Source organism: Cannabis sativa, chromosome X (genome assembly GCF_029168945.1).
Source record: "Cannabis sativa cultivar Pink pepper isolate KNU-18-1 chromosome X, ASM2916894v1, whole genome shotgun sequence".
NCBI classification, from domain to species: domain Eukaryota; kingdom Viridiplantae; phylum Streptophyta; class Magnoliopsida; order Rosales; family Cannabaceae; genus Cannabis; species Cannabis sativa.
The window spans coordinates 3,219,209-3,291,297 of record NC_083610.1 but is presented as its reverse complement, the minus strand read 5'-3'; the positions used below and the strand labels follow the sequence as shown (position 1 = coordinate 3,291,297).

Sequence of the window (72,089 nt, the reverse complement as noted above, 5' to 3'; positions counted from 1 at the left end):
AATTTGTTAATGTTAAATCTGTGTCTCAAATAATATATATAGAATAATATTATGGTAGATACACTTATTTTAGGGGAATTACTCTATATATTATTTTTTATTTTTTAAAATTTACGATTTGAGTTGCTTTGGTAGTTTCTATGTCGTTTGATGTGTAGATTTTGGTTGTAATTTAGGTTGCTCCGTTAATTGTTATATGTGTTTCTATGTGAATTTTCGTAAAAATGCTAAGAAAAATTATTTTGAAGTGTAAAAATGAAAAAATCTCCCTATTTTATCCTTACAGTATAGAAACATTTTCTTAGCTGTTGATATTTATGACTTTTGAGTGTATACATTCAGGGCCGGCCCTGAGGGTAGGCGAGCCAGGCGTGTGCCACGGCCCCAAAATTGTAAAAAAAAATATTAATATATAGATATAAAATATTAAATAAGAAGAAAGTATAACAAATATTGTTTGGTGTAGTGGTAAAGGGTCAAGAAATCAATCCCTATTCTACTTTTCTATTTCTTTTAAAAAATATTTAATGTGTAGATATGAAAGATTGAGCCTTTGAGCTCTTAAAGAGTTTTTAAAATTTTTACCATTACACAAAAGCATTAAAAATATTATTTTAATAATAATTAAACTATATATAAGAGCCCCAAAATTTAATTTTATCTTAAGCCCCATATATCTTAGGACCAGCCCGTACACATTATCTAATGTATACTTGCATGTACCTAACTAATTTTTTAAACTGAAACCATTAAAAAAAAATACACATTAAACAATTCTTAGTGCAGGTAGATTTTTTTAGTTTAACTATTGAAGCCTTTAATATTATATTGTATTGTATTATTTTTCTATTTAAATTAAATAAGTTAAAGAGTTTTTTTGCGAGGAGAGGGGAGAATAATTAGAGTTTGAAGAGGCTTGAATTGTAAATTTCATCATAGATCTGTTTATTGCTCAAACTAAGACCAATATACATCTTTTACTTACTAAAATAACTAAATTATAGGTTGTTCTTTAATTGAAGCAACCGAAAATTATCAATGACTAAGAGCTTGTTTGGTTGTGTTTTTAGTTTTCAGTTTTTAAAATTGTGTTTTTAAAAGTGAGAGTAGAAAACAGTTTTTATCATTTTAAAAATTGAATGGTGTTTGGCACAAGTTTTTTTAAAACTATTTTTAATTTTTTCTTACTAAAAAAATCAATATTTCAACAGCATACCATAATATGAACCCATTCGGGTCCGGATCTAAGATCCGAGTATGTGAGCAAAAATATAAAATATAATATGTTAGACAATAAAAATAGCTTTTGAAAATTGAAAACAACATTTTGATGTTTTTTGTCTTTTAGTTTTTTAAAACTCAGTTTTTAAAAAACTGTTTTTAAAAATTTTTGCCAAAGAACTCCTATTAATTTTTAAAAACTGTTTTCTATTTTTAAAAACTTTTCAGTTTTTAAATTTTGAAGCCAAACAGCCCCTAAGCCATTGAACAAATGGATTTTCAATGAAGAGGCGAGCTAAACAAAAATGTGTAATAAAGAAAAAAACTTCATTCTTATGCCTCTTCTTCTTTTCTTCTAAGGGTTCACGAGAACTCCAGTAGCGATGAAATCATAACTTTCTTTAAGTTGTTTTTTATATTGTGGTGTTTTAGAGTAGGTTCGATATTGTTTTTAATTTTCAATCTAAAAATACAAACAAACTAATTATAAAATAATAGATTATATTATGGTATATATTAGAGTTTTTTTCATAAATGTACAATAAAAATAACATAATTACAAAAAATGTGCAAAAAAATTATTTTTGTTATAAAATAATATAAAATAATATAAAGTAGATGAGAAGAAAGAAGAAGAAGATGAAGAGAGAAAGAGAAAGTGAATGAGAATTTCTGAGTTGTTTATTCCAATGGGGTGAACCCCTATTTATACAAATACAAGAGTGAGATATTAAGAAACTAAGAAAAAGGGAAACTAAGAAAAGAAGAATGTTAATTACAATTAATGGTAATAAATAAAAGATTTGGACATCCACATAATTATTAATATTTATAACACTCCCCCTTGGATGTCCATAATAACTGTCTTATTAAAAATCTTGCTGAAAACTTGATCAAAAGAAAAAGAGTATAGTGTAAACTAACTCCCCCTCATTTGGGCATTTGTGGAGATCTTCTAATCGACAAATTTCGATCTTGTTTGCCGTCTTCTCAAATGTTGATGTTGGTAATAACTTTGTGAATAAGTTTGTAAGATTGACACTTGATTGAATATGTTGAACACCAATATGCATTTTCTTGAAGCGTATAAAGAAGAATTTGGTGAAATGTGTTCTAACTCTATCTCCTTCAATGTACCATCCTTTTAGTTGAACGATGCAAGCAGTATTATCCATACAGAATTGCTTGGGTTGATACTTCTTTATTGAGTGCAATCCATATGTTTCCCAAATATGCTATGTCAATGATCTCACTCACACACATTCTCTACTTGCTTCATAAAATGCAAGTATGTTAACATAATTTATAATTGCCTCGTTAAAAATCTTGCCAGAAAAACCCAGTGGGACAAAATCTGAGCTAGGGAAAAGAGTACAATATATATTTCATATTCATAATTATTTGCAAGTTGCCTCGTTAAAAACCTTGCCAGGAAAACCCATTGGGACAAAACCTGAACTAAGGGAAAAAGAGTGCAACATGAATATGTCTCCCACTCATGCACATATGATCCATAATTCTTTTGGTGATAATATATCTCATAAGATTATTTTTATCACTTTTAAAATATCACCATATATAATCTTTGATCATATATTTTCTATAACTCTTCCAGAGTATGTATGGACTTCTAAATTATAGATAAGGGGTTCGTGGAACATTAGTCTTTATCCAACTAATTGTATCATTCATGTGTGTACACAATTTTGTTCATACGAAAATTTAAAATTTCAAGTAGATATGAACATAACACATTAATGGTACTATAAATTTTCATTTGTGACAATGATGGTACTCCAAGACCATATATTTATACCATATTGTTTTATGATCTTAATTTCCATATCAAATGATCATATATCTATAATTCTTAATACATATGAAGTACTTCAGGACTTCAATACTAATGAACAAACTTTATACATTTAATATTTCTCGATATACAAAAGAAATAAAAGTTCGTTTTGCAATTAATCAAAAACTCTTCAAGAGTCTATCACAACGTATAATTTACGTATCTATACTGCATAGACAACCATACGTATTTTTCAAACAATAATTTACTTACATGTCTTTATTTCATACAAAGATCTTTGTCATATAGTGCGCGCGACTTAGAATTTATATCACTTAAGACATGTATTAAATTCTTCTAGAATTTTTAGATAAGGCTTATTTCAAATTCTCACTATATTAGGAGCTCCAAATAAATAATCTTTTGTTGCAACATTTATGTGACGCTTATAAATTCTCATAAAATATATTCCAGGCTATAATCAAATCATGATTATATTTTCTCAATATTTAAGCCTTACTTCAATCAATCTCATGTCTATGCAAACTTTGTACAACAATTCATTATGTACAAATACATATATGCAAATTTCTCATTAGAAATATTTATTTGCACACCCTACAGGTCTTACTTCACTTTATGTGAGTAAATTTGCCTGGATTGCGTCATAATATTTTGGCCAAAAATCAAAATATATGTCGATGATTCTCGACAAATCTAATACCATGATCCTTGCTATCTCATGTTAGTTTATTGCATATGCAAACATTCAATATTTATTGTCGACAAAAATTTCAATAAATGATAATTTCCTCCCATATTGACATAACTTATAGAGATCTCTTTAAATTAAATATTTTTCAAATATGTTTATCATTTATAGGTACCTATAACGAATCACTTCAGGGATTCAATTATGATGAAATGTGTTATGTCTAACTTCTCTTGGGAGTCTTTTCGAGTACCGTTTTCATCACGGTTATCATTTAATACTTTATAACATTAAGGTATCTCCATGAGTACCTCTAGATTTAACAACTTCAGGGTAAATCAAATGAACATTTATTAATAATTTCTACATTGTTCATTTACGCTTCAGGCGTTTTCAACTCATTCTATCTCAACTTTGAATAATATTGATTTGCAGTTGGTATATATCATTTTGAACTATATTGTTCTTATATACTTTGTGCAAGGATCATTTTTTAAAAATTATCATCGATCCCAACTGCTTCTCTCCCCCTGATCGAGAGATTTTTTAAAAATTGTGATATCTAATAATATTAATACACCTGTAGGGATTTCAATATATCACAATGAATCAATATTTGTTTAAACTCATATATACTATATGACATTGAACTTTAGGTTCAATAAACTTTAGTTTCAAGTTCAATCCTTATGAACTTAATTCATTTCTAAGAATGAGTCATACGTGTATAATTAGAAATACATAAATTTACACATTTTGTAAATGCATGATTATATAATCTTATCACATCGATAAGAAACTATGCAATAAAAATCTAACAATAGCTCAAGATTGTTAAGGAAATATAATTTAAATATTTTCTATGTGCAAATATATGCACATTCTTCTTTTGAGCCTTATAAATTAACAATGAGAAGAATCTTCTGGTTCTTCAACAAAATTTAGTCAAATTCTTTGACAATTTATTGCATATGATTGATCATGTCAAAATAATTCAATTTATGAACTTCAGGTTCACTATAATTTGTATTTCAATGAAACTTTCACAAGGTAATGTAAAATCACTACAACATATAAGTAATCATAAAAAGTTTCATTTTTATATACACGAATAATATAATTATATTATTCTCCAAAACATATACACTCTTCAGGAGTCACTATTATGTTTATCAAACTTTATATTTCTTCAGGAATCACTATCATCAATTCAATGATGTGTATAATTTAAAAGATACATGACAATTTCATCATGTTATTGTAATGGTCAAATAGATATAACCATAATATATCATTCATTTTTCCTGGTATCTTTTTAACAAGTCGTCTAATTTATTAATAGACTATTCATCAGTCTAATTATCATGACTTGATATATTATATATTTAAATGTACAACCAGTACATATAATAAGTTATTTCTTATCACTTTTATAACTAGATAAAAGTTATACATCTAGGTACATACAAATATATTTTACTACTCCAAGTAGCAATTGTATGTAAGACTTTTTCAGGAAGCTTTTCAAATAATCATTTTGTGATTCTTTATCACTTTGATTATATTGGATCACTAACAAATGTTAGTAAGTTATATATTCACTTCTGGGAATATGCAAACTGAATTATATAGTAACTATATATATATACATATCCTGTACTAACAATAGTTTGAAACTATTGATTTCAAGAAATAATAAAATATGTATATATTAATTTGCTTTTGGCATTGCCAATATATGTGAAATCTATATTCTTTGAAATAGAATTTCATGTCTATTCATTCTCTTTAGGGAATGATATTTAAATATTCTAAATGTACAATAAATTTGTACAATTCACACTTATTCAATAATCAAATATACTTTTATCTTGATTATAAGTGTGTCCGTACTACAGGTACGCGACTACTATTATTCAATCCCACACGATATATAGATTTCATGCACTTTGATTGTGTGTGGTATTTCATCTTTTGGTTGTTTCCAATTTCTTCTGGAAATATTTGAGTAGCAAACAATGCCATTGATTATTTAAAATCATTACATTCACTTCGAGGAATGACGTTGAACAAGTAGAACATTATTATAAATTTCTTAAAAATTTATTACTTGTTCATATATAAAAAGAAATTACTCAACAATTTCTTTAACAATATTTCAAAGAATATATGAATACAATTTTTGCATAATCTCCAAGATGTATGCAAAATTTGATCTTTAATATATGTCACGTGCAATAATTTCCAACATTGCAAGTAATAACAATGTATAGTAACATGACTAATACAAACAATCTTTGAAAGTAGTTGAATTCAATTCGTATCATTCTCTGCAGGGAATGATGAACAATAAATACATGTCTCATGTATTTAAATAACATTAGTCATGCTCATTGTTATTCTTATACTTTGATGTTTCAATGCAATTTTCTTAATATTCTTTTTGGATATTCAAAACCCACTATAAAATTGCATCAATAATAATCATTTTTAATGATTCTTTAGTTGTATTCACATAAATACAATCATTTTTTTTTGACAAATATAAAACATTTACTTCAGGAAATGTTTGACAAAATCTATATCGATATTAAATTACTTTTCATTGTCCTCAAAGAATACAAGAACATATATATAAATATGTATTCATCTCTTTCATTATATATCCATCAACTATATAATGAATATTACGTTTGCATAATCTTCAGGATATATGCAAGATTTTATTGAGGACGCATAATCATCAGGATATATGCAATATTTTATCGAGGATGCATAATCTTCAGGATATATACAATTTTTTTTATCGATGATGCATAATCTTCAGGATATATGCAATATTTTATCGATGATGCATAATCTTTAGGATATATGCAATATTTTTATCGATAATACATAATCTTTTGGATATATGTATAATTTATATAGATTTTCTCTATCATATCATAGGCACACATATATTGTAAATATTATGAATGATAAGAACATAATATATATATGAAATTAATAATAAATATATAAAAACATATACATACATATATAATATATAGATATATAGATAAAAAGAAAAAAGAAACCAAATGATTCTTGAAATTGTTTCAGTCAGATGAGTATATATATAAATATATATTTAGTGTATCGTGACTTTGAAACAATTCAAGAACTTTAACAAAATACTTACATTGGGTCTTAGGCAGAGACTCATGCTTGAAGCTTGGGCAGAGACTCGTGCTGATAACGTGTTATAAAATAATATAAAATAATATAAAGTAGATGAGAAGAAAGAAGAAGAAGATGAAGAGAGAAAGAGAAAGTGAATGAGAATTTCTGAGTTGTTTATTCCAATGGGGTGAACCCCTATTTATACAAATACAAGAGTGAGATATTAAGAAACTAAGAAAAAGGGAAACTAAGAAAAGAAGAATGTTAATTACAATTAATGGTAATAAATAAAAGATTTGGACATCCACATAATTATTAATATTTATAACAATTTTAAAAATTTATACATTTTGAAAACTTATTACATGAAATCATACATTTTAATCATTAAATAAAAAAAAAAATATATGTTTATTAAAACTCAAAATAAACAATTTCGTAAAATTAATTAAACAGTTTTATAAAAATAAACAAATTAAATATTTTTTTTATTAAAAAATAAATGTTTATTATCTATTTTAGTATGAATTATTATAATTTAATAATTTTTTTTAATAAAATACAATATCAAAATTATAAACATTAATGTATATAAATATAAATCAATGCTTAAAATTACTAAAAATAAACATGACACATAGAGTGATATAATAAACATATATGAATATTATTATTTTGTTTATTAAATTAGTATGTTTAATAAATAGAAAACAAAAAACATATACATATAAAGTATTTTATATTATTAGTATGTTTATTATAATTGTAAACATAAAAATAGACGTAGCCAATTTATACTATACTAAAATAAGTATATTTTGTTTCTATTGTTTTTGTACATTGATTATTTTCTAATGAGTTAGTGAACGAATTTTCTATTGAAGTATAATTTTTACATCAAAAAATAAATAAGCGAACATAACTTTATAAACTCCAAAAATTATTTAATTAGAAAAAATAAACATGACACAATAAATAAATAAAGAGATAAAGATAAATAATTTTTTTATATATATTATTTATTTTCTAAAAAATTACTAAAAAATAAACATAACACACCTAGAGTGATATAATAAACTTACGTGAATATTATTATTTTGTTTATTAAATTAGTATGTTTAATTAATAGAAAATAAAATAAACACATATATAAAATGTTTTATATTATTGGTATATTTATTATAATTGTAAACATAAAAATAAACATAGCCAATATTACCAAATATGTATATAATAATCAATAATTATTACTATATATATTATAAAAAAAATAAAAAAAAAAGTTTTTAATTATATATATAAAAATGTATGAGAAAATAGTAATAAGTTTTTTGTTCATATATTTTGTAATTAATTAAAATAATGTATACAAAATTATAAAATGCCCTATATATTACCTGTCGATGTCGAGATCATAAATTTGATTGATGCCATTTATACATATTGTGATACAAAGAATAACCAATACAAAAGAGGGTATCTTCAAAATCAAACTCCAACTACATAGATTCAGGTTCCCCACCAACTCTTTTGCAAACAAAGCACTACATATATACATACAAACAATTAATATATATATATATATATATATACTAACAAATACGTACGTGCGAGACACGTATACTAAATTTTATGCTAGGTTTTCTAATATTATTTCAAAGTGATACGATTAAAAATTAAAGAAAAAATATTATTAGTTATTAGGTGAGATTATTATTATGTGTATCTAAATATTATAGTTTATAATGTTGTCAATTAAAAGTGAATACCGAATGCAATATATTAGTGTTTAAGAAAGCTTGATGATTTAAATATGTTCTTAAGTTAATCCAAAAATAAACTAAAAATTAGTGTTTCAATACTTAAAGAAACATTACTTAAATGGGTGTAAGATAAAAAGAAAATTAATAATCAATCTCTAAATTGTTGATAATTGAAGATAACATTAGTCTAAAAATTGTAGATAAGAAAACTAATGATAGTCATTAGTGGATTTCAATCTTCATTTGCTTCGATAGAGACAATAGTGTAATTTTTGTATTTTGCACTTTTCATTCTAGCCGGGTCCGCATATATCTGGATTGTCCATTTTTTCTTTGATAAATTGAATATGGTAGTATCGACAAAGCGGCGGTGTTCCTGCAAACAGTGATGTATTTTCATTTAAGATGATTAGACATGGTGTGCATAATTTATTTAATTAAAAAATCAACTTATGAAAGGCATGTAAAACTATTTTATTTTTAAAAAACTACAGCTGTATATTTCATTAGTTTGACAGCAGTACATGAAAATATTTTTTCCACAATATCTGTGAACATGACAGCAGATAGGCTCTTTGTATTGTCATCAAGTTCAACATATGCTATAGCACTGTAAAATGCATAATAAGATTGTTAGTATTATTTTTTAATTTTAACTTAATATCAATAACATCATAAGTTTTTTGTAATATACTGTGGTGTAGGAAATCCTTCTTGGCCGCATGTTGGCTTGTCACATATGATTTTTTCATCGCGATTGTATAAATCTATTTTCTTATGACATGCGTCACATGACATGTAATAAAAATTCTGGAGAGTATCAGTTATTTTTATTGCCGCCTCAATCCAAAAATATTTTTTCTACATCCAAATCAAATGATGTTAATAACAGTAAGATATTGAAACAAAAGTTTTATAAAGTAAATATTGTAGTAGTTTTTACCTCATTCAGTTACAGATTTTTCGTCAACTCTTAAATTTGAATGTTAGTCACTATTTCGTGTAATCCAACAAAAGATTTTGGAGAAGATTCATATGTCAAGCAGATTTTTACCTCATTCAGTTGCAGATTTTTCGTCAACTCTGAAATTTGAATGTTAGTCACTATTTCGTGTAATCCAACAAAAGATTTTGGAGAAGATTCATATGTCAAGCAGTTTGCTATTGCGTTTTTAATTTCTGTTTCGTTACTCTCCGCCCTTAAAATAAAGTAAGTATGATAATTATTATAAATATAGTCTACAAAAATTTAATTTTTTTGTAAAATGTGTAGCTATAATAGTATGTGTATTTAATTTTATGAGTATTTAATTTTATGAGTATTTAATTTTTTTTGTAAAATGTGTAGCTACAATATTCTTCTTAAAATCACACAAAATAAAACAATCACATCCCACATCCAAAATCACACAAAATAGAAAAAAAAAAAAATCTGGAATTTCATTCTGAATAACATAACAATTGAACCTAAAACCTAAAATTAAATTTAAAATCTTACCTAGCATTTGATGCCATTGGATATTGGATTGTAGGGTCTTCGGCCAATCATCCTTTTCATCTCTGGTTTCACACTCTCAAATAAAATGAAAAATCCTCCTTTTTTATCTCTGGTTTCACACTCTCAAATAAAGATTTTTTTTTCTTCAAACTTTAAAGAATTAGCCTCATCACAAATAATAACAATAATAATAATAATAAATAAATAAATAAAAAAGGAAAAGTCCCCGAGTGCTTGGATTTTCTCACTTCAGTCTTCTCCTCTCGCTTGAAATTGAAATCCCTGAACGCCCAGACGTGCGGATCCAAAGCTTTCAATTCCATTCTTAAGTGGGTTTATCTTATTCTTTTTTTTTATTATTATTATTTATTTTTTTAAAAGATGAAATTTTGTTATATATATTTTCCAAGGTTGCAGTTTCATATGAGTTTGAATTGATTTCGTTTTGGGTTACTGTCGTGACATTTGCAAGGATTTATTCTTTCTATAAATACTTATCAGTTTCTCTAATTTAATACACATGTTTGATGAATTGGCTCACAAAGAGATATGTTTAACAAAATGATTCAAAGAATAAAATAAATTGAAGATATATAATTGTTAACCCATTCTTTTTAATCTTTTTTGGTATATATATTTTATAAATCGTCATGTAAACAATAATTCAAAAATGCCTGAAGCTTGAGAATTAATCGACCAAGTGCCACTCATAGTGCCTAAATAAATTTAAAACCTTGAATTGGCCGAAGACCCTACAATCCAATATCCATTGCCTAATTATTTGGTACAATCATTTAGAGTTCATCGTAATGATGTCAACGGCCACAGATCGAATTGCCAGCTCTGTCTTTGCTGTCCCATTCTTGCATATTTTTAATGGAGAAAAATGACATCAAATTTAAAATGCAAAATATTATCTTTACTAAAAACTTAATCCAGATTTGTTTCAATATATATCAGTTCGAATCTATCACGACTGCGTTTCGTATTAATGGGATTTATTTTATTTTTATTTTTTTACTTTATTATATATAAATAATACTTTTTTATTTTATTATATATATATATATAAAATGCCACCCATAAATTTCTCATAAACTAAAAATTCAATTATATAGGCACACTTTATATAGAATAGATATATATATATATAAAAGAGATATTAATTAATAATTAAACCAATTTATAGTTATTAATTAATAACAGCCAAGTTTAATATATATAAATATAAATATATATATATGAGAAATGTTAAAGGGTACATGTGGTGCTAGCATCACTAAGTATCGAGTCTCATATAATTTAATATATTAACTTATAGGGCATATCGCTAGCCAACCGCAACGCAACATATCGAGAATGGCTAAACGCCTAATAACAATCCTCAAATGTATCTATCTATATGTATATACAAGATTAATAAAGAAGAGTTCTTACGCAGAGTTAAACAATACTCCTTTGGCTGTATATGGCCTTACAAATCTCCAAATTGTCCTTCCACTTTTCATCAGATTAAATTCAACACTGCCATCAGACCCCATCAGCTTCAATTTCACCATTTGCCTATTATTAATTAATTAATAAATATATTTATATAGTAGGACAAAATAAGTATGATATTAATTAAGAAGAAGAAGAAAAAATGTGTACCCTTATGGAGGTTTTTCTTTGGAGAAATGATTTTGTGAAATTGTTTTCTGTGTATACAAGAGTACGTTTGGCAGAGCAATCTTGTGTTGAACAAAAATATGAGAATTTAATTGGTTTATTATTTATTTTGTAATAATGAGATGATGATGCCTTAAAATAATTACTACGAGGAACTAATTTTAAATTAGTTCCAAGGGGAAAAAGAGTACTTTATCAATATAGCTCTATTAGGTCGCCCATGAGTTCTTTACTTTCGATTATGATAGGTACATCTCGCATTTTTCTTGTTGATAGCACAGTTTCTCCCGAAGGTAATTCCGTCACAATACCACATCTAAGTAGGTCACATGACTTATCTATACTATCAATTATCCTAGTAGCTATATAAGAATGAATAGCTCCAGAATCAAAGAGAACATTACAAGGCAATCCGTAAATAGAAACCTGACCTGAGACAACAGTGTTGCTTGTGGCCGCTTCTCCTCTGGTGAGAGCAAACACTCGAGCAGGAGCGGCTTGGTTCTCCTTCTTTTGTCCCTTTGGGCAATTTTTCTTCAAATGGCTTGGCTGCATGCAATTGTAGCACACCCCTGACTTCATCTTACACTCCCCAAGATGTTTCCTACTGCATGTGGGGCAAATTGGAAATTCTACATAGGACCTTTTTACCCTATTGTTGTTATTTTGAACCACTGTTTTCCCCTTTTTATCACGATCATTACTGTGATTTCCCTCGTGTTTTCTCTTATTCTCTTGATTTCCTCCATTGTTTCTTAGGGCTTCCCACTTAGCAGCATTCTCCTTCTTTATATCATTTTCGAGCAACTCAGCTTCAAGAGCTTTTTCTAACACCTCAGCATAAACTGTGTTGGTCCCCACCTTGATTTTCACATCTTTTTTAATCATGGGGTTCATCCCCTTCAAGAACCTTTTGACCCGAAGGGCCTCGGTTGGTACGATCTCTTGTGCAAACTTTGCCAGACGGTCAAATTTTTAGCATACTCCGTGACAGTGAGATTGTTCTGCCTCAGATTCATAAACTCATCTTCTTTTGCAGCCAGTATGGCAGCACTGTAGTACTTCCTGTTGAACACATCAACAAAGTCCAACCAGGTCATAGTTGTTATGTTGCGACTCTGTCTTACTACTTCCCACCAGATCCGTGGATCCTTTTTAAGTAGGGTGGCAGCACAGGATACTCTTTCCCTATCATTGAGGTCCATATATTCCAATATGGACTCCACTGAGCGTAACCATTCCTCAACTTCAAGTGAGTCCGAGCTCCCATTGAATATTGGTGGTTGTTGTTTCCTGAATCGCTCGTACACAGGTTCAAAACGTTGTATTGGTTCTGGATTCAATGCAGCTGGTTGAAGAGCTAGGTTTCTAACAGGTGGATTTTGATTCCGGCGTAACTCCTCATTTTGAGATCGTAGCCTTGCAATTTCTTGAGTTAGCTCCTCACGTATACGAGCGTTTTCTCGGAGTATCTCAGCTTGAGCATTGGGAGGTGCTTGTTGTTGTTCGAGTGCTACTTCATCTACCGGTGCTACCGATGCTCCTTGTCTACCTCCCCTACCGCTTTGGCCTCCACGTCGGCCTCCGCGTCTACCATCACCTCGGCCTCCTCCCCTTCCGGGTGCTGGAGCTGCATCCACATGGATTTATCTATTGCCGTTGATTCGAACTGGTCTTCTTGGAGACATTATTTCCTAATGTTCCTTGTTTGTTTCTAAGAATCTCTAAAAGAAGATAAACTTATATAAGATATCACTATTTTAAAAAAAAATGCCCATACTTACATAACTAATTCACAAATAATTTCTATTTATTCAAAGATAAAATAAATAATCACATAAAATAATAAAACACACATTTTTTTTATATTGTTACTTAAAGAATTTTTTTTTTCCAAGAGTCATATGGTGCTATCTAACATCAAGTTCTAAAATTTCACCCAAAATTTTTATTTTAAACTTGAAATATATTTATATGTATTAAAAAAAATTATTTCATAAGGGTAGTACCTAAACTTGGATATAGGTACTAAGGTTTTGTTTGTTTGTTTGTTTGTTTTTTGTTTTTTATTTTTTAAGTAAAATGCAAATTTAGAAATTACAAAAAAAAAAAAATACACATAAAATGCAAGCATATATAATGGACTTACTTGGTGGCAAGCGGGAACTTTTTGGCTGATGTGTGTAACTCGTGAGAACGTTCTGGATCGATATAACTGTGGCTCTGATACCAAACTGTAACGCCCGTACTTTTATAAAAATAATAATTTTGTTTACAAGCGTTAAACGCGGAAAAATCATAATGTCGCATTTTTATTTAATACTTGAAAATGTTCACAACTGGCCAGTTTTTGTACAAAAGACATAATAAATAATAACTAAAATAATTGCGACATAAACTTAATAGCGTAAATAAATAAACAGAGCGCCCTAGATCGCCCGCAGTTATATGGCCCTCAGCGAGTTCACACACACAAGCGTCTAAAGTTCCACTCGCCACCGGCATTCTAGACCTTCAGTTACCTTGGTCTGCACATGGTAATTTGATAAGGGTGAGCTACTAAACTCAGTAAGGAAATGTGTGTCAGGTAGTCACATAAATAAAAGTAAATCCTAACTAAAATGCACATGCACATATTTAGACAGATAGCAAAACATAAACTTAATTATATCACTAGTCACTAATAACTAGGTTCTAAGATTACGCCCTAGTCTGACTTTGGCAAATAAACTCGAGCTATTGGACTAAATGGCGGAGGGCTGGGTTCAGTAAAATCGTACCCACTACTAAATGGCCCCCTATCTACCATATAGACTCAACAATCAAGTATTTAACCATTATCTTCTCGGTCAAACCATGTCACATAAACTATAATCTATCTAATTTAAATAATGTCAAACTACTATGCATTATTTAAATAACATAACAATCATAACTAAATAATGTGAATCTTATAAACACACTATTTACATACAATCTTAAATAACATGAATCTTATAAACACATTATTTAAATATATACCTTTAGTAATGGCCATGCTCTAATACTGTAAACATACATAAATAACATGAATCTTATAAATATATTATTTAAATATATATTATACAGTACATTAAATAACAGACAATAAAGAGTCAGGCAGAAGACCTTAGTTAACTTCTCTTTTACTATTCCCACTCTTTCTATGAATGTTATTACATACAGAAAACTTATGTTTTTCTACTTAATTTTCTTACCTCGATTGTGGAGTCATAGCCTTGATTGCAATAAGAGTGATCCTTGAGAAACAATAATTTTCTTATGAAACCTAAATTTCATATTTATTAATATTAGAACATATCACAATGGTATAAATATATATATATTTATATATATATATAAATATATATATATATATACACGAAACCTTAACATTGAATCTACAAACTTAAAATTATAGAATGATACCTTAGATTCAAAAGGAAACCTGGCAGAGAAATAATGGTGGTGATGATATTGATATATTTAAGTAAATAATGGTGGTGTATATAAATACGTAAGAGGTTGGTGATAGTGATATGTGAGTATGACAAGAATGATGGAGATAAAATAATTGGTTGGGATTAGTGTTGAGATGGTGGTGAAATGATAGAAAAAGAAATTGTAAAAAGGATGATAGAGAAAATGATGAAGGATGATGGTATTGATGGTGGCGTGAGGTAATAAGCAATGAATATTATGGCATAAAAGACAAAATAGGGAGTAGTAGCAAGAGATAAGAAAGAGAGATTAATCTTTGATATTTGTGATAGCTTAAGGGATGAGTGAAGAATGAATACCTAAAGCTCTATATATAGGCTTAGAAAGTAACCACCTAAAGCTATCCTCCACCATCATACTCCTTTATAACCGTATATTCTATACTATTTCAAATTTTAAATTATATTTGTTAACTAATATTTAATGGATAGATCATAAGGTGACACATAATTATTGATACTCGTTCTTGATGCTATTTCAGTTGAGACTTAGTCAAATTAGAAGAGATTAACTCAAAATGTTGAGAAAAAGGTGCTATGCATGTGCTACTCATTGGCTTGGTCCTTGAACTACATTCTTATACGCTAAATGTGCTCCACAAGATACTACAGTTTGTTATTTAAATTCCAAGCTTAAAAGGAATAATTGATCTATTGTATTTATTAAAGCCCACTAATTAATGTAACCATAAGATTCTATCATACTATACATAATTCATGCACACGTCCCCAACTTCCATAATCCCCTAACTAAGTTTATACCTTAATACTATTTTCATACATGAAACAACATTATTCTTAAATTACTTACTGTACGTCATAACTTCATAATGGTATGTATATCACTTATTTAACAATTAACTAAATAATCATAATATAATACTAATGATAATCACTTCTTAATTCTATAAGTCCTAAACACATAATGGACTAAATCTTTAAGCCCATAATCAATTAGCTAAGTCTAAATTAAAAAAATGATATAATTATTCTTATAACTTTAAAGAATACTATTTTTTTTTAATGAGTTAATAACATATTTTATGCAATCACTATTTTCCACATCGAGTCATCTAGACTAACGTAATAGAAAATAATAACTAAATATTTTGGTTATTACAGATTACTCCACCACATATATGTAATTGAACTCTTAGTAATTATAGAATTATATTTATTGAGTTTTACTACAGTGTCCATTAATATAATCAATTTCAGTGATTAGCCCTCCCTGTATTGGTTCGTAATTAGTTTTGGTCAAATTATCCTTTTACCCTTCTAATTATTTCTTTATCCTTCAGTACTATTAATTAACTATTTAAAGTATAATTTAGATCTCATCTAAATTTGTGCACAACATTCTAGTTATAGAATTAACACTTAAAGAAAATTAGCATTCGATCCGTTAGAAAAGTCAGGATTCTATAATTGTAAATCATGTTCTCAGCCATCTACATTATTAGATTCCCAAAACAGAAATTGTAAGAATCATCTTCTCTGAGAAACTTTTACGAGTGAATCAAAGAAACTAATAACATGAACATGAGTTCATGATTAATCAGAATTTAGGTCGATCTACTATTAAACATCGTTATGATATGAATTAGGTCTTTATAGTAAACGATATGTTAGATAAAGATAGCTTCATTCATATCGGTCCTTGTTATATATAATCTTTATTATATACAACACATTCACTTTGATATCATACTACATCTGTAATCTGAACTGAGATTACTTTCACTGAAGAACGAGCATCAATGGACCGTACTAGCAACCACTGATTAAAGATTCTCAAACTTTAATATGTTGATGACTGTTTTATTCATGGCTAAGTGATCTTAGTTTTTTGTACAGCTACAAGTCACATCCTCATATATGAATAAAGAATTTTCTAATATTTATATATAAATTATTCAATAATAAATATTAATAATTTAACATTCATGCATATACTAAATTGTTCAACTCTTTATTGATAATCAGAAATATTTTTATAGACTTTTCGAGGCATAAATCCTGACAAATAACAGAAGATCTAAGATAACTTAAGGTGTACAAGTTAAAAAAAATGACAAATCTTTTATTCCCTGCAAATGTATTGTAAATTGATTTAAAAGAAACTGAGGGGTATAGACTACATGAACAAATAGAGGATATGTTCCACAGAATAGATTGTCCACAAGTACATATAGTATTTTTGGCACGCCTCCTGCATTGTGTAACCAAATTTAACCAATTATATAACATTGTTTTCAAATGTTTAACAAAAATATATATCATAATTATTATGAAGATTTAAGATAATTTAAGGTGTACAAGTTAAAAAATTTGAGCTCAAATGCACAAGTTAAGATAATTTATTATCATATTGTGGGTTATTTTTTGTTTTATAGCTCAATTATAAATATATATATATATATATACATATATATTATAGTTATAACAAATATCTATTACTTCAATTTGAGTGTTAGCCATCGATCATGAGAGATGGGTTTTTGCTTAAATCAATCCACAACATGTTAGTAAGTTGTAAGTGTTAGACTTTTTATTTAGACTTACATTAAAGTTTATTGGTTTTATTAAAATTTATATTGATTGGATAGTTCTTTGCTGTGTTAACTCATATTGTTGGTGATCACTTGTTAATGGGTTTAGCATCTGTGTGTAAAGTCTATGTGAATCAGAAGTGTATACTTTTCTAGTTGACTGAAGTCTTTGATGAGTAGGCCCAGTCCAACTAGGGTTATGTAGCTAAGTCTCCTCCCTAACTCTATAAATACATATTGTCTCATCACAATTGTATACTTTTGGTAATCAGATAAATAAATTGCTTCTGATTTAGAGATCTAGGGAAGAAGACTTAGTTGATGGATCAATCAGGTACGCATACCGAATTATTATATATTATTATTGTGTTCTATGTTATATACAAATTGATCTCGGATTTACTATTATTTTTTCTAACAGTAAGGATATTTGTGGTGCAGGTTGTAATTTTTTTTTAAACCAAACTGCATATGTAGTTTTGTAATTTCTCAAACCACAACCGCACTACGAGATCTTAAAACTGCAAAAACTACATCGCGAAAATACAATATGGTACGATACAGTTTGAGCGATTTACACTATCATCATTATCAAATATTATAATAAAAATTTAAATCAATCTATAAAGTTTTAACAGTACTAAAAATAAAATTTTATTCAAGTTTTAACATCATAACATATATACGAATCATTAAGTCATTATATTGAATTGTCTCTAAAAAAATAATGTATAACATATATTTGTTCTTATATGAAAAAAAATAAAAATCGTATTGTAAAAATTGGTAACTTTGTAATATAGTGTGGTGCGGTTTAAACTACTTAAAATCGCAAACCGTACCGCATTGTGCAGTTTGAAAAAAATACAAACTACAATCGCACCACAAAAGATTTCAAACTGTAATTTTTATACAATGTGGTATTGTGTGAACAGTTTACACAATATAGACGGTTTGATGAACACCCCTAGAAGATAGTTTATACAAAACTCTAGATCATTTCTCTCACAATTGACTTGCCATGTTATAATATTAAGTATACTGTTTCTATTAATTTTTATGAAATTCTAAAAAACTTACAGTGCTTAAAATAAATTTTAAGCAATTAGTTTAACATATTATTTCTTAAATACTTGTGACACTTATTATTCTATTTTTGACATTTGTAAATGAATATTTGATGTCTCTTCTAACTACAATATACAATATTATACAATAGAAATTGCATTTTAATTTCCTTCAAGTGCTAAAAAAAATTGTCCAACTATAGGGGCAACCATAATGCATTCACCTAAAATATTCCATATATACCCATAAATATTTCCTTTGTAATAATAAAAATAGAAAAATTTGTGGTATAACTATTTATTTTGTTGTTAATTAAACCAAAATTTTGAAAATAGCAACAAACTACTTAAATGACCAATTTTTTATTATTTCCCTTATACCTATTTTAACAGCTTCATTATTGCTCTAAAAATGTTTGGTCTAATAATTCAAAATAAATAAAATATTTTACCCTAATTTCAGAAAAAAGTTTAATGACTCAATGAAAGATATTCAAGTATAGAAGTTGTGAGGCACACTCTCAACAAGTACCCATCAAAAATACTATTAATTAATTATTTGATTAAGCTTAGCTAAATTAAGAGTGAATTAATTTAGTTAAGTGATTATTAATTTAATTGTTGAATATAATTTATCAAATTATTTAACATTGATTAAATGGAGTGCCATTATCCAAGGAAAACTCCACTTATGCACCTAGGAGTTCTATGCTACATCCAACTTCTTCAAGTATATGTATATATTGCTGCATATATTAGTTATAAAAAAAAGTAGATATTAATATTAATTTTTAACTTTTGAACTTTCACATGTACCAAATTATATCTATTGAATTTTTTTGGCCGTTAAAAATTCTTCCTGAACTATTAAGATTATTGAATTTAATGACTTTTGTCCAATTTCATTCAATTTTACTAATTCAGTAATTGTCCATGTACTAATCATGATCCTCAGACTTTGATATCTACCAAATTATACCTATCGAACATTAGCATGTACTAAATCATGTTCCTTGAACTCTTATCCATGTTAGTATTTCCTTACTAAAATTGAATAAAAGTACTTAAATTCAACAATCTCAATAGTTCAGAGGGGATTTTCACCTTAAAAGTTCAGTTGACATGATTTGTTACATGTCAAAGTTTGGAAGAAAAAAAATCATAAATATTATGTATGGTAGGGATATGCGAAGAAATTTCAAGCGCATGATACAAATGTCCCACTACTAGTCTACTATAGGCCAAAAACTTCCTTTTTATAAGTTGTTATATGCAGATGTCCTTGACATGATTGGGAGCCGATTTTAGGAGCCGAAATGGAATGTTGTTTGGAGAGAAATTCAAGCACATGAGTGAACCAAGGGGCTCGGGTATAGGAGCCACAAAAAGATAAAGTGAATTCCTCAAAATGGTATAGGTGGCTCAGATTTAGAGCCTTGAGCCACCAAGACTCAATGAAAATTTAAGCCCTAAAGAATGGGTGTAGTCTCAATGAAAATTTAAGCCCTAAAGAACGGGTGTAGTGCTTGGATTTTGGAGACCTGATCAAAATAATTTCAAGCCCTAAAAGAGGCTGAAATTTGAGGGCAAAATGTAAAAATTAATTTGGAGCCCCATAATTAGGAGGAAGGGCTCCAACTTAGACATAGAATTCCCTGCACCCTGCACCCTGGAGCCCTAGAGTGATGTGCAATGTTCGGCTACAAGATGGATGAAGCTTTTAGAAGATTCTATATGTTTGCGTAAAAGACGGATAATTTAACTATCTCTTTTATTTTAGAGATATTTAAATTTTACTTTCAATCTTTATTTTATTTTATGAATATTATATAAATATATTGTAACTGATATCAAAATAGTTAGATTTATAAATTTAAGTGTTTGTTTTATTTGTAAATATCTTCAAGTTTAAATGAAGATATTAGAGACACTATACCTATAAGTAGTTATTTATTTGTAAATGCTGAACTTCGAAAACTCTAAGAATCCTTGCAAACTAAAAAACTCACTTGAGAAGAGAATTTTTGGAGAATATAACTTTGAAGAACTATTTTGGAGCATTGAGATCAATAAAAATACTAAGTGGCCAGCCTATTACCGTCAAATGAGGCGAACCACTATAAATCCAGTGTTCATCATTTTCTCTCATTATTTTTTTATGTATGGTTACTTGAAATCTATTATTTTTGTTTTCAATCGCCTTATTATGATCTTCTTAGATCTGTTGACCAATGACCTCATCAACTATAAAAATTAAAAATATATAGTTTTTTCTTATGTTCCCCCGATTTACTTCTCTCTCCCTCTTGCTACCTTTGCACCTCTAGTTCTTAGCCTACCAACGCCATGTCCAGTCTTTGAACCTCTAAGAACCTAGGCTTGACCAACCTCATGCTCAACCTCCTCACCTCCCAACTCCCAAGTAATGATATTGTTGACTCAGAAAATCGCTAACCTAGTGTCGTTTGATAAGTGGAAGCCACACATAGAGAGCAGAAAATTAAACGATTAACACCACGATTTTATAGTATTTTGCCCCAATTCATTGGTAATGGGGCCATGTCTCCTTGAAATTTTATTAATTTGATCAACACTTAAAGCATTCAGTCTAAGTCGTGATAGAAAAAATGCTTGCAGAAGCCTGGCTTAGAGCGTTTGGCCTTAATTCAGGAAAAAACATGCACTTAGTTTATCAGATCTCTATTGTAATGTCCCCACTTTAAGCCTCAATTGGGTGTCCTTCCACGAAATTATGGCTCTAATACACAGGTAAGTCATTTTGGCTGCTTCTTGGAGTGACGACTGAACTTTCAAACCAACATGAGTATTTCTAACATGCTTTGTCCTCACTCGCACGCTTCTTAGGAAAACTTTCCAGGAGGTCACCCATCCCAAAAATACTCCAAGTCAAGTACACTTAACTATCTAGGTAGTACCAATTAATCTACTTAAGCCTTCTTCAACTATCTAGTCACATGCCTACATAGTCTAAGAATCATCACACGTGACCCTCCCCAAGCAATGTGAGATTGCACAGCCTCCTCAGTCTTTCGCATTACAAATTACGCGCCTACTTATGTTACATCTATAGTTCTCTAGAGATTACAAAATATGAATAATGAATTGAGTGAGCCTAGTTTTGGAATACGAAGTTGTATATTTACATATAAATTAATAATAAAATATTCAAATAAATATTTTATTTGTCTTCAAATTGATCTGAATCATGAGGGCACACCATCCAAATATTGACCATAGATCTTTTAAGTTTGTGTTGGATTTTATGCCCTAAATAAAACTCCATTTCAATGTAATCTTTATCCTTTAAATATCAATAAAGAAACAGAAGTATTTTCATCACTTATTTGTGTGTCATTTGGTTCATGTTATCATTTACTTGTTTATTTTATTTATAAATTCATCCAAACCCATATCACATTTATATTCTTATTTATTGTGTCGTCAGCACAGTGGAAAGTAATCAAGATTATGTGATTAAATATATATTCCTAGATTTATCAGTACACATGGTTTAACTGACATGTGAATCTACAACATAGTTTACTTGCACCTTGCTTAAGTGCTATGTTCTTTCCAGGGCATTGGTTAAAGTAAAGCTTGGGTTAAATGCATGGAGTATGCATCAGAAGAGACCGATATTGAACTTTGAATCAGACATATTAAACTTACCGTAATATCTATTCAATACAATATCACCTAGTTGATCCTAGATCAAATTGATCTTAATCCTGATATGATTAAGTTCAATCTCAGGAACATTACACATGCTCTTTGATTTATTAGTTAAGCCTACTTTAGGTCAGGGTGATACATACATTTTGGGAACATGGTTGTACAATTGAGTGGGAGCGCTAAACATAGATATAGAATCTATAACTTCTATCTAGCAAATAGAAGTGAAATGATGATTTCCTTCGAGCTTGGCTAAACAGAGATAAATGGTTGAGTACTCATTTCAGTTCGCTGAAATATCATTTATACGGGACTAAGTGTTTTAAGGATAAAATACATTGAAGGGTATAACGGTAATTTAATCCCTACACAATGTAAATCATCTATAGAGGATCATTGATTATCGGGATTATAACAATGGATAATTGATAGCGTATCGATATGGTGGAACATATAGAGCGTTCTATATAGCTGAGAGTGCAATTCCAAGTTCTATGCGTGGATGCAACAGGAATTAATAAGTCAGTAAATTTACCTGGTAAGTTCTTGGTCTGCTTATTGGAAGCTCGGATATATAGGCCCATGGTCCCCATACTAGTTGAGACAATACTACTTGTAAGACTCAGTTAATTGATTTTGATTAATCAATTATAATTCTAAAATTAGACTATGTCTAGTTTATGAATTTTCACTAAGCAAGGGCTAAACAGTGAAGAAAGAGTTTCTAGGGTACATTTGTTAATTAAGAGATTTTGGTTAGTCTAATTAATAAATATATTAAATGACAATATTATTTAATAATTAATTTTTAGTTATTAAATAATTGGAGTTGGCATTTAAATAGTTAAATTGGAAAATTAGCGTTTTTGAGAAAATGAGATGTAGAAATGATAAAACAGCCAAATTGTAAAAGTGGGGCCCATTATCCTATACCTTAGCCGGCCACTTATGTAGGTATTTATCATTTATTTTTTCATTATTTTAATGCCAAATAAATCTAACCTAACCCTAGGTGGTTGACTATAAATAGGTAGTGATGGCTTCAGGAAAAAGATGATGCATCTTATTCCTTTAGAGAAAAACTGAGTGCCTTCTTCCTAAGCCTAGCCGCCACTCTCTCTTCCTTTTCTTCACTTCTGAAAGCCAAAGCCCATAGTGAGTGAGTGAGTGCCCACACACATCAAGTGGTACCTCAATCATAGTGTGGAAGCTTGTGAAGAATCCAGATTAAAGAGAAGGACATTCGGGCTCAGATCTTGGTGATACTCTGCGACAGAAAGAATACAAGGGCTAGAGATCTGAGTAGAAGGAGACATTATATTTCGCTGCAACCACTGTAAGGTTTCTCATACTTTACATGTGTTTATTTAATATCGTTTTAGAAGTTCATATTTAGGATGTTAAACAACATACTTGTTAGTAAATCTAAGATCTTGGTAAAATATTTCCAACAGTTTGATCTAGTACTTTAATATGGTTTCTTGATGAATATTTGAGATTTACCCATCTTGAATTGAATGATGACTGATGATCTTTGATTAATTGAGGTCCATTGATCAAAATTGTGGCACTGATACCTAAATCCATACTTCCCTTTGAGACTCAATTTTTCATGATAAGGAGTTCGAATTTGGCTTTCCTTGTGAAACATCAAAGGAATGAACATTCTAATGCACTTAAAAATACATCAATACGAGTTGTATTGAGCAGGATATGCCCAAAACACTTTGTGGTGTGTAACTATCTCTTAGACCAACAACCATGTGAGCACTTTTGTTCCAACTGGTCATAAATCACTGTGAAACATCTATTCTTGAAATATTTGGATGAAAAATTTGATATTGAGGCACCACTAAATCAAATTCTTGAGTTTTGCATCATATTTCGACTAAAAACACGCATGATCACCTACGTGGTGCAACACCACCTAGGTGCATGAGGAGGCACTATAAGGTTATTTGGATGCCAAACTTCCAAATTAGTGTATTGACCAGTATGTTGATGATTCAAAGGATTAAGTGAAGACGTTCATACTTGGTGGAGAAACATTTTTGGGTTCACTAGGTAATGCACGGGGATCACCTGAGGATATGGGTGTCAGTCGGGTGCATGGTGCCTAGGGCTATGACGGTTCACTTGCCACAAGTCATCTTAGTTCTCCTTAATGCTAATGAAGCATTTTGGCCTTCTTCAATGAAATAATTAATGGACAGAACCACACGCTTCAAGTGAATGCTCACTTGGGCGCATGGTCCACGTGGGCGTCCAATACTTGGACACCAGGTGGGTCTGACAACTTCAGGTGATAATATAAGTTGCCACAACCCCTATCTTGAATCAAAACTTAATTTTACCATCATCTTGCTCTTAAGTGTCCGTAAAAAGGATGTCCAAGCCTAGGTGTGCTCTAAGTGGGGTTGTACATCGGTAGGTTTGGTCAGGTTATAACATACTTGTACCAATTCAATATAAATATCATATTGTAAATATTTAATTGTAACTCTCCCGATTGAAAACTTAGAAAAAGTTTAACCTGTCTAATGATTTCATCAGCTTGGTTGGGTTAACCTATCCAAATCGATTTTTACTTTTTTTTTTATAATTATTATTTTTAGTTTTCAGTATTATCAATAATTAGATTTTAAATAAAATAAAAGTAGATTATTTATATTTCAAGTTTAAAACTATTATATTCTAAATTAAACATAATAAAAAATATTAATTGCATAAATATTAAATTATTAAACAACATTCATCCAAAAATAGGAAAAAAAATTAATAATATGGTATAAATTTTAAATTTCAACTTCAATATTCAAATACAATAAAAATTATTAACTATAAAATCTAAATTTCAAGTTAAATAGTATACAGTTCAAACTTTAAAAATAATTTAGCTAATAAAATTTATGTAATATAGTATGTACACTTTTTTTTATATAAAAAATTAGTTTAATCAGTTTATTCGAGTTAATTGATAGTTTGGAATAATTTTAATCAACCCAATATATTTATTTGGTGATTTATTGTTTATCAGTTTATTCGGTTTGATTTGGATGATTTAATTAGGTCGGGTAGTTTGTAAATTTTTTTTGAACACCCCTAGCACTAGGTGTTCACCTGGGCGTTAGTAAAAGGATTGGAGCCACATGGTGCCCCTTGGTGCACAATGACTTCTTGACTTTGTTTGATGCTCGAACACTCGTATTTAGGGGTGTTCATCTGATCCGATCCGTACTATTTTTCTTATAGTGCATCCGATCTGCACTAAGTGCAAATTTTATATTTTAGATCAAATTCAATCTACATAATAACTTAAATCCAATCCAATCAAATTTGTACTTTTATGGATCGGATCGGTTGTTGTGACAGTCAGTAGTCCCGTGATCCGTAAGGGAAAATACCGGGTAAGCTGTGCAATCCCACATCGCCTAGGGAAGGTCAAGTGGGATGATTCTGGAACTGTGTAGGTATGAGACTACACAGTTGAAGAGAGCTCAAATGGATTGATTGGTACTAGCTATATCAACAAGGTGCATCTTGTTTTTTGGTAGCCCATCACGAAATAACTCCACAGTTAAGCGTGCTTGACCTGGAGCAATTTTTGGATGGGTGACCTCCTGGGAAGTTTTCCCAGGAAGCGTGTGAGTGAGGACAAAGCATGCTGAAAACATTTGTGTTGGTCTGTAGGGTCAGTCATCAGTCCATGAAGCAGCCAGAGTGACGTACTCGTGTATAAAAGCCATTAGTCCGTGGGTGTAAGGGCCCAATGGAAGCTTGAAGTGGGGACGTTACAAATGGTATCAGAGCCTTGACCCAGCCGAAAGTGTGGTCGACGAGGACGTCGGACCCCGTAAAGGGGGGTGATTGTGACAATCAGTAGTCCCGTGATCCATAAGGGAAAATACCGAGTAAGATGTGCAATCCCACATCGCTTGGGGAAAGTCAAGTGGGATGATTTTGGAACTGTGTAGGTATGAGACTACACAGTTGAAGAGAGCTTAAATAGATTGATTGGTACTACCTATATCAACAAGGTGCATCTTGTTTTTCGGTAGCCCATCACGAAAGAACTCCACAGTTAAGCGTGCTTGAACTGCAGCAATTTTAGGATGGGTGACCTCTTGGGAAGTTTTTCCAGGAAGCGTGTGAGTGAGGACAAAACATGCTGAAAACACTTGTGTTGGTCTGTAGGGTCAGTCATCAGTCCATGAAGCAGCCAGAGTGACGTACTCGTGTATAAGAGCCATTAGTCCGTGGGTGTAAGGGCCCAATGGAGGCTTGAAACGGGGACGTTACAGCTGTATTGGTTACTTTTTTTAATATTTAATTACTTAATATTTATCAAAAATAATTCACATAACTAACAATGAAATAAAATAAATTATTGTCGTTTTATGTCTCCAACAATAAATTAAATAAAAAATAACAATTTAAAACAAGAAGAAAAATAAATTGTATGTATAAAAAAATGTTTAATTTTGTTTTAGATTATATTTTCCTTATAAATAAGAATGGAATATACATTTAATCTACTATGTTTTGGAATATATTTGTATCATATGTATTAAATTTTTTATTTGTAATTTTTTACATTAAAATATTAATTGTACATATATATATTTTAAAAAATATTTGTGGATTGGAATGAATCGGTTACTTTTACATGTCAACATTCAATCCGCACAAATGCGGATATCCCCACTTTGTGGATTGAATTGGATTAGATCGTGCAGTTTAGATTGGATTAGATATTTATGAACACCCCTGCTCGTATTTACTATCATTGGAAGGAAAATGAGTGAAATTCCCCTGAAACCCTAGCCAGATCCACCTTGGTTCCCACTAGGTGGCGTAAGTTATTGGATGATCCTCTATGTAAAAACCAACTCTAGAAACTAATTCTAACACAGAAATTGACCCGGATGAACATATTGAGTAAGTCACCAAAGAGCACCCAGTGAGCCAAGGAAGACTCTCCAGGGCCGTGGCTGTTGTGTGTGTTCCACTTGGGGACCAGATGTAAAAAATTAATTGCAAACATTGTTCCTGGTCAATTTTTTGGAATCGGATACACTTTGAACACCAAAACCAAAACCCTAGCTGTTGTGCTATTTAGGGAGCAAGAAGCTCACCTGGGTGCCCTTTGGTGACTAACTCATACTATGTGAGTTTCGAGGCTCAGGGCTAAAGTGTGGCTAACCATTTGTACACTCGATTGCAATCCTGGAGTTAATTTCCTATTGTGATAAGACAATGAACTAGAACCACTACAAACAAAGGAAAAGAGCCATATGAGTAGGGTGTTCACTTGGGGTGCCCCCCAAGTGGTGTTTTATGATGTTTAGCGACATCTTCAGTTTCTAAATCCCATTTCGGTGTCATAACGACTCATTCACTTAGACTGTTGAAGAAAACACTCAAAAATGAACATGTCGGGATCTTGTGAGCAGATGATGCTACTCTTCTCGGGGTTTCGAGGGCCAAGGTTGTTTCCTTCGTACCCTACTAGAAAAATGGGCATTCCTGTTGGTTCAAAAAAAAAAAACAAATTTTTTGGGGAACGACGGTAATGAAATTGAGTGTCGATAAAATACCAACACTAATAATAGCATTACCGCCAATTTAATATGGTCGCATACACATATGTGACCACTAAGAACCGACGGTAAAACTTTTCAATAAAAGCTCAACTGAAGCTCACATATCTTAACCGTTAATAATATTTAAATATATATAAAATTTATAAAAAAAAATAATTTAACTAATTTTAAATTTATTTATAAAAAAATATATTTTTAAAAAAATATATTTAACTAATTTATTAAACAAATTAATAATTTAAATATATTTATTTAGTTTTAAATTAATATATCTAGTTTTAAATTAATTATGATTAATTAGTTGAATTAATATTTAATTTAAATTTAAATTAAGATTTAGTAATAAAAGACTTTTAAATAATTATCTAAACTATATTTAAATAAATAAATTAAATTTGAATATTTAAAATTAATTGTTTTTTAAAATAATTGATTGATTGATTTAATAGTATTAGTTTAGGTCAACTGCCCCTCCCCTCCCCTCCCCTCCCCTCAACCATATGTCCTCTCCTTCTCTCCCTCTTTTTCTCAGCCTCATTCAATCTCGACCACGACGAACCACCCCAGCTGCCATCCCTTTTGCATTCAAGCCGCCAACCCCTTCTAATCCTTGCTCCGACAAAGCCCCATCAATCGATGACCACAAAGGTACTATCTTTCTCTCTCTCGACGTCCTCATAGCAATCTCTCTTAATATATTTTTTTTAAGTTCATTTTCAAATCTATGTAAATAGTTTATATATATATATATGTAAATTATTAATCTGTATGGTTGTACTTTTTGGGTTTTGATATTGAAACATTTCTTATTTTTTTATGGAGATGTGAAAAGTATAATGGAACCCTTTTTTTTAGTAGTAAGAAATAATCACAAATATATATGTCATAATAGATATATAATAAGACAGTAATTAATGAATACAAAGAATTGGCTCACCGTGGTGTAATTTGACTTCTCTAATATCCAAGCCTATAAATAGTATAAAACATAAAGACTTTTAATAATTAATAATTTATATTAACATTTTAATTAAAATTTAAAATCATTAATGCTTTAACAAACCTGGTATACTACCCAAACTGCCATGAACGCATGAGAAAGCAATATTAATTTACTGTTGAAAAGCTGCGACAAAATAATTCAAGTATATACTATTACTCAAACAAACATTTTTTTAAATTAATAATCTTTAAACCCTAATTAATTCTGGTCCCAATTTGAGACATGTATTCTAGTCCTAATAAGAATTAAGTTATACATTAGATCTTTTGTGATATTTAGGGTTATGACAATTTTACTCCTAGTATAAAAGATTACTTATAGGTGAAGTAAGGGATAATTTAGTCTTTTGTCATTTAAGTTTATCCTTAATGTTTGTTTGTAAGTGGATTTATGGCGCTTTTGATCTTTATATGTATTTTGGTAAAAAAAATGTTATGAAAACTCTTTTATGAAATTTTAAAGGGGATTTTCGAACCCAAAAGTTTCAAATATTATGAATTTACATTTTAAAAGTAATTAGTAAAGTTTAATTAAATCACAATTTTATTTAAATAGTTAGTTTATTATTATAAACAAATTTATAAAAACACATGGCGTTCCTACGGGTCAGAGCATTACAAAATGGTATCAAAGAGACCATGATTTTAAAGGTCCTAAAGACTAGCTGAATATATACATTTACTGCGAAGACAAGTATAACACATGGTATAATAAGTATTATCTGTTTATCTACTATTTGATTAATTGTTAATGTGATACTAGAAAAACATGTTAGGAATAATTATATGAGGTATTATTATATGTGTGGGAATGTTTATTAGCATGATATTTGACTAGATGTTCTATAATTGAAAGTCATTGGTCACAGGTCTATTATGTTAGACTTTTTATTTGGGCTTACATTAACTTTTATTGGTTTTATTAAAATTTGGATTGATTGGATAGTTCTTTGCTGTGTTAGCCCATATTGTTGGTGATCAATAGTTAATGGGCTTAGCTGTGACAGTCAGTAGTCCCGTGATCCATAAGGGGAAACACTGGGTAAGCTGTGCAATCCCACACCGCCTGGGGAAGGTCAAGTGGGATGATTCTGAGACTGTGTAGGTATGGGACTACACAATTGAAGATGGCTTAAATGGATTGATTGGTACTACCTATATCAACAAGGTGCATCTTGTTTTTCGGTAGCCCATCACGAAAGAACTCCACAGTTAAGCGTGCTTGACCTGGAGCAATTTTAGGATGGGTGACCTCATGGGAAGTTAATTCCGTTGGTTGCCAAGTGTGCGAGTGAGGACAAAGCACGCTGAAAGCACTCGTGTCGTCCGTGTGGTCGGGCCATCGATCCATGAAGCGTAGCCTCGCAGTGACGTACTCGTGTATAAGAGCCATTCATTCCGTGGGTGTAAGGGCCCAACGGAGGCTTGAAGCGGGGACGTTACATTAGCATCTGTATGTAAAGTCTAGGTGAAGCAGAAGTGTGGGCTTTTCTAGTTAACTGAAGCCTTTGATGAGCAGGCCCAGTCCAACTAGGTTATATAGCTAAGTCCCCTCCCTAACTCTATAAATACATATTGTCTCATCACAATTATATACCTTTTGATAATAAGATCAATAAATTGCTTCTGATTTAGAGATCTAGGGAGGAAGACTTAGTTGATAGTATTGCACTATCGAATTGAAGTAACTGCTATGGATCGAATTGAGGTAATTGCTATGGATCAATCAGGTACGCATACTTAATTATTATATATTATTATTGAGTTCTATGTTATATACAAATTGATCTTGGGTTTATCATTAATTTTTCTAACATGTGGTATCAGATCGCCTATTGTATATGATTTAGAACTTATAATTTGTATAACAATTAATATGTATATGTTAATTTTCTTCAATTACATATTAATTTCGTTATTATTTTATATTGAATTTTTTGTTTTTCAATCTTAAAAGTTTGAGAGTTTTATTCATCATAAAATTCTCTTTCTATTGATATCTTATATGACTAAAATCGTTGAGTAAATTAAGAGAATTTTAAGAATAAACTTTTAGGGTTTATGTATTTTTTATGAAATTAATTTTAGGGTTTTCTGATTCTATTAGTTATTGACTAAAATTGATTGTGCAAACCTTATTAATGAATAATCCACAATAGTTTTACAACATTTATTTTTCGAATGGATGAGATATAATAACAATAATTATATATTTTAGTTCTTAGTTTTTAGATTGAGTTTCATGTAGATCTCTCAATTTTTTTTGATGTTTCTACTCCAAATTAAATGCATGAATCTATTAGAATTAGAGTCACGATCGAAACCACTCAAATTCCATTCAAAATCGGGTATTTTTTGGTCGGAAAACTACCTCCGACCCGATCGGATCTGTACCGGGTCGTGTGACCCATTTTCCATCTGCTGGAGCTTGAAGAAGGTGTCTGGGAACAAAGCCCACTCGCGGCTGCCGGAGAGTGAGAGAGAGTGAGGTAGTTTCGTGACTCTGTTTTCGACGATTCTTTTTTCCAGCGTGCTTAGAATTTAATTTATGATTTTTTTATGATTTTTAAATAATTTTTTGACTCCGATTAATAATTATTATTATTTTAATCATAATTATGTAGTTAAAAAGTTATTAAAAATAATTTTTGATGATTTTTCGAAATCTGTCGATCATAGAAAGTTTTTTGAGTTTTTTCTCGTTCTATATGACATAGTCACTCTCTTATTTAATTTATCTTGACTATGTAATCTTCACTAATATTATTTCTTTCACATATTTCCTTTATTTGTTGTTCTAAAATTGTAAAACTTGAGTGTTTGATGTAAAAAATAATGTGTTATGGTGGAAACTTTATTTTTTATTATCAATATATTACAAGCAATTAATATATAATTTTTTGAAAATAATTAATCTTTTAATGATTATTTTATCACCAAATTTCATATGTTATAGAAAATATTTATTTTGGTTGGCTATATATGTAATTACTTGCCCAAATGTTGTAATTATATATATTAGTTCACATTCCATGAAGTGAGTTAATATTAAATGTATATATTTTAATTATTTGCCCAAAGATAATAATTTAAATATACATATTTATTATTATTTTTTGCTTGAATTAATATATATTATTTAAAAAATTTATTTGCCCAAAGGTAATAAATTCTTAATTGATATGTATTTTTTCTTTATTGTGAACTTCATGAAGGTAGATCATGTGTGTATTATATTCTCACCCCAAAAGGGGGTTTATAATGACCAGTTGACTCTACAATATTTTCTAATTGCTTGGCTCATATAGTTTAATCAAGTTTTAATTTTTGATCTCCTTTTCGAGAACAACAATAACGTTTCTATCTAAATTCTGAATGCTTCCAACTTTAAGACATGGAAACGAGATGTGAAAATTACTTTAGGCATAATAAATTTGGACTTATGCCTGCGAGAAGAAAAATCTGCTGATCTTACTAATATCAGTATTGTTGCCTAGAAAATTCTTCATGCACAATAGAAAAATTCAAAGCATCTTAGTCTCATTGCTATGAAAGTTCAATTCCAGAACTTTTATTTAGAGGTTTGCCAAACACCACAAATGCTAATGAATATTTTAAAGCAGTAGAAAAACTATTTGACACTGGTGAAAATACTGCAGTTGGACATCTTATGGATGAAATGACAACCATTAAATGTGATAAATCAAAGGAGTGCGTGATTTATTTTGAAAAATTGTGAATGTTCAATACAAGTTGAAAGATCATAATATTTCTCTTCCTGACTCTTACATCATTCATCGAGCTTTTCATGCCCTTCCCGTCTCTTTTCGCCTTATCAAGACAGCCTAAACACTTATAATAAAGCATGGAATTTTAGTGACCTAATTTCTCAGTGTGTAGCTGAAACAAGCAAGCTAACAAAATGAGAAGAATGAGTCTTCTCACTTTGTTTCTCAACTCAAGCCCAACAAAGGATAAAGAAAATATGAAAAGAAGTAACCACAACCAGAGGCTAAGGGATCTCAAGAAGATAAGTGAGAGGGAGTCAAAGCTTAAATGATCACTTATATTGGAGTTGACGTTATCTTATTGGCACATTTATTCTTGAATTACGTACAGTGTAGTGTTCAAATTGTTTTGAACAATCCTTTCTTGATTCCTACTTTTAAAGTAATTTAGTTTCGCTTCCGCTTTGCCAATTATAGTGTTGACATTATGTTTGACTTCGAATAATTGGTAAATGTTATTACTCTGATCGTCTTTTCAAATTATCATTGACTTCCTTAATTTCCTCTTTCAATGTTGTGAATATTGTGGTAAGACATCTTATATTAAGATAACATCCTTATTATTATGGCACGATAGATTGAGTCATATTTCTAAAGAAAGAGTTGATCGATTACTTTTAGCTAAAATTCTTCCTCATGTTGATGTTTCCGGTTGGGGTACTTGTGCTGATTATACTTGTGGAAAATTGACTAAAATACGAAAGTAGACTACTAACTATAGTCACTCTTTATTAGAGATTATCCACACTGACATCAGTGAACCTTATTCCACCACGTTGTGCAGAAACAAGTATTTTATCACTTTTATTGATGATTTTTCTCGTTATGGCTTCACTTGATTTAAGAAAAATCTATAATCTTGATAAAGTAAAAATCTTTTGAAATGTTCTTGAGAAACAATTAGGAAGAGTCATCAAAGTTGTTCTTTCAAATCATGGAGGAGAATATTATGGTTATTCAAAATTTAGACTACACATGAGGCCTTTTGCTGAATATTTTCCAGAAAATAGTTTAGTTTCTCAATACACTATGTCAAGTTCACCTGAGCAAAATGGCATTACTGAAAGGAAAAATCACACTCTCATGGATATGTTAGATGCTTGATGAGTAGATCAAATCTTCCAAAGTTTTTTATGGGGTGAAGCACTTATGACTGCAACTTATATTTTAAATCGTGTTCCAAGTAAATCTGTTCCCAAAACCCCTTTTGAGTTATGGACTAAGAGAAAGCCTAGTCTGAATCATCTTCATGTATGGGATTGTCCAACTAAAATAAGAATTTATGATTCTAATTTGAAAAAGTTAGATCTAAGAATAGTTCGCTGTTAAATCATTGGTTATCCAATGCACTCAAAAGGCTATCGCTTTTGCTGTCCTACTCCTGGTACGTAAATTGTTGAATCTCAGACTGCTAAATTTCTAGAATTTGATGTTGCTGAAAATATTCCTTCAACATCTCTTGAAATGAGGGACTCATCTAAAGGAATTTTAATTCCTATTTCTTTTTCAAGAGATGATAATAATAGCAGTCTTATTCTTACTCTAGTTGATAACACTCCCATTGCTGATGAATATATTGCTCCTAATATCTAAGACGACGAGGGTCCTATTATTGATGGGAACCTATTAATGAAGAAGGTTTTGTTGTTGATGAGGGTGCTGTTATCAAAGAAATCTAATTGTGGAATATGTCATTTAAAATGATGGTCAACAAATAGATGTTATTCCGGAAGTGCCTCGTATATGGAGATCTTAAAGACAAAAGATGTCAATAAGGTGTGATGATAATTTTGTTTACCTTGGAGAAGGTGAATGTGATCTTGGTCATTTTGTGGAACCTCTCACTTATAGTGAAGCACCTAATTGTCCACATTCTTCAAAATGGATAGAAGCTATGGATGATGAGATTAAGTTCATGGAAAAAAAATAATGTATATATGGAAGTTAGCTCTATTACCTATGGTTTTAAATAAATAGGTTGCAAATGGATTTTTAAGAACTAAAAGGATAAAATGGGACAGATTGAAATGTATAAATCACGTTTAGTGACAAAAAGGCTTTACTCAAAGAGAAGGTATTGATTACACTGAAACTTTCTCACTTGTTTCCACTAAAGATTCATTCATAATTATTATGGCCTTAGTTGCGCATTTTGATTTAGAGTTGCATCAAATGGATGTTAAAACTGCTTTTCTGAATGGAGAATTGAATGTGGAAGTCTATATGTGTCAACCTGAAGGCTACAAGGAGAATGGAAAAGAAAATTTAGTTTGCAAGTTAAAATGAATTATCTATGGTCTCAAACAGGCATCTCGCCAGTGGTACTTGAAGTTTGATAAGGTTGTGACATTGTTGGGTTTCATCGAAAATAAGTTTGACTAGTGTATTTATATGAAGATCAGTGGGAGTCGTCATATTTTTTCTTATTTTTTATGTAGATGACATTTTACTTGCCAGCAGTGATTTGTCATTACTAAATGAGACCAAAAATTTTCTGTCTACCAATTTTGATATGAAAGATCTTGCAGAGGCATCCTATGTTTTGGGGATTGAGATCCATCGTGACAGGAATCGAAAAGTTCTTGGCTTATCTCAAGAAGCTTACATTAATCGTGTGCTCAAAAGGTTCAACATGGATTTATGTAAAGCTGGTTCTGTTCCTATTCTGAAATGGGACAAGTTCACTAAGAAACAATGTCCTAAGAACGACCTAGAAAGAGGAGCAATGAAGAACATCCCTTATGCAAGTGTAGTAGGGAGTTTGATGTATGCTCAGGTTTGCACTCGACTTGACAGAGCTTTCACAGTCAATGTTCTTGGGAGATATTTATCTGATCCTGGCCATGATCATTGGGTCGCAGCCAAGAAAGTTTTGAGATATTTATAAAGAACGAAGAGTTCTATGCTTGTGTATAAGTATGTCGACAATTTTCAAGTTGTTAGTTATTCACATTCAGATTTGGTGGTTGTGTAGATGATTTAAAGTCAACTTCTGGCTATATTTTTACTTTTGTTGGGGTTGCCATTTCTTGAAAAAGTGTTAAATAGACTTTAATCACATCATCGACTATATATGTTGAGTTTGTCGTATATTATGGGGCATCTTTGCAAGCTTCATGGTTAAAGAATTTGATTTTAGAGATACGACTAGTTGATTCTACTAATCTATTGTGATAATAATATTATTGTTTTTTTTTTCAAAGAATAATGAGATTAGTAGTGCTTCTAAATATATAGAAATAAAGTATCTTACTGTTAGAGACTTGGTCAAGAGAGGAGACATAGTGATAGAATATTAAAAGACCAAGTTGATGTTTGCAGATCCTCTAACCAAAGGATTAAGTGCCATATTGTTGAGAAACATGTTTTCGATATGAGCATTTTATAATCTTTTGTTCCCTTGGGTTAGTGGGAGTTTCTTGTTTTATCTTTTGAGATTACATTGATATGTAATTTACTTGTTGATGTTATGAACTACTTTGTGGGCCAATAATTTTTATTACTGGATGTTTATGCTTCAATTATGTTTTGTTATATTCTCGAGAATGATTGAATTGAAAGCATGTAGTTCATATCTTGTTGTGATCATTGTATTTTAAGTGTATTTGCTTAATGACAATGATATTTTGTTGGCTTAATTTTTTAAGCAAGTTTAGTGACACCGACTTATTTATTAAGTTGTGTATGTTTAATTTCACTGGCTTATTTATTAAGCATCACGGTATCAGTAAAATTGAGGACTGATAAGGATATTATGTTATTTTAAATTGATCACATGTTGAGCATAATTCCTTACCACACTACTAGACTTATTGACCATGTCGATTTAATACTTTGGTATTTGTGATTATGAATGTCTTTTGTTGAGTTAAAAAATAATAATATGACTGTCATAGTTCATTATCAAAGGTTAAATTGGACCGATATGTTGAGATGCTATTAGAGAACTATCATTTTTAAAGTGGCCACAAATATTTTCTTGTTGTTCAACCCATGAGTCGTTTTCAAACAAAATTATTTTGATATATAATATATATGTATTAAAATTAATGTAGCCCAAGTGGGAGAATGTTAGACTTTTTATTTGGGCTTACATTAACTTTTATTGGTTTTATTAAAACTTGGGTTGATTGGATAGTTCTTTGCTGTGTTAGCCCATATTGTTGGTGATCAATAGTTAATGGGCTTAGCATCTGTATGTAAAGTCTAGGTGAAGCAGAAGTGTGGGCTTTTCTAGTTAACTGAAGCCTTTGATGAGCAGGCCCAGTCCAACTAGGGTTATGTAGCTAAGTCCCCTCCCTAACTCTATAAATACATATTGTCTCATCACAATTGTATACCTTTTGATAATCAGATAAATAAACTGCTTCTGATTTAGAGATCTAGGGAGGAAGACTTAGTTGATAGTATTGCACTATCGAATTGAAGTGATTGCTATGGATCGAATTGAGGTAATTGCTGTTGGGTTTTATGCCCTAAATAAAACTCATTTCATATAATCAGATTTACTTATTAATAAAGATCAGAAATAACATTTTATGTTGCATGGTTCACATGATTTATTTCATGATTATATGTATATAATGTATGAATTCCTTTTAAGTCCAGAACATATGTGTTTGTTAAAGATTATAGTGTTGTCAGCACAGTGGAATATAATCTTTATTATATGTTCAAAAGTTTATTCCCTGATTTGTCAGAACACTGGATTTAGACTGACATGGTATAATCAGCGATAGGTATTCTTACACCTTGGAAAAGTGTTATGTCCTTTCCAGGACATTGGCAAAGTTTACCAGTATCGGATGTATGGAGTATACATCGGAAGGGACCCATATTGAACTTTGATTAGATATGTTAAAATTTACCGTAATATCTATTCAATTCAATATCACCTGTTGATCCTAGATCACATGATCGAAATCCTGATATGGTTAGGTTCAATCTCAAGAGTGTTATTCGTGTTCTTTGATTTGTTAAGTTAAGCCTACTTTTGGGTTAGGGTGATACTTACATTTCGGGAACACGGTAGTGCAATTGAGTGGGAGCGCTAACATAAATATGGAATCTATAGCTTCTATTTGGCAAATAGAAGTAAAGGATGATTTCCTTCGAGCTTAACCAAACGAAGATAAATGGTGGAGATCTCATTTCACTTAGGTGAAATATCATTTATACAGGGTTAAGTGTTTTAAGGATAAAATACATTGTAGGGTGTTACAGTAATTTAATCCCTGTACAGTGTAAATCATCTATATAGAGGATCATTGATCACATTAGGGTTATAACAATGGATAACTAATGACGTGTCTATATCGTGGAACATATAGAGCGTTTCTATATGACTGAGAGTGCAATTCTAAGTTCTAAGTGTGGATTCAATGAGGAATTAATAAGTTAGGGAATTTACTTGGTAAATTCGGTTCGACTTATTGGAAGCTCGGTTATATAGACCCATGGTCCCCATACTAGTTGAGACCATACTGCTTGTAAGACTCAGTTAATTGATTTTAATTAATCAATTATAATTCTAAAAGTTAGACTATGTCTACTTTATGAATTCTCACAGTTTAAGGATGAAATCGTAAATAAAAGGGTTTCTAGGTTTAATTATTAATTAAGAGACTTTGTATGTCTAATTAATAATTATTTTAAATGACAATATTATTTAATAATCTATTTTAGTTATTAAATTAGTTTTGGCATTTAAATGATTAGAATTGGAAAAATGGCATTTTTGGAGAAATTGAAATAAAATTGAGGAAACTGCAAAATCCAAGTGAGGCCCATATCACCCTATGGCCGGCACCTCTTTGTGTGTTTCCCAATTATTATTTTCCATTTTAATTGCCATGTAATTGCTAATCAAAGCCTAGCAAAAATAGGAAAGTGGTTGATCACACTAAATAAGGCAGTTAATTGATTACACAGTAATTAAGGAAACTGTTTTATTTGGAAAGTTGTGCTCTCCCTTCTCCCTATATAAAGCAACCTTTGTTCTCTTCTCTTGTAAGTCATAAGCCACGAAATTCAAGAGAGAAAAAGAGAGAAAAATTCGAAATCCTTGTGAGATGAGTAGTGCCCACACACATCAAGTGGTATCTCAATCATAGTATGTAAGACTATGGAAAATCTGCATCAAAGAAGGAGAAAAGAAGATCCAGGTTCAGATCTTGGTGATGCTCTGCTACAGAAAGGAATCAAGGGCTAGAGATCTGAACGGAAGGAGTCATATTATTCCGCTGCACCCACTGTAAGGTTTTCTAACTTTATATGTGTTTATTTTCATTGTTTTAGAATTCATATTAGGTTGTTAATCCAACATACTTGTTAGTAAATCTAGATCCTGGTAAAATAATTTCCAACAATTGCTATGGATCAATCAGGTACACATACCTAATTATTATATATTATTATTGAGTTCTATGTTATATACAAATTGATCTTGGGTTTATCATTAATTTTTCTAACATATTAGGCAATGCACCCGAGGCGATCTAATAGGCTTACCAACCGTAAGCTTTCTACGCTCGGGGTTGACAGTGAGGATGTGAATCCTCTACTACCTTAGAATTTAGAGCAAATGTATGCTACAATGGAAGAGAAAATTCGGCAGCAAGGGGATCATATTAGAAAGTTGAGAGAGCAACAGGTTCGGCCTGCCCATGTTCCTATTCCTTTGACACCTTTGTTTGTGCCACATGATGTAAGAAATCGTTTGGAGTTGTTGTACGAGCAGTTCAAGAAGCAGAATCGACCAGTGTTTGAGGGTGTCCCTGATCCATTGAAGGCAGAACTGTGGATGAGCATGATAACCTCCATCTTCAGCTTTATGCAAGACGAGGGTAATGATCGTGTGGGCTATGCCATATTCATGTTACAGGAGAATACCGTATTTAGTGGGAGATTGTATCCCAAAGCCAGGACTTGAGTACAATGACTTGGGATACATTCTTAATTTTGTTTTATGAGAAGTATTACAATGAGTCTATTCATGCATCCAAAGTGGAAGACTTCATACATGTAATATCCGCTTTTCTTGAAGGGTAATTAATTTTCTTTATACTTAGTTTATTTTGTTTGCTAATGGAGATAATTTATCATTTTGAATATTTATGAGTTTAGTGGAGTATATGATTTTTTGTTTGTGACAATAAAAATTTCTTTTATTTTTATTTTATTTTGAGAGTGTGTATAATGTTAGATAAATAATTAAATTATTGGAGATAATTTAATATTTAATTATTTGTGAATAGTATTATAGGTATAATAATAATAATATGGCTAAATATATTGTATCAGATTATTTAATTTTTTTATTATTATTATAGAATATGGTATAGGTACACTATTATATATATATTTTATTACTTTTTTAAAATTTTAAGTTATTGATCTAGGATATTAAGATTAGAATTTTTGAATACATATATAGGATACTTATGAGATACTTTTAGGTTTAGAACGCATAAAGAAATTGAAGGGAGGAGGTTGTGCGCAGAGAGAGAGACCGATAGAGTTTCATGTGAAACTTAGAGAGAGAAAGAGAGATTTAATTCTGAAACACTTAGAGAATTTCTGGGTTTGTTTGATCGCTTTGAATAGCTTTTCTACGATCTAAGGAAGCTAATGGTCATGACCAAACGAGCTAAGAGCACAGGTTTCGAAATCCACCATTTTCATGAACATTCAAGCACGTCTTGAGCAATCTTGGGTTTGAGTTGTTTCTTGGTTAAAATAAGATTGTGTTTAAGCTTAAAGAATGAAAGCTTCAAGGCCCTGAACGAAAACCTCCATTGTTAGACTCCATTTTTAATGGTACACCGACGACGAAGAAGACAACGACTTTGGACTGTATTATTTGGTGAGTTATGGTCGGCTTAAGATTCTAAGCACTGTAGGAAGCTTCAACAATCAAAATAATGCGTGAAAAGCAACTGTATAAGGAGTTGGAGCTCATTGGCGTCGGATGAGACGACTACGGCGGCGTAACATTGGTGACCGCGTTCTGGGAGGTTCGAGGTGTTTTTCTCACATATTTTTATAGATTTCGATTCCTTATTTTATTCTAAGGTGTTTGGTAAAGTTTGATAATTTTCTGAATTTATTTGGAATTATTGTGAATTATTTTGTTTTTTTTCCTAAATTAATTATGAAAAATATTTAGGTTGCTCAGAAAAATCTAAGTTTATTTTCTATAATTGGATATGGATTATAAACTATTAAAAAAATAGATAGATTAGATTTTTGGTCGATTTTGTATTTTTCATGAATTGTTTGTGTTATTGCTAAATTTAATTCTGAAAAATACATAGATTATTCAGAAAATTGAAAGTTAATTATTTAGATCTCAGTACAGACTATAAACTGTGTTAGAATGGTTAGATTTGGTTTTCGATCATTTTTGTATTTTTCATGAATTTATTTAGTTAATACTTAAAATAATTATAAAAAATAGTTAAGTGATTCTGAAATAGTAAAATATATTTATATAATTCTATTTACTATTTATGGTACGAAACAAAAAGATTTTTATAATTTATTGGTTGCTTTAGGTATTTATTATAATTATTTGTGACTAATTTATTATTTAATTAGGTTTTAAATAGAATAAATATTAAAAATTGTGTTCACTGTTTGTAAACTGTCAATATGATGTTACAATATAATTCTAGTCTATAAAATAAATTTAAGACTAGGTTGAGTTGTTTTGTTATTTTATTTATTTAATTAATTGTTATTTTATATACAATTTGAAGTGTAAATTAGTACATAAATATGGATAATAAATTGTACGTGTTTCTAGATAGATTTAATTACTTTATAATCTGTATAAATGATTAAGAAATATGCTAGCTTTTGATTTGGTAAATAATTACATATTTGTATATTTTGTTAATAAATAATATTTTAGTAAAATTTTAAGTAAAAAGTGTTTGTACGAGTTCATGTTTAACGTTAAAAATATTCGTTTGAGTACATCATATGTATTAGTGTCAATCATAGTGATAAATGATTGTGTTTGGTGTGTCATGCAAGTAAAATTGACCTACGTGTTGTGTAGTTTGACGTAAGATTTCATTGTTAATATTAGGTTATGCTTGAATATGTTTTAAGTGTTATTGTGTTATTGGATTTAGGATCTTGTTCTCAACAAAGAAACTCGACGAGAGGTTCGAGGGAGAGAAAAGGATATACTTAGCAACTAAGGTAAGAAGAGTGGACATCTGTGCACAGGGTGTATGTTGAAACATACGACTTTATTGTGGGTTTGATGTTCATGTGTCTATGAGATTTTGTACTATGAATTGTTGTTTATGTTAGTATTGTTAATATGTGATAGTGATAAGACTTTTGACTGTTTGTGTGAGAATAACACTTATAGGATAGGTTTTCTGCTGCTGGTGTGAGCATAACACTGCAACATATCTTTTGGCTGCTTCTATGGGTTTACTTGCAGGTTATCCTATCATGGGTGAATACAGCTTGAGATAAGGGATTGCCCTATTGGATGCTGAGTGTGAGAACAGCACAAGGCAGGGCAGGTACACTTCATGTCTGATCAACATGAGTGGGAGTACATTATCGTATGTGAGGACAATGTGCGATAAGATACTGTATGTTATGTGTGTGAGATTACACTGTGATATGATGTTATATTGTATGTGAGAATAATATGTGATATGACATGTTGTTATATGTATGCAAGCATGGTATGAATTGATTTGATGTTGTGATATTGACATACTTATGGCTATATTATCTAGTTTGGGGGGGGGGGGGTTATGTCCTACATAGCTCTTCTTACTAGGCGTTAGCTCACAGGTACTCTGTGTGCAGGTAAAGACAAAACTAAACAGTGAGGATGGCGAGCTCGAGGTATGGATTACATGTTTGGGGATTGTCACGATGTTTTGGTTTAAAAATATTTCGTTAAAGATCATGACTCGATTACTTTTGTAAAAGTTTGTTTAAAAATTTATAAATGAATCAAGTATTTTTTGTTTTAAAATAATGAGATCTCATACTTTAGTTATTTTCAATAAATTAGTTTATTGTTTTTATTATAAATAGTTTTAAACGGATTAGTTAGTGTGACTGTTAGGTTTTATGCCCTAAATAAAACTCTTTACAATCTGATTAGTTATCAATATAAGAAATTTGAAGTGATTGATGTTTGCATGAATTTTACATGCTAATGGTTTAATATGTTTAATATGTTTATTACATTCATACACACAAAATCAGTTAAATCCAGATCATATGTTTATTCACAATTACAGTATCGTCAACACAGTGGAATGTGATTGTGATCATATGAATCAAAAGTTTTGGTCCCTGTTTCATCAGTGTTATTGGATTTACACTAATGTGATAATCAGCGATGATGTGTACTTACACTTGGAGTAAGTGTTATGTTCTTTCCAGGACATTAGTAAAGTATACTAGTTTCGAATGTATGGAGTATACATTGGACAGGACCGATATTGCAACTAAGTTAAGATATTACAAACTTACCGTTATACATATCTTTCCAAGTCAATATCAGTAGTTGATCTTAAGATTAAAAAGAATCTAAATCCTGATATGCTTGGGCTCAACTCAGGAGTGCTATTCATGTTCTTAGATTTATTAGTTAAGCCTACTTTCGGGTCAGGGTGATACGTATATTTCGAGAACATGATAATATGATTGAGTGGGAGTGCTGAACATAAATATGGAATCTATAGCTTCTACTGGTGTATAGAAGTCAAGTGATGATTCCCTTCGAGCTTAGCAAATAGAAGTAAATGGATGAGCTCTTGTTTAACTGACTAATTATTAGATCACTAAACACCATTTACAGGTAGCTAAGTGTTTTAAGGGGCAAAATACATTGAGGGGTGAGAACGGTAAAGAAATCCCATCTCGATGTAAATCATCTATATAGAGGATCTTTAAATCACAATAAGATTATAACAATGGTTAAATGAGATAGTATATTGGTATCGTGAAACATACAATATGCTCTATATAAGTCTGAGAGTGCAATTCTAAGTTCTAAGAGTGGATTCAACGAAGAATTAATAAGTAGGAATTTACTTGGTAAATTTGGTTCACTTATTGGAAGCTCAGCATATAGATCCATGGTCCCCATTCTAGTTGAGAACATTCTGCTTGTAAGACTCATTAATTGATTCGTGATTGATCAATTATAATTCTAAAGTTAGACTATGTCTAATTTTATGAATTTTCACTAAGCAAGGGTGAAATTGTAAGGAAAAGAGTTTTCTAGGTTTATTTATTTATTAATAGACTTTATATGTCTAATTAATAATTAAATTAAATGACAATATTATTTAATAATCTATTTTAGTTATTAAATAATTAGTTTTGGCATTTAAAAGGTTAGAATTGGAAAATTGGCATTTTTGAGAAAATAGTGATAAAATTTGATAAAATTGCAAAATTAAGTGAGGCCCATTACAACACCTAGGCCGGCCACTTAATTAGCTTTTTCAAATTAATATTTTCATTATTTTAATGCCAAATAATTCTAAACCTAGACCTAGTAGTTGCCTATAAATAGAAAGTGATGGCTCAGTCAAAACACAAGTTTTCAGATTAGCTTTCTGACAGAAATTTCTCTCTTCAGAAAAACTGAGCCTTCCCTCACTCTCTACCTTGGCCGAAATACCTCTCTCTCTTTTCCCTTCATCTTTTTCGTGACCCTAGTGAAAGAGTAAGTGCCCACACACAGCAAGCAGTAACTCAATCATAGATTGGAAGACTGTGAAGGATCAAAGCTTGAAGAAGAAGGAGATTCGGGCTCAGATCTTGATTATACTCTGCTACAGAAAGGAGTCAAGGGTTAGAGATCTGAGTGGAAGGAGACATTTATTCCACTGCATCAATGTAAGGTTTTCTTAACTTTATATGTGTTTAATTTATCGTTTTAGAAAGTTCATATTTAGGATGTTAATAAACATACTTGTGAGTAGATCTAAGATCCTGGTAAAATAATTCCCAACAACTGGCCTCAGAGCCATGGTAATTGATTTACTTGCATGTAATTTGGACTTTAAAACGATTGTTTGTATGTTCTTTGGATGGTATCATGTTGTATTGAGTGTTATTTGATGATTGATTGATGTTTGTGAAATTTTCGTGAAAAATAATTGTGATTTCGTTTCTGGAATTATTTTTATTGGATAGTATGGAAAAAATTAAGCAAGTTGGCCTTTTACAGAACTCAATTTGGATTTTATTTGAATTAGTTATGATTTTTTGAAGATTTGACAAAATCGGGGCTGTGCTGATATTTTCCTGCGATCGCAGAACTGTCCGTACAGTTTCGAATTTTTCCTTTTTTTCTTCAATTTTTCATACTTTTTCATGGAATTAACTTCCAATTTTTTGTATGGTTTTGTATATATACTATTACTATTCCTAATTCAATTCTAATTATCATTTTGAATTAATTTATTTTTTTTTAATTTAATTCAAGATATTAGTGTAATTTGAATTTGAATAGAATTAGTATTTATCTTTTTGTTTAAAAAATCTATCTTATTTTTAAATTTGATTATATTTTTTTTTAAATTTAAGGTCAGATTTTATAAGATATTTATAATATCTTTTAAGATATTTATAATATCTTTTAAGATATTTTAAAAATATCTTATCTTTTAAGATTTTTTAATTAAATCTTTTAAGATATTTTGACCTTATTTAAATTTAAAATAAGATATTTATAATCATGTAATTTTAAATAGATATAAGATATTTTGCTAACTTTTAAATTTTGTTATTTTATTTATTTAAATTAAATTTAAAAATCTGAAAAGATATTTCATTTATCTTTTCTAATTTTTTTTATTTAATTTTTATTTATAAAATAACATTTAATTTTTAAAAGTAGTTAGCAAATTTAGGTTGGTTGAAACCTAATTTTTCAAAATGTAGGTTTAATTTTAAATATTTATTTTTTAAATAATTTCGAAATTTAAATTTATTTTTTATTTTATTTTCGAAAATTAATTATTTTTTTTTTATTTTTTCGAAATTAATTAAAATATATTTTTTTTAATTATTTATTTTTCGAAATTATTTATTTAAAATTAAATAAATCCTACTTCCAACTATCCAGCTAACCTTGTTGCAGGAGTATGTGTTTTTAGCTTGTGTGTAAGTTTTAAAAACCTATTATTACTTGATTGCAAATAGCCATGGTTACTTTTTGTCAGATCTAATGATCTGATGGCTCCCTTGGTCAAGTTAATAATTTGTAACAGGTAAATTTTACAATCTTCTTTCATCTGTGTATGACCTAGCAACATGATAGGATCCATCCAAAGTGTGCCTGTGTGAGCCTATATGTTTATTTTATTATATAGATGCATATAGGTTGTTGCTAAATAAAATGTCACACCATGATAGATTTTATTTAGGTCCATTTAGTTATTGGACCTATTCAATTAATAACAGTTATTCATTTTAAGGTTAAATTCCTCTCTTTTGGGCTTTGTGTGAGAGTTGGGAGCCATAGAAGTGGGTACGACATACTGAACCCAGCACCCCCTCACATGAACTACCCCAATTGTGAAGGCCCATTTGCCTGATTTGAATAACTGTACTAGGTTAATTATATTAGTTTGACCTAATAAAATTGAATTAGCAACATAATTAACTTTTAAAATATATGAAATTTATTTTCATTTTAATATTTTAAAGTTAATTTTAAGAAAAAACACTTTTAGTTTAGATATTAATTCTAGACAAACTATTTGTATTTTTCTTGTATTTAATTAAATATAGAATTTTAACTAACTAAGATTCTTTCAGGAGCTTGTTTAATTAAATATTCCTATTTAAGTTATAAATTAGTTGTATCAACTGATTTTTCTTATCTAACTTAAATTTGAATATTTGATTTAAATTTTAAATCAAGTGGAGGAATCTTAGGCATTAGTTATTAAAGATTCTTAAGATATTTTTTAAGTTAATATCTTTTCTAATATTAACTTGAAATAGAATATCTTAGATATTTTTTTTGTTAATATCTTTTCAAATATTAACTTTAAAAAGATATCTTCAAATCAAGTGGTTACAACTTAATTTGTGATATTTAATTAAATCTAGATTTGAAATTAAGTTTTAGATTTTTTTTCTATATAACTTAAATTAGATATTTTTTCAAATTTTTGAAAAGATACTTAGTCAAATAAGATATTTTCTAGATAGTAATTTCTAGACTACTTATTATTTCTAATATTTAAATAGGAAAATCATACTTTGTGAAATTAATTATTTAAATAATTAATTTTGGTACAATTTTATTAAGTATATTTTTCCTAGTATTAAATAGAAATTAATAATTAAGCCTTCTCTACATTTAATTATTATTTCTTGAATTTAATACATTTAATTAAGTTGAAAAATCTAAATATCTAAGTTGATTTTCATCATGATACTTAAATATTTATTGATCTTTCATGACACTTAATTAAATAGAAAATTATTTTTTTTAGGTTGAAATTTAATTTTTCAACTTAAATTTAAATAATTTTCAATATATATATTTTTCTTTATTTTATTAATCAATTTCGAAATTTGCATTTTAATTATGCAATATTTTCGAATTTTTTTTGAAAAATAGATTGAGTTGTAAATTAATTATTTATTTTAATTAATTCTTGGACCAACTACAATCAACGATTTTTTTCATCTAATTGATTAATTTAAAATAAATGAATTTAAAATATATATATATATTATTAGAAATTGAATTAACTAGTCAAAAGAAAATCTAGATAGGTGATATTTTTGCTTGAAGTATTTCTTTTCTATTTTTATTATTTTTCGAAAATTTTATATTTTATATACTTTAAATTTTCGAACTCAATAAATATATTCTCAAAGGAAATTTTCAAGTTGCTAATTATTTATTTAATTCAACTTAAATTAATTTCCTTAATATTTATATTTAAGATTATTACTAAGATGGAAATGATTAATTTTATTTCAATCACCATCTAAGTATAATTTTATAAATATTATATTAAATTCTTATTTTTGAATTTTAATTCTTAAATAGAATTTAATGAGATTTATTTATTAGAATAATAAAGAAAATACATTTTAAATAATGAGCTTTATTATTATTAAGATATTCGATCTCCATTGTGGGTTTTACACCGCGTTTGTTTTAGTGAGTAATCCTCCCTAATGGAGGAACGTTCATTAGCAATTTCGCACCGTTTAATCTCGCATGATAAGTGGTTTGTAAGTGTTTTATATGGTATAGATCACCCTAATGGTGGCGACCATATTTGACTTGCAAATTGCGAAAAAATGGTAGAAGCTCATGAGATAGAATAGCCTTGACTCTCGCCTAAACGGGACAACGCTGGATTCTGATCTTGATCGAATAAAAGGTTGCTAGAATGTTTAACATTTTAGATGAGCTGACAACTCTATTCAATGGATGGTAGCTTTGACTCTCGCCTAAACGGGACACTGATATCAGTTTGTTGAAAACCTTGGAAATTATTTAGGATTGAATTTTTTAAGTATTTTCTCATATCATTCCTACTTGTTATGTGCTTATAATTTCTGAATTGATTGTGTGTTAAACCATTATTAATTTCTATTTGTTGATTTCTACTATTTTGTAGTATCCTGTTTTGTCAAAATGAATCCCATGTTATCACTGTTGACTGAAAATAAGCTGAATGGATCTAACTTTAATAAATGGAATGAGAACATTAATATTGCTCTCATAGGAGAAAGTGCCTTGTTTGTTTTAACTGAGCCGTCACCTGAAGTGCCTAGGGATAATGCATCCAAAGCTGTGAAAGAAAAGTATGAGCGTTGGCAGAAGGCAAATGACAAAGCTCTATACTTTATGCTTTCTAGCATGGTTGACACCCTCAAAACTCGGTTTTCTAAAACTGAGAAGGCTGCTGAAGTAATGACGAAGTTAAATGAGCTATTCGGTAAGGCATCACTTCAGTCACGCTTTGACGCGACTAAGAAGTACATTAATGCACGGATGGAACCTCATCAAAACGTGCGTGATCATGTTCTCCTCATGTCCAGTTATTTCCAAGAAGCCCAGGATCATGGTGCTGAAATGGACAGTGCTACTCAAGTTAGTCTTATCTTGAATAGCCTGACTCCAGCATTTCTACCATACACATCAAATTATGTCATGAATAAGAAGGAAATTGACTTTCATGAATTAGTCAATGACCTTCAAACTTATGAAAATTTGATTGGAGGACCCAAGAAGAAAGGGAGTAAACCTCACAATCCTGGTAATGGTAATGGGACGATGAAACCTAAAGCAAATGTTGCCTCTGCTTCAAAGCCCAAATCGAAGAAGAAGTGGAAGAACACCAAGAAGCGAGCAAAAGCCATGAAAAAAGCTGCTCCTTCTGGTGATGCTACACTTAAAGGAAAGTGTTTCCACTGCAATGAAAAAGGTCATTGGAAACCCCAGTGTCCTAAACTTCTTGCAAAGAAACAAGGTATTTCCATTTATAAACTTTAAAAGTTTTAGTGAATTATTATCCAATTTGATTTATGATTCTGGACTAACTTTGTTTATTTGTTTTCTTCTTCTTATAGGCCAAGCTGCTTGAGCTCAATTGAGTTGGATCAGAAAGCTGGACCAAGGGTGAAATCGTCCAGATGAAGATGAAGCTCTTCAATTTATTTTTTGAATTAATTGTTTTAGTTTAACGACAATTTGGATTTCAAATTTTAATCAGGGATATTTATCCCTGTATTCTCTCATATTGTTGCAATATTTTTTTTTATTAATAAAGTTTTTTTTTTCGAAATTCACTATTGCAATTTATGAGATTGAGCTTCATATAATTTATCTTCATCAATTATTACCACATTATATTTGTATGTTTGTATGTGTAAGTGATTTTATTATTGATGCAAATTCTATAATATTTACAACTCTTCATAGAGTTATATTAATATAAACATTAGAAATTATTTCTATGTTTATCAATAATTGTTAATTCTCACACAATTATTAAGAATTTGTTTAATAAAAAGATCTTATGATCTGATAGGGGTGGAGAAAAGTTAAGAAAACTATGCAGTTCAACGATCTTTTATATCTAATGAACTCTGGATAGTATTCAACTCCACATAAACTCTATCACACTAAGAGAATCATGATCTTTACAACCTTTAGGGGTGGATCATAATCTCTATATACTTAGGGGTGGAGGTTATCCATAGTACCCTATATGTATATTCTTAGGGATGGAGTCTATTCCACAATTCCCTATGAAACACATATCTTGTTTAAACATAGAAGTAATATAATGAGTCAGCTATTGTCAATATAAATTCTTGATCTTGATTGTATGTTCCATTTCGTTTTTACTGTTGTAAGTAAAAGTTTGATACCTTTGAAAGTTCTTTGTTAAAGTTTCACACTACCTTAATTGAGTGGGAGAATTTTAAAGTTCTATACCCATCTTGATTAGGTTGATAATTGTGATAGGTACTTAAGAACACTACTGAAAAGCAAATCTAATGTAAAGCCCGCTTAGTTAATTTGGAAATTAGCAGTTATTTATGATTAATTATGAAATTATTTATAGCCATTTAAATAATTTATTATACTGTTATTTATGGAATTCAGAAATGCATGGTTATGTCATTCAGTAGTTTTCTTATTTTTGCATTTCCGGTGCCGGTATTTTGGAACTCGGCGTTTGGCTCAGTAGATATCACAACTTAGTATGTTAGTAGTTTGGGATGATTTATTAGACATTGGGAATGTCGGGAATGGCCGGGAATTTAGAATTTCCCAAAAATACCCCTTTAGTGATTATTATGTGGTTTTAGTGTGGAGGGGCAAAATGGTCTTTTTGCCCCATTAGTATTTTGTCCTCTAGTGAATTTATTATTGAAAAATAAATGTTTATTTGATTAATTGTTGGCTGAAATAAGATGATAAGTGGCTTTTATTTTATTTCTTCATTTTACAAAAAAATCACAAAATTAGAGAAAAGCTTTCAAAACAAACTCTCTCTTTCTTTCCTCTCATTTTCGGCCACTTTGGAGCAGCAAGGAGCTGGTCTTCTCCCTTGATGTTTGCTTGTTAATTCATCTCCTCTTAAGGTCCATTGCAAGCTAGGTTAGCTCTTGTTTTTCCTTCTTTAATTTCTTGAAAAAAATGATGAAAATGGTGATGCATGCATGAATTTGTAATATTGTTGCTGCTGTGATTTTGTTGTTGTTTTCTGAGTTGTAAGCATGTTGATTAGAGTTTAATTAAGCTTCTTGTAATGCTTGATTGCTAGATTATTTAAAGTTGTGATTTTTCTATGAAAAAATGTGATTTTTGAAGAAAATATGTGAATCTGTAATTTGTTTGCTGTAGTGGGTAGATTTCTTTTCAAGAGGGTTATTTATGCTTGATTAAGTGGTTCTAAGCTAGTTTGATTGCATGTTGTTTAGATTTGCTCAAGTTTGAGTTTAGAACTCAAAGCTTGAGCTCCAATGGTGTTTTTCATTTCTCGGATTTCTGGGTTGATTTGATGCCTTAGAAATGTTCTAGGGAAGGTTTAGAACAGGTCTGGAAGGTTTGAATCAATTTGGGGTTGATTTGTGCAAGATATGAATTTTTGATTGTTGCTGCCTGTGAGGAACCGGAATTCCGGTTGTGCATCCGGAATTTCGGATGAGGGTTCTGAATTTTCCAGAACCGGAATTCCGGTTGGGCAACCGGTCTACCGGTTGGGGAAAATTCAGGGACCCTAGTTTTCCTCGTTTTTATGTTTTAGGGGGTATTGCCATGCTTTTTATCGATAGGGAAACTTTTAGTTCCTAGTTTAAGTCCCCGGGAAGTGATTTAGCGTGTCACTTATAGTGTTGTGATTTTTATGGTTTAGGAGCACATGTAATCCGCCGTCACTTAAAGTTCCAGTCAGTTGATTCAAGACACACTGAATTCGGAATCCGGGTAAGATTAGTATAACAAAGATGCATATGTAGATTACATGTTTAGCGTGCATGTAGGAACCCTATTAGATTACATTAGTTATGTATGTTGGCTTCGAACCATCCAACCCCGTCACGCTACGACAGCCGAGTATGACCAAGAATTTGGAGTATGACCGGCTCGACCGATCAGCCGACACTTGGTTGGTGGTTTCGTACTATTGACGTATCCCGTTTCCAGACAGCCGGAGTAGGACCAAGAAATGGAGTATGACCTGGTTCGACCGATCGTGAGGATATAGTAACACGCCCAGATAGGCCGGAGTACGACCGCTAGCTCGAGTATGACCGGCTCGACCGATCAAAGTGTTGTTACGTGTCAATAGTACCGTCCCTATGAACGTTCAGAACTCAGTACCATGTTGGACATGGCAGTAGTGGCTCAGTACCGTGTTGGACACGGCAGTAGCGGGACTCAGTATCGTGTTGGACACGGCAGTTAGGGTTATGATCAGGGGTATGGGCGTCTGATCATAAACGGGATTTATGTATGATTATTATTATGCTTTTCTTACTGAGTCTGTCGACTCACAGTTCTACGTTTATGTGTAGGTAAAGGCAAGGGTAAAGCTGATGGACCGTGAGCGAGCTTGTGAAGGTTGTACATGTCGGGGCGGTTAGGCCTGGAGCGTACGATCATCGGGACAGCGAGGCTGATTTTGTAACTGGTCGCTAGGCGACATTATTTTGTATAAACAGTTAAATCTTTTTGTAAATAATTTTGTAATCGGGATCCCGAGTCTTTTGTAATATTATTTTATAAGTTTAATTAAAAAGCAAAAATTTTAATTAATCACGTTTTCCATAAACCCCGTTGATTAGCAACGAGCTGCACAGCATGTTTAAAAATCACGTAATACGCCTATGTTAGTTAGGGTGTTACAATTTGGTATCAGAGCCGCCAGGTTGTCTTTCGAATATCGTCACGACATGTACAATCATCATCAGCAGTTAGCTCGTTTCACGGTTCAGTAAGCCTTTATTGCTTTAGTAGTTTATTTTATTCAGTTATGAAAAAGAAAAGCCTGTTAGGAAGCATGTTAGTAGCCTGATAGTAGAATAGGCGCATGTTTCGTTTTTAATTTCCAAATTAAGCGGCATTATTAAGCTCTCCTTGAATACGACCTGATATGCCAACTCTTGGTTTCGCAGGCGGTTCTAATCAGATGGACGCCAGGCGGACTACCAGGAGTCAGGGCAACTCAGTGGGGTTGAATCAAGGTCAGGGAGCTCAGTTTCCCCCACCTGTTAGGGGCCGAGGTAGAGGTCCCCGAGGCAGGGCTCGTGGTCGGGGTGATGAGAACCCGCCACAGGCTGCCCAGGCTCCCCCAGCCGATCAGGGAGCCCAGAATTGGGAGTTGCGGTTTGCGAAAATGCAAGTCGGGATTGAAGAGCAAGACCTCGAGATTCAGAGGTTGAGACAGCAGGGTGCTCCTGCAGTTCCAGTGCCCATAGTTCCAGTGGCACCTGCTCCTGCTGCCCAGGCCGAGATAGTGGTGGCGGCCAATAGATTGCAACCTTTGTACGAACGGTTCCGGAAGCAAGCACCTCCGGTTTTCCTGGGAGGTCCGGACGTGATGAAAGCCGAGCAGTGGCTGACGGTGATTACCAAGATCCTGAACTTCATGGGTGTCACCGGTAACGACAGAGTGGTGTGCGCCACATTCCAGTTCCAGGAGGACGCTCTGGTCTGGTGGGACATGGTGTCTCAGATCCATGACGTCACCACCATGACCTGGGAAAGGTTCCAGGAACTCTTTAACGCGAAGTACTACAACGAGGCGGTCAGAAGCGCCAAGAGGAAAGAGTTCGCTCACCTGACCCAGCGTGAGAATATGAGCGTCACTGAGTATACTACTCAGTTTGATCGGTTGGCGAGGTTAGCCTCGGGAATTGTGCCGACCGACTTCAGCAAGAAGGAGAAGTATCTGGACGGGTTGAATGACAGGATCAGGCATGATTTGATGATCACCACAGACGACAACACCACCTATGCTCAGATGGTGGAGAAGGCACTGCGAGCTGAGGGCGCAGTTGGGTGTATGTCGGAGTCAGCCAGTACTCCGGCGAGTGGCGGGGCTCCTACCCCTCCTGCATCAGGCTTTAGCAGGGGGAGTAGCGGTTCGGCCATTGACCAGAGAAAGAGAGCACCCACTGCTTCCGGTGGCTCGAGTCAGAACAAGAGGTTCCGGGGGAACCAGAACAGAGGAGTCGTCCTGGTGGTGCGAGACCCGATTCTCCTATCCCGAGTGCCCTAGCTGCAAGAGGCACCATCGGGGTGAGTGCAAAGGTCAGGGATGCTTTCACTGTGGCATGCCCGGACACTTCAAGAGGGACTGTCCCCAGCTCCGATCAGAGGCACCGAGAGCTCCAGCGATACCCACTCCAGCCAGGGTGTTCGCTATCACTCAGGCTGATGCATATGCCAGCCCATCAGTTGTCACAGGTTAGCTTTCTATTAACAACTCGCTATATTCAGTGCTGTTTGATTGTGGGGCTACACATTCTTATGTGGCGGCCAGAGTCTTTAGTAAATTGGGTAGACCGTATGATAGATATGAATCAGGGTTTGGAACCCTATTACCTGGTGGAGAGTTGGTTATCTCCAATAGGTGGATTAGGTCTATGCCGATCAGGATAGATGGTAGAGAGTTAAGTGCTGATCTGATAGAGATGAGTTTAGTCGAATTCGATATTATTTTAGGAATGGATTTCCTATCTAAATATTCGGCGAGCATTGATTGTAAAAGGAAGATGGTGATCTTCCAACCGAAAAGTGAAGAACCATTTGTGTTTGTTGGTTCAGTTTAGGGATCTCGGATCCCGGTGATCTCGGCTATGTCAGCTAGAGAATTGTTGCACGGCGGTTGTTTAGGGTTTCTGGCCGTGGTGGTGGACACCACTCGGCCAGATACCATTCGGCCAGAGGACATCAAGGTGGTTCGGGAATTTTTGGATGTTTTTCCCGAAGAATTTCCAGGGCTACCACCTCAGCGGGAGATTGACTTTGTGATAGACTTGGCACCAGGGGTGGAACCGGTTTCCAAAGCCCCGTATAGAATGGCTCCAGCTGAACTTAAGGAATTAAAGATTCAACTCCAAGGGTTGCTTGACATAGGGTTCATTCGGCCCAAAGGTGTCACTGGGAGCCCCGGTTTTATTCGTCAAGAAGAAGGATGGATCTATGAGGATGTGCATCGACTACAAGGAATTGAACAAGCTGACGGTGAAGAATAAATATCCATTACCTAGGATCGATGATTTGTTCGATCAGCTTCAGGGGAAGACGGTCTTTTCTAAGATTGATCTCTGTTCGGGTTATCATCAGTTGAGAATCCGAGAGGATGACATTCCGAAGACGGCTTTCCGCACTAGGTATGGACATTACGAATTTCTGGTTATGTCATTTGGACTAACCAATGCGCCTGCAGCATTCATGGACCTGATGAATAGAGTATTCAAGGATTTCCTCGATATCTGTGTGATTGTCTTTATCGACGACATCCTCGTGTACTCTCAATCAGAAGAGGAGCATGAGTTACATCTTCAGATGGTACTGCAACGACTTCGAGAACATAAGCTTTATGCCAAGTTCAAGAAATGTGAGTTCTGGCTATCTCAGGTGTCTTTCCTAGGGCACATTGTGAGCAAAGATGGGATCAAGGTAGATCCCGGGAAGATTGAATCCGTCAGGGATTGGCCGAGACCGAAGACAGTGACAGAGATCAGAAGCTTCTTAGGTTTAGCTGGGTACTACCGTAGGTTCGTTGAAGGGTTCTCTAAAATTTCAATGCCCCTAACCGAGCTTACAAAGAAGAATCAGCGATTTATTTGGTCAGACAAGTGCGAAGCTAGTTTTCAAGAGTTAAAGCGGAGGTTAATTACCGCTCCAGTGCTAGCTTTGCCTTCAGACAAGGAGAAGTTCGTAGTTTATTGTGACGCATCCAAACAGGGTTTGGGGTGTGTATTGATGCAAGCCGATCGGGTTATCGCTTATGCCTCCCGTCAGTTAAAGGATTATGAACAGCGATACCCGACTCATGATCTAGAGTTGGCCGCATTGGTTTTTGCATTGAAGATTTGGCGGCATTACCTTTACGGGGAAAAGTGTGAGATCTATACCGACCATAAAAGTCTCAAGTATTTCTTTACTCAGAAGGATTTGAATATGAGACAAAGGCGTTGGTTGGAATTAGTGAAAGATTACGATTGTGAGATCCTCTATCACCCCGAAAAAGCCAATGTAGTGGCCGATGCCCTGAGCAGAAAGGATCCCGGGCAAGTAGCTAGTATGGTTCAGATCTCACCTCAGCTAGCAGAGGATATGGTTAGATCCAGCATTGAGTTTGTGGTAGGTCAGCTTCACAACTTAACGTTGCAATCTGATCTATTAGAAAGAATAAAAGTCGCTCAGATGACGGATCCAGATTTAGTAAAGATCAGAGATGAGGTATTGGCTGGTCAAGCCAAGGATTTTTCAGTGTCAGACAGTGGGATGCTTTTGTATAAAGCCAGGGTTTGTGTTCCGAATAGTGTGGAACTTAGGAATGAGATCTTTGAAGAGGCTCATTCTACCCCGTATTCTCTGCATCCCGGCACCATCAAGATGTACCAAGATTTGAAACCGTACTTCTGGTGGAGCGGTATGAAGAAGAATTTGGTAGAATTCGTATCGAGATGCCTCACTTGTCAGCAAATTAAGGCTGAACATCAGAGACCAGCAGGGTTGTTGCAGCCTCTAACCCTACCAGAATGGAAATGGGAAGATATCACGATGAATTTTGTGGTCGGGTTGCCTAGGACCACGGGTTTATTTGATTCCATCTGGGTAGTGGTGGATCGATTTACGAAATCTTCTCATTTTCTGCCGGTTAGAACAACATTTACAGTGGATCAGTTGGCAAAATTGTATGTTAGAGAGATCGTAAGACTTCACGGGGTACCGAAGTCTATAGTTTCGGACAGGGATCCGAAATTCACCTCCAAATTTTGGCAAAGTTTGCAACGGGCAATGGGTACAAGGCTGAAATTTAGTACAGCATTCCATCCTCAGACAGATGGTCAGTCCGAAAGGACAATTCAGATATTGGAGGACATGTTGAGAGCCTGTGTTATGGATTTTGAAGGCTCATGGAATAAGTATCTACCGTTGATAGAATTTTCTTACAACAACAGTTATCAGAGTACGATAGGGATGGCTCCCTATGAACTGTTATACGGTAGGAAATGTAGATCTCCCATCCACTGGGATGAGACAGGGGAGAGGAAATACCTAGGTCCAGAGTCAGTGCAACGGACCAATGAGGCGATAGAGAAGATAAAAGCTAGAATGCTTGCCTCACAGAGCAGACAAAAGAGTTACGCAGATCCGAAACGCAGAGATGTTGAGTTCCAAGTAGGGGACCATGTGTTTTTACGGGTATCTCCGATGAAGGGGATTAAACGTTTCGGGAAAAGAGGCAAGTTATGCCCTAGATTTACATGACCTTTCGAGATTCTCGAGAAGATAGGTCAAGTGGCATATCGGTTAGCATTGCCTCCAGCCTTATCAGCAGTTCACAACGTATTCCATGTCTCGATGTTGAGAAAATACGTTTCAGATCCCTCTCATATACTCAGTTATGAGAGCCTTCGAGCTACGGCCCGTACATGACTTATGAGGAACAGCCAGTGCAGATCCTGGATAGAAAGGATAAAGTCCTTCGGAATAAGACCATAGCATTGGTCAAAGTTCTCTGGAGAAACAGCAAGGTGGAGGAAGCCACCTGGGAGCTAGAGTCAGATATGAGAGCTCAATATCCAGAGTTATTCAGGTTAGATTTCGGGGACGAAATCCTTTTAAGGGGGGGATAGTTGTAAAGCCCGCTTAGTTAATTTGGAAATTAGCAGTTATTTATGATTAATTATGAAATTATTTATAGCCATTTAAATAATTTATTATACTGTTATTTATGGAATTCAGAAATGCATGGTTATGTCATTCAGTAGTTTTCTTAGTTTTGCATTTCCGGTGCCGGTATTTTGGAACTCGGCGTTTGGCTCAGTAGAAATCACAACTTAGTATGTTAGTAGTTTGGGATGATTTATTAGACATTGGGAATGTCGGGAATGGCCGGGAATTTAGAATTTCCCAAAAATACCCCTTTAGTGATTATTATGTGGTTTTAGTGTGGAGGGGCAAAATGGTCTTTTTGCCCCATTAGTATTTTGTCCTCTAGTGAATTTATTATTGAAAAATAAATGTTTATTTGATTAATTGTTGGCTGAAATAAGATGATAAGTGGCTTTTATTTTATTTCTTCATTTTACAAAAAAATCACAAAATTAGAGAAAAGCTTTCAAAACAAACTCTCTCTTTCTTTCCTCTCATTTTCGGCCACTTTGGAGCAGCAAGGAGCTGGTCTTCTCCCTTGATGTTTGCTTGTTAATTCATCTCCTCTTAAGGTCCATTGCAAGCTAGGTTAGCTCTTGTTTTTCCTTCTTTAATTTCTTGAAAAAAATGATGAAAATGGTGATGCATGCATGAATTTGTAATATTGTTGCTGCTGTGATTTTGTTGTTGTTTTCTGAGTTGTAAGCATGTTGATTAGAGTTTAATTAAGCTTCTTGTAATGCTTGATTGTTAGATTATTTAAAGTTATGATTTTTTCTATGCAAAAATGTGATTTTTGAAGAAAATATGTGAATCTGTAATTTGTTTGCTGTAGTGGGTAGATTTCTTTTTCAGAGGGTTATTTATGCTTGATTAAGTGGTTCTAAGCTAGTTTGATTGCATGTTGTTTAGATTTGCTCAAGTTTGAGTTTAGAACTCAAAGCTTGAGCTCCAATGGTGTTTTTCATTTCTGGGATTTCTGGGTTGATTTGATGCCTTAGAAATGTTCTAGGGAAGGTTTAGAACAGGTCTGGAAGGTTTGAATCAATTTGGGGTTGATTTGTGCAAGATATGAATTTTTGATTGTTGCTGCCTGCGAGGAACCGGAATTCCGGTTGTGCATCCGGAATTCCGGATGAGGGTTCTGAATTTTCCAGAACCGGAATTCCGGTTGGGCAACCGGTCTACCGGTTGGGGAAAATTCAGGGACCCTAGTTTTCCTCGTTTTTATGTTTTAGGGGGTATTGCCATGCTTTTTATCGATAGGGAAACTTTTAGTTCCTAGTTTAAGTCCCCGGGAAGTGATTTAGCGTGTCACTTATAGTGTTGTGATTTTTATGGTTTAGGAGCCTGTAATCCGCCGCTCAGCTAAAGTTCCAGTCAGGTTGACCGGCACACCTGAATTCGGAATCCAGGTAAGATTAGTATAACAGTATGCATATGTAGATTACATGTTTAGCGTGCATGTAGGAACCCTATTAGATTACATTAGTTATGTATGTTGGCTTCGAACCATCCAACCATGTCACGCTCTGTGCATGTGCCGGAGTATGACCAGAAGCCGAGTATGACCGGCTCGACCGATCAGCCGACACTTGGTTGGTGGTTTCGTACTATTGACGTATCCCGTCGGTACGAGGCTGGAGTATGACCAAGCAGCCGGAGTATGACCGGTTCGACCGATCGGAGGATATAGTAACACGTCGGTACAGCCGGAGTATGACCAGCCGGAGTATGACCGGTTCGACCGATCAGGTTGTTACGTGTCAATAGTACCGTCCCTATGAACGTTCAGAACTCAGTACCATGTTGGACATGGCAGTAGTGGCTCAGTACCGTGTTGGACACGGCAGTAGCGGGACTCAGTATCGTGTTGGACACGGCAGTTAGGGTTATGATCAGGGGTATGGGCGTCTGATCATAACCGGGATTTATGTATGATTATTATTATGCTTTTCTTACTGAGTCTGTCGACTCACAGTTCTACGTTTATGTGTAGGTAAAGGCAAGGCTAAAGCTGATGGACCGTGAGCGAGCTTGTGAAGGTTGTACATGTCGGGGCGATTAGGCCTGGAGCGTACGATCATCGGGACAACGAGGCTGATTTTGTAACTGGTCGCTAGGCGACATTATTTTGTATAAACAGTTAAATCTTTTTGTAAATGATTTTGTAATCGGGATCCCGAGTCTTTTGTAATATTATTTTATAAGTTTAATTAAAAAGCAAAAATTTTAATTAATCACGTTTTCCATAAACCTCGTTGATTAGCAACGAGCTGCACAGCATGTTTAAAAATCACGTAATACGCCTATGTTAGTTAGGGTGTTACATCTAACCATTCACATGGATAGGTATAGCTTATCAGAATTATGAGAATAAGATAAAGAACTCTTGTTCAGTCCATTCGAATGACTTGAACCAAGAATTCTTAATCCTCATAAAATTTGATGGTATCTTAATTTTGATTACGTTATCTCTGGCATGTATTTTTCACTTCAAATACTAGTCTGCTATGTTTATGACTTAGTCTTAACTTAAAGTTTCAGACTAATACAAAAGTCACAACTAGGTAACTCTCCAAACAATCAGAGGTTAAAAGTATTATTTAACCAGACATCTGCAATCGAGTGGGAGCTATCTGAGATGTAATCAAATAGGGAACATTAGAAGATATTCAAGAAGGATTTATGTAAGTGATCTATATGTCAGATATTAAGGAACTGTGTATCAGTTGTCTTTGTATCTCACCATCTAATTTCGAAATTCTATAAGATGGTGCTTACTTTGGGGGTGGAGGAATTATTGTATAATAATTCAAGCTCAACCAGAGAAGAACTATAACTTGGTCTATTCGAAAATACCAGAAAGTTATATCACTGAAGAAAAGTCTACACTGTATTATCTCAATTACATATTTTAAAATATGAGAGATATGTCTTCTGTTAATTCAGATGTACTTTTAAAACAGTAAAGATTTCAGTATCCCTTGATAAGTAAAGCATATAGTAAAGGATGTTTCATAAGTGTATTTATGAACTAGTTTCCAGAAGTTTGGGTGGATTCAAATATACTACACTTGATCTGAAGATCGAGACATCAGATTGACCTATTTGCGCAGTTTGTTTTATATTAGTGCAAGTGGGAGTTTGTTAGGTTTTATGCCCTAAATAAAACTCTTTACAATCTGATTAGTTATCAATATAAGAAATTTGAAGTGATTGATGTTTGCATGAATTTTACATGCTAATGGTTTAATATGTTTAATATGTTTATTACATTCATACACACAAAATCAGTTAAATCCAGATCATATGTTTATTCACAATTACAGTATCGTCAACACAGTGGAATGTGATTGTGATCATATGAATCAAAAGTTTTGGTCCCTGTTTCATCAGTGTTATTGGATTTACACTAATGTGATAATCAGCGATGATGTGTACTTACACTTGGAGTAAGTGTTATGTTCTTTCCAGGACATTAGTAAAGTATACTAGTTTCGAATGTATGGAGTATACATTGGACTGGACCGATATTGCAGCTAAGTTAAGATATTACAAACTTACCGTTATACATATCTTTCCAAGTCAATATCAGTAGTTGATCTTAAGATTGAAAAGAATCTAAATCCTGATATGCTTGGGCTCAACTCAGGAGTGCTATTCATGTTCTTAGATTTATTAGTTAAGCCTACTTTCGGGTCAGGGTGATACGTATATTTCGAGAACATGATAATATGATTGAGTGGGAGTGCTGAACATAAATATGGAATCTATAGCTTCTACTGGTGTATAGAAGTTAAGTGATGATTCCCTTCGAGCTTAGCAAATAGAAGTAAATGGATGAGCTCTTGTTTAACTGACTAATTATTAGATCACTAAACACCATTTACCAGTAGCTAAGTGTTTTAAGGGGCAAAATACATTGAGGGGTGAGAACGGTAAAGAAATCCCATCTCGATGTAAATCATCTATATAGAGGATCTTTAAATCACAATAAGATTATAACAATGGTTAAATGAGATAGTATATTGGTATCGTGAAACATACAATATGCTCTATATAAGTCTGAGAGTGCAATTCTAAGTTCTAAGAGTGGATTCAACGAAGAATTAATAAGTAAGAATTTACTTGGTAAATTTGGTTCACTTATTGGAAGCTCAGCATATAGATCCATGGTCCCCATTCTAGTTGAGAACATTCTGCTTGTAAGACTCATTAATTGATTCGTGATTGATCAATTATAATTCTAAAGTTAGACTATGTCTAATTTTATGAATTTTCACTAAGCAGGGGTGAAATTGTAAGGAAAAGAGTTTTCTAGGTTTATTTATTTATTAATAGACTTTATATGTCTAATTAATAATTAAATTAAATGACAATATTATTTAATAATCTATTTTAGTTATTAAATAATTAGTTTTGGCATTTAAAAGGTTAGAATTAGAACATTGGCATTTTTGAGAAAATAGAGATAAAATTTGATAAAATTGCAAAATTAAGTGAGGCCCATTACAACACCTAGGCCGGCCACTTAATTAGCTTTTTCAAATTAATATTTTCATTATTTTAATGCCAAATAATTCTAAACCTAGACCTAGTAGTTGCCTATAAATAGAAAGTGATGGCTCAGTCAAAACACAAGTTTTCAGATTAGCTTTCTGATAGAAATTTCTCTCTTCAGAAAAACTGAGCCTTCCCTCACTCTCTACCTTGGCCGAAATACCTCTCTCTCTTTTCCCTTCATCTTTTTCGTGACCCTAGTGAAAGAGTAAGTGCCCACACACAGCAAGCAGTAACTCAATCATAGATTGGAAGACTGTGAAGGATCAAAGCTTGAAGAAGAAGGAGATTCGGGCTCAGATCTTGATTATACTCTGCTACCAAAAGGAATCAAGGGTTAGAGATCTGAGTGGAAGGAGACATTTATTCCGCTGCATCAATGTAAGGTTTTCTTAACTTTATATGTGTTTAATTTATCGTTTTAGAAAGTTCATATTTAGGATGTTAATAAACATACTTGTGAGTAGATCTAAGATCCTGGTAAAATAATTCCCAACAGTGACGTCTCGAGAAATCGGGGTGTTACAATACAGTTGGTTCAGGGTGGCATGACAGTGATTGAGTATGCCACTAAGTTCAATTGGTTGGCCAAGTTTGTGTCTGATGAGGTGGCTACTGAAGCCTCGAGAAAGACAAAGTTTATTTGGGATTGTGAAGAACACATAGTCCAAGATGTTATTGTGACGGCTAAGCAACCAGGGGTTTTTGTAGTATGCTCAAATAATAGTTGACACTTTTCGTTGAAGGGATTAAGGATTGAATTCAAAAGAAGAGTAACATTAGAAGAGATTCGTGGAAGCTACCTTCTGGTACTGGTTCAAGTAGGGGTATTAACCCTATTGACCGAAAGAGGAAGCCAAATGATCCACCCGTTACGGGCCCGAACAAGAAATTTTAAGGTAATCAAGGTTTCCATCGAGGTAAAAAATGAGAATTGGCAACTCTATTCTGAGTGCCCAAGGTGTAGAAGACGCCACTTGGGCGAATGCCAACCTCGAGCGTGCTTCTAATGTGGGGGTAGTATGCTATCTAAAGAGGAACTACCCACAGTTACAAATACTAGATACGAAGAAAGATGATACTTTGGTTCTTGCTTTGGTGTTTTCTTTGACCCAAACAGATGTTAACGCTGGCCCTTCCACTGTCACATGTGAGATTTCTATTGATTTCACTATGTTTACTGTTTTGATTGATTCTTGTGCTATGCATTCATATGTGTCAAGTAGAGTAATTGATAGTTTGACTAGGCCATGCGATGACAAGTGGGTTTGGTACGTTGTCACCTATTGGAGAACAATTATCTCTAGCTGGTGGGTTAGATCTCTTCCCGCGTGTGTGGAAAATGGAGAATTGTCAATGGATCTGATTGAGTTAAACTTGGAAGATTTTGATGTGATTCTGTGAATAAATTGGTTAGCAAATTATAATGTTACCACTGATTGCAAGAAGAAGATGACGACATTTGAACCAGAAGGTGAGAATCCGTTCGTGCTTCTGAGAAAAGTTCATGGATTCCAAGTTTCAATGATATCAATATTTAAGGCAAGAGATTTGTTACAAGGGGAATGTATCAGTTATTTAGCTATAATGTAGTGGATACCACAAGGAAGCAGGGCCGACTCTGAGAATATATGGGCCTAAGACGAATTAAATTTTGGAGCCCTCAGAAATATATATTAAAAAAATTTAAAAAGAGTGTTATGGGGATTCGAACCCATGACATACACCTCAACCATCTAAGCTATGACTATTTGTTATTTACAATACACTTAATTTTACTTTAATAAATGCCTAATAATTTTTTTTTATTTTTTTATTTTGGGCCTCCGAAATAAGTAGGCTACAGGCACGGGCCTAGCCCGCCTATACTAGGGCTGGCCCTGCAAGGAGGTACCAGTAGTACCCGAAAGTGGTACATGTGGTACAAGAATCTCTGGATGTGCTTTCGAAAGAATTATCAGGGTTTACCACCAAAACAAGAAATTGACTTGATAATGGGGGCAGATCCAGTTTCCAAAGCTCTGTATCGAATGACGCCAGTAAAATTTTCATAGTTTTTTTTTTTTGGTAAAGTTTACAAAGTATGGAGGTTTTTTTCGAACAAATTATTTTGTGGCAAAATTAAAAAGAAAAGGTTAATGTAAGAAAAACAGTTTAGGATAACCAGTTACATTACTACAAGATAACCAGTATATGTATAAATATTTATATATATATTTATATATATATCTATTCTATATAAAGTGTGCCTATATAACTGAATTTCTTGGTTTATGAGAAATTTATGGAGAAATTCATGGGTGACTTTTTATTTTTATATTTATATATAATAAAATAATAATAAAACTAATCCCATTAATATTTGAACTGATATTTGAACTGAAATAATAAAATATTATTTATATATAATAAAATAATAATAAAACCAATCCCATTAATATTTGAACTGATATTTGAACTGAAATAATAAAATATTATTTATATATAATAAAATAATAATAAAACCAACCCCATTAATCTTTTATTGTTCCTCATAAATATAATAGTGTGCATTCTTTTTTATTATTATTATAAATTGTTGTCGTTACATATTGAATTTGTATTTGACTTGACTAATCTCAGTGATAGTGTGGTAGTGGCTTTCTTGCAACAATATACTTGAGGTCGATAGACGATCAATGTGTGAGTAAAGAGCGAGTACAAATAGTATAGTTATTCTTTCTTTTCTCTTTATCTCTTCATCTCCTATCTCTTTGAATTATATTTGTATTTATAATTTTTATTAATTTATTGCAAATTTCAGTAATGATGACATTGGGTTCGAGATGCTTGAGGTTATATTTTGTTGAAAATATAATAAAGAACAAGAAAAAATTGTTACAAATGTTATAAAGAAGACTTTTATTTAGTGAATAAATTATAATTTGTGTGGAAATCTCAAATTTTGAGTTATATATATACTTTCTTTCCATGTATAGTTATTCTTCATTAATCTAATCCTTATATTTATAATGATTATATTTAGTACTATTCATGAAATCTCCATTCTCCCTAAGCAATACATAGTTTATTGGTTTCTATAATTTTGTGCTAATTTTATTTTATATTTTTTATGTGCCAATTATAAAGTGGTAACCGTATATATTTATATATATATCTCTCTCATATTTTCTCAAGATAGAGTTTATATTCAATTTCATATATTGGCTAATTGTTGGTACTATCTGGTTCTACTTTTTCGTAATTTTCGATTATGGTAACTGAAGTTTTGTTTCTTTTAGATACTCTATTACAAAGATCTGTAATACATGTATTATTTATTTTTGACTATGAGGAGATGGATTTCTTTATTGGGAGACATATAGCGTGACAAATTATTGTTCATATATTTAATAATTATTTTTGATTAATGAGATTCATATCTATTCTATATAAAGTGTGCCTATATAACTGAATTCTTGCGTTTATGAGAAATTCATGGATAACTTTTTTTAAAAATAATTTTCTATTAAAAAATAATATATTTTTTTTATTAAGATGTATTTTAATATTAATTTTTAAATAAATTAATATTACTTTTAAATTTTAATCGGATTTATGAGAAATTTATGGGTAACTTTTTTTTAAAATAATTTTCTATTCAAAAATAATAATTTTTTTTTTATGAAGATGTATTTTAATATTAATTTTTAAATACATTAATATTACTTTTAAATTTTAATCGTATAAACTTAACCGGAAACACAATCTCTGAAAATTCTCAATAAAATAACTAACCCCAAAAGGATGAGCAACCAATCGTGATTATTTAGGATAATCATTTATAATTTCTTTTTCTAAATCTCAAACCCTCAAACCCTATATTGCTATTGAATTATTGCCTCATCTTCTATGCCGTGATTCATGGCCTCTCTGCTGCGATTCCTCACTTTTTGTTTATTTGGGTGTAATATTCAGTGTTCTATTAGCGAGTTATCATTTGTTGCTCAAGTAATTATTTATTTGAGTAAGTCTTCTATTCCCTTGCTATATTGCTTTACTTTTAAACAGTTTTGGGATATGCGAAATATAATGTCATCCGTTAGAGAGTTTGTTGGGCACACCAAAAGTAACAAGATATCCTTTTCAATTTATAATCCTTTAATTTTTGATGATGCTCATTTTGAAAGGCTAAGTGTAATTGTAATGTCGGAGTAGCTAGATTTTTCCCAGAAGATAAAACTCACATCAGCACCGCCATTGCTGGCACCCATTCTAACGAATACTATTCTTCTAAGCTCATATCTAACACACAATCCTATGGGAACAACATAAAATTGGGTTGAACCAAGATGAGATAAATATTTTTAAGTGTATTACCTTTTAATATAATAAAAAATATCTAGCATAAAATTTAATATACGTGTCTTGCACGTAACTTTTTACTAGTATATATATATATATAAATACCTGTGGCCAAATAATAGCTGCAGCCATAAGACCCACATAATCGAGGAGGATAAGTCCATGACAAATAAGTGCTATGGGTTTTGCTCCATATTCAGTTGGGAACGTTGTTACACCAAACCTATAAATAATTCTCATATTGTTTAGTTTTGTAGTAAATTATAAAAAAGAAAAACAATGAAAGACAAAAGTAGATTAATTATATAATTGATATAAACTTACTTGCGGTCACCTTCAATGTCTGAAAGATCTTTGCCGATGCAGATGGTAACAGCAATCAATGAAAGAAACCAAACGAGCAAACAAAAAGCAGGGCTGGACAATCACAATTCATAAAACAAAACCATTATTAAACATCATCCACAAAATGTTATGGTAAAATATATGAGGTTTTATTTCAATACCAATTAGTATACAATAAGAAGAGAAACTCGTTGCATTATAACCGGCTTTGGTATAGGCGGGCTAGGCCTGTGCCACTAAATTTCAGGACCGATGCATTGCATCTTATTACGAAATCGAGACTTAAAATAGCTAATAAATCACTCATTATGAAAAATATTGTATCAATATAATGTTGAGTTTGAAAGGAGATGAACAGTGATGATTGATAATAAAATAGAATTTTGGGTCTTGAATAGTGATTGGATTGATGGTAAGGAAAGAGAGTTTTTAGTTCAATTTTCTGCCTTAACCATAGAAGAAAAAAAAATTGACCAAATTCTATTGAGTCTGACTCATAGTGATCATTTATCAAAGAATCACTATGGTCATCAAATGATTGAACAACAGGCAACAATTTAGTTACGATACTTAATTGACATTTATATATAAAAAAAAAAATCTCTAATGACTTATGATTTCAATACATTTTGTTTAGCAGAAAACGAAGAATATTCCTTTAATTTTATATACTGGGAAAATTACAAAAATACTGGAATTTAGTTTAACTTTTATAAAAATACTGTCACGAGATTTTTTTTTCAAAAATATTGTGTTTTTATAAAACAACAATGGAGCACAAAACAGAACAATTAAAAACAATAGTAGAACAGCTAAAAAACAACAGTAAAAATTTAATACAATACACAGTATTTTTTAAAAAAAAACTCTACTCACAGTAAAAAAAAGTAAAAAAAAAATTAAAATTTGGTGTAAATAATCCTATATAATATTTCCTTTAACATAATAACTCACCTCCAGTTTAGTGGAAGTCCAAGACCAGCCTTGTAAGCACAATAGATCTGAAGAGTTGTGCTCACAAACATCTGTATAATTTGTTATAAAATAATTAACATTTTTTAAGTGTAACATATATTTTAAAATAGTAGTTATTAATTGTAGTAATATTAATAAATATATATACCACATAATTACACAAAAGTGCTGTAAAATGATTGTTCTTGAATCTGAATGGAGGAGCAGAATAGAGAAAACCCGCCACAAAAATAGAACCACAGTATAGAAAAGGAAAGAATGGGCCTGAGTTCATTGTAATTGTTAATATGAGCCCACTTATTGCACAAAATATAGTCAAAACCCATGCCATTTCAATTGACATTTCTCCTGAAGCTAATGGTAAATCAGGTTTGTTTAACCTGAAAAAAATAATTATATATATAATAATATTAATATCAACAATTTAATAAATTTTAATACTATTAACAACTATATTCATATGACATAAATCTCCAATGACATTTGTATATTTTCAATACAACATTAATGATGATCAACAATAATTTATTAGAAGTTGTTTTATATATTGTGGTGTTTTAGAGTATGTTTGAGATTGTTTTTTGTTTTCGAAAATACAAACAAATTAATTATAAAATAAAAAATTATATTATAGTATATATATATAATAATGATAATATAGTAAATAAATAAGATAAAGTTATATAAAAGTCAATGAATCATAATAATTAGTGACACTATAGTAAATAAAAAAATAAAATTTATTGTGGGTCAAATTTAGCACAATACTATATTTTGTGTTAAATTTGACACAATTTTAAGCATGTGTTAAATTTGTCAAACTTTTTAGAACACTATTGGAATAGTATTTTTCTTAAATGTGCTAAAATATAGCAATATACCACTTTCTTAACACTCCATTAAAAATGCTTTAACTAAACAAATAAATTATAAGTTGTTTAGTTGAAGCAACTGAAAATTGTTGATGGTTAAGGCATTGAACAAATGATTTTATTTTTATGCCTCTTCTTCTTTTCTTCGTTACTGATTGGGATTTTGAAGGTAGTGACGAGATCTAAGAGTTCACGGGAACTTAAGGAGCGATGATGAGATCATAATTTTCTTTAACCTTAGAGGTTGTTTTATATATTATAGCGTTTTAGAGCATGTTTGACATTATTTTTTTATTTTCAATACGAAAATACAACCAAACTAATTATAAAATAATAAATTATATTATGGTAATATATATATATATTTATATAAATATACCTGTCGATGTCGAGATCATAAATTTGATTGATGCCATTTACACATATTGTGACACAAAGAATAACCAATACAAAAGAGGGTATCTTCAAAATCAAACTCCAACTACATAGATTCAGGTTCCCCACCAATTCTTTTGCAAACAAAGCACTATAAATATATATATATATATATACAAACAATTAATTAATATATATAAAAGAGATTAATTAATAACAGCCAAGTTTAATATATATAAATATAAGATTAATAAAGAAGAGTTCTTACGCATAGTTAAACAACACTCCCTTGGCTGCATATGGCCTTGCAAATCTCCAAATTGTGTTTCCACTTTTCATCACATTAAATTCAGTAGTGCCATCAGACCCATCAGCTTCAATTTCACCATTTGCCTATTATTAATTAATTAATTAATTAATTAATTATTATATATATAAGTATGATATTAATTATGAAGAAGAAGAAGAAAAATTGAGTACCCTTATGGAGGTTTTCCTTTGGAGAAATGATTTTGTGAATTTGTTTTCTGTGTATACAAGAGTACCTTTGGCAGAGTAATCTTGTGTTGAAGAAAAAGATGAGAATGTAATTGGTTTATTATTTATTTTGTAATAATGAGATGATGATGATGTTGACTTAAAATAATTACTACGAGGAACTGTTATATTAGTTCCAAGGGGAGAAAGAGAACTACAAACCGATGAGAACATCATAATAGATGAAAATTATTAAGAAAACAAAATGGCTAGCTACCTCAACAATATTAATCACCTTCTCAAATTATAAGAGGTGGCTGTATATATATATATATATATATATATATATATATATATTTATATAAATAAAATTAAAGAAATGAGAGAGTTAAGGAAAAAAAAAAAGAAATATGACTTTAAAATATTTTTACCGTCTCATATTTCTCTTTTGTATATATAGATTTGTACGGAAATTGTTCAAAATAACTTGTTTTTTCATCAAATTGTAAAAAAATAACTTGCTTAAGTTTTAATAATATTTTTATGGGTTTTTTTTTTTTAATTTTTACACTTTTAAGTATTATTTTTTTATATTTTTACGAAAATCTACATAAAAACCTACATAACAATTAACAGAGTAACTTAAATTGTAACTAAAATTCACATAACAACCCATATAGAAATTACTAGAGCAACCACCAAAGTAACCAAACCATAAATTTAATTATTATTCTTTGTTAGCTTGTGTCATATTTTATAGTGTGTACTATTTTTTTTTTTTTGGCTAGTTTGTACCATTTTTTGGGCTATTTTGTGCCATTTTTTTTTTTTTTTGATATTTTACAGTATGTTGTTGGCTCGGTTGATAGTGAATACAACATCAAAGAGTGCTACTACAAATTTTCACAGATAAGAGTTATATCTTGCTTTAATTATATTTAATAATTTTGAGGAATTTTCTTTTTTTTTTTATATCATTATTTTTATCTTTTTTGATTAGCTAATTGAGTTCGTTATCTTTTTTGGTAAAATAGTTAATTTTAGTTGAGATTTGTTTTATTAAATTTGATTAATCTCTTAAATTTTATAGTGCAGGTTTAATTGACTTGTATATTTCTACCTTGAAAGATTTTGCTCTAGTAGTTGGACATAACAAATTAGTTTCTATATAACAAATTAGTTTCTATATAATGGTGACATGCTGAGTAAAAAGACTTCAAAGATAAGTTCTCTCGTCAAAATATTATGTTTTATCCTTAATGTAAAAATTTACAATATTATTGTTGTATAATAATGTGTTAAACTGTTAATCCACCTTTCTATATCTATATATTTTGTAGGTAGTTTTGGTCCAATGGTTGTTTATATTGGTTACCTCTTGAAGGTGGTCTCAAGTTGTTTTGTTTAATTTTTTGAGATAATTCCGTCTTATATAAGTTGCTTTGCTTGTAGTGACTTATATTTTGACTTTGTATATCTTTGGCTAGACAATTAGCTTGTGTACTGGAAATTCTCCACGTGGACATTTATCATAGTGTGATTCTTATCACTCTCTAAAAAAAAAAACCATAAATTTTTTTTTTTAAAAAAACTAAAAGATAATATATGAAGTAATTCTCCTATTTTTTTTTATGTATTTAGGTATATTTCAATACGCGTATTTATACATCTCTCTCTCTCTCTCTCTCTCTCTCTCTCTCTCTCTCTCTCTCTCTCTCTCTCTCTCTCTCTCTCTCTCTCTCTCTCTCTCTTATTTCTCTTTCTTCTCTCAAACTTTAAAAATAATTTTTGATCACGTTACTCAAATAAGCCTGAAAAAAATATCATTACGATCTACTCTTCAATGTGAACATTTCAAGATGTAAGAAACATATATTTTTTTTGTTATTTCTAAAAAAGAAACCATTTGGTTTCTAATATAGTGATTAGTTACTATTTTTTAATTTTTTTTAAATCTTAGTTAACATTTATTTTAGAATTTTGTTAATTGAATAATATTATATTATTCGATAACTAATTAACTTTCAAAATAATAAAAATGTATATAAAATAATCGGTATAAATAAAAATAGTAACTTGTTATATTACATGGCAACTCATTAGTTTCGATATTTTTTTAAAGTTACCTAAATGTATTTTAAATTATATCTGTCGTAACATAACTTAAAAATAACTAGTTGGTTACTAAGATGTATACAAATAAGTTT

At 31.5% G+C, this 72,089-nt stretch overlaps 2 protein-coding genes across 3 annotated transcripts; both read right to left on the bottom strand.

Moving 5' to 3' along the window:
• Positions 1-12,014: 12,014 nt before the first annotated feature.
• Positions 12,015-12,716, bottom strand: LOC133031946 (uncharacterized). The gene has a single exon (XM_061105741.1). It carries the CDS (start codon positions 12,714-12,716, stop codon positions 12,015-12,017), a length of 702 nt encoding a protein of 233 aa, XP_060961724.1.
• A 4,574-nt stretch (positions 12,717-17,290) lies between these two features.
• On the bottom strand, positions 17,291-70,205 carry LOC115707809 (2-acylphloroglucinol 4-prenyltransferase). 2 transcript variants are annotated; one of them, XM_030635882.2, is made up of 10 exons: positions 69,886-70,205; positions 69,674-69,798; positions 69,410-69,556; positions 68,307-68,538; positions 68,138-68,208; positions 67,163-67,255; positions 66,944-67,061; positions 29,316-29,378; positions 29,190-29,222; positions 17,291-17,549 (listed from the first exon to the last, which is right to left on the bottom strand). In XM_030635882.2, exons 1-10 carry the CDS (start codon positions 70,117-70,119, stop codon positions 17,475-17,477), a joined length of 1,191 nt encoding a protein of 396 aa, XP_030491742.1. In that variant the 5' UTR covers positions 70,120-70,205; the 3' UTR covers positions 17,291-17,474. The 2 variants fall into 2 exon arrangements, with proteins under 2 accessions (XP_030491742.1, XP_060963267.1); XM_061107284.1 differs by lacking the exons at positions 29,190-29,222; positions 29,316-29,378 and having other exon boundaries at positions 69,886-70,187.
• Positions 70,206-72,089: the final 1,884 nt, after the last annotated feature.

What these genes read in the sequence shown, in the direction of transcription:
- LOC115707809 (XM_030635882.2), bottom strand. Translation starts at nt 70,119, where the DNA reads ATGATGTTCTCATCGGTTTGTAGTTCTCTTTCTCCCCTTGGAACTAAT. An exon ending in AAAGGAAAACCTCCATAAGG is followed by an intron (nt 69,799 to 69,885) that starts GTACTCAATTTT and finishes AATTAATAATAG; the next exon opens with GCAAATGGTGAAATTGAAGC. An exon ending in CAGCTATTATTTGGCCACAG is followed by an intron (nt 29,379 to 66,943) that starts GTATTTATATAT and finishes ATTTTGTCGCAG; the next exon opens with CTTTTCAACAGTAAATTAAT.
- LOC133031946 (XM_061105741.1), bottom strand. Translation starts at nt 12,716, where the DNA reads ATGAACCCCATGATTAAAAAAGATGTGAAAATCAAGGTGGGGACCAAC.